The 72,089-nt window shown below is 41.2% G+C and overlaps 2 pseudogenes; both read left to right on the forward strand.

Moving 5' to 3' along the window:
* The first annotated feature begins 6,304 nt into the window (after positions 1-6,304).
* Positions 6,305-13,777, forward strand: LOC116682465 (NLR family CARD domain-containing protein 3-like; annotated as a pseudogene).
* A 27,894-nt stretch (positions 13,778-41,671) lies between these two features.
* LOC116682467 (ribosyldihydronicotinamide dehydrogenase [quinone]-like) lies at positions 41,672-42,878 on the forward strand (annotated as a pseudogene).
* Positions 42,879-72,089: the final 29,211 nt, after the last annotated feature.

A 72,089-nucleotide genomic window follows, 5' to 3' on the forward strand; every position in this document is an offset into this window, starting at 1 on the left:
TTCGTGACCCCGTTTTGTTTCAATCAATTCAAAACTTTAAAAACTGTTAAAGTACAATTTTGTTTATCAATGTTATTGTTGAGTTGTTTTGATATTAACCCCAGTAAGCACACATACGTCGGCACGACGTATTGGCGATGTAATCAAAATACGGCGGGGATATGTAGTAGTTTGGTCGTTTGCTCACTGGCACGACGTCCCCGAGACGTCGCTGTATACTTTCTTTCTGCGACGTGCAGCCGCTCTTTTCCACGCTATATATATTTACATCGTTCTAACGTATGCCATACGCGTACAGATGTAGGCTCATTACATCGTTCTAACGTATATAATACGTCGTACAGATGTAGGCTCATTACATCGTTCTAACGTATATAATACGTCGACAGATGTAGGCTAATTAAATCGTTCTAACGTATATAACTCGTCGTACAGATGTAGGCTCATTACATCGTTCTAACGTATATAATACGTCGTACAGATGCAGCACATTTACATCGTTTGTAACGTATATATACGTCGTACAGATGCAGGCACATTTACATCGTTCTAACGTATAATATATATTCCAACATCCACTTTACATTTTACAGATGCAATCTCGGGCACATCTTCCTGACATATGTTATACTAGAATAGATGTCAGGAAGATGTGCCGATCAATTGATCTTGCATTACCCATTTAACACTGATCAGTATAGGTCATACGAAATTACTTTAAATATCTTTACTAAATTACATTAATTGCTAAAGTAAGAGATAGGTCATACACAATTACTTATAATACATTTTATTTATGAAGCACTTTTAAGGGTACTCAATTTACATAGTTCAAATTATTATAGAAAATGGCACACTATAGCACATTATAAGCTATTCTGAAAATACAAAAAATATCATGTAGCTATATTTTTGAGATAATTATCCTACTTTGTCTATACTAAGGGCTAAAGTACAAAAACACTTGTAAAAAGCTTAAACCATGTTTTGTTTTTTAAGTCTGCCACTGTAAGCCTCCCTCAGGCAAAGAGCTGGGGCACGCACGTTTCCTGGGAACGGTGTGCAACGGCTTTAGTCGTTTTTCTCTCATTTGGTGGCTTTCTCAATTATTGGCTGTGTGTACTTCCAGGTGATACCCAATCAGAATCAGTTAAGCGAAAAAGTCATTTATCCATTTTTGGATGCCATGGATCATGATAATGTTATTTGAACCCAAAGACACTGACCAATTGAGCCAAGAATAACATTTATTTATTTAAGAAAATTCATTACTTTTCTTAATCTATAGATCACTGACATATACAATATTTTTCTATTTTGACTACATACTTCACAAAGCAGTGTGTACATGTTGGAGAACAACAACTAATTCCCACACTATATTGTCCACTGTCTATCATAATGTCAATTATTTCAGTAGCTAAAAAAGGGCGTCTCTGCTCCAGCCTCTCTCCAGTCTGTTGCCAGTCTAGGAAGTCCTTATAGCCTACTCGCCTTCAGACAATAGGATTCCTCTGTGCTGCAGATGTGGCAAAAACAAAAGATTTGGGTTAAGTGCTTTATTCAAAGATGTATCTTTTAATGCATGGAAGTATTTTTTTATTTCATTTTTTGTTTCTTCTCTTTGTTTTTAGGAAGTGATTGAGTTTTTTTGCAGATGTGAATAGAAGACCAGCTTCATTAAGTAGAATATGGCAAGCCAAATGTTGTTAACATAGTTATATTCTCTGCAAACTTTTCCTCAGATCTCCAATTCAGCCTTTTCATATAATTGAACAGTAAGGCCATTTGGTCAGTAGGGGGAGCTGCAGTTTGTGCAGTTTCATTTTGGATGAAGTTCAAGATCTACAACAGGTGGGTTGTTTACACTAGAAAGGATACAGCTACGGCCAAAAGGTTACGCAAAAATTCTGCTTAATCTAGACCAATATAATTACATATTTGTTATACTTTCACCGAGAAAACACGTTACGTTCTTCTGGATTTTAATTCAAATCCGATCTGTTTCCTGAACTGAACTACTCGTTTTGGTGCCTAAATTTAAAAGTTGTTTTGTCACCGAAGCCGTGTCCCATCTAGCCTCAACCACTGTTAAAGCGCCATTCTGACAATATGTATTTAGATCACTTTCTAAATTAAAGCTTTAAATAGCTGTTATACATCGTCCCATAAAATTGCTGTAACATTCTCTCTAAAAGGGCTAACATCAAGGTTTCATGGTAATCACAATGATTTAAAAAGTATTTACTTTCTACACAAAAGTGCCATTTTATGCTGCCCTCTCTTTACTTCCTACTTCCATTTTCATTATATTTTAAAACTTACCACAGATGATTTGGCAAAGTAATGACTGGGAATATGGCAGCTTTCCGCATGTCTCACATGTCCTCTTGGCATCATGGCAGTTGAGAGCTCTGAAAAAGACTAACATATAAACATTTTAAATAAGATAAAATCCTTAATTAATCCCACAGTGGGAACATTTTCAGTGATACTCCATCAAGGGAAAGTGCAATGACAAACGCATCAGTAAAAATGCAAGAATAAAGCAGTTAAAACAGTTAAGGATACAGATAGAATGTTAAATAACACCGTATTCACAGTATTGCAGGAGTTATTGATTTTGCAAAATAAGGTGTAGATAGATGTTGCACATGAGTAAATTGTCACATGTGTGGTCTACTTGGAGCAGTGTTGATTATAAAGTCTGACAGCAGCAGGAAGGATCTGTGGCATCTCTCCTTCTTCACTGCACGTTTGGAAAACTAGAAAGATTAGGATTACAGGTGTTTAATTTGCATCATACAAAACCTAATATGACAACATACCTGGCTCTTTTCACAATTGTGGATGATGTCCTTCATCTGTGCATTGCCTTCTGTCACAACTCCTGCCCACGTCTTCTGATCTTCCACTATATATACACACAACATACAACATAAAAACAGACAAACTATGTGAAAGCTATCAACAAATATTGTTCTTTTGTGAGGATAAAGTATTTTTAGTATTGCAAACTATTGTTTTGAAATGAACACGGTGTATTTCTGACATTTTGTAGAAGATGGTGGATATTCTTAGCAAGAACCACTTATCTAATGAGGGATAACTGGTGAAACAAACAGTTTACAAAGTTACCCTTGCTTTAAATATGAAACGAAAAAAGTACCAATCAATTAATTGTGATATTGATGATTGTGAGTTTCAATATGTCCATCGAACGTGATTAGTCTTACTTAAAGCGGTTTATAAACCTCTAATGTCAGTTTTTATAACTAACGTTAGGTAGCTAGGTTATGGTCAATTTAGCTTCAACAAAACGTAAAACAAGTTATGTGACTGTCGGTAGTTAGCCAACAAAACGGTCACCATCTAATAACTGATATTTTATGACCGTTGGCACTCAGAACAGTTTTTAAACCGTTTTTAAAATCAATTGTTAACCAGATTTAATGTTCATGCCGAATGTACAGAAAATAACCACAGTCTTACTAAACTGTTTTAACTACATAGCTAGATAGTGCCATTTGGTGATAAGCAGGGTAAAAATAAAACCTTATTATCTATCACAACGTATTAAGTCCCGACCGTTAGCAGGCAATTAGACGCCCCCTGAACTTCTTCACCTTTTAAAAAATAAATAAAAATAATGGCTAGTTGACATATTAGCTATCACTATATTTCAAATTTACCTTACCATTTGATTTGATAACAAGTATTCAAGTCTTAAACTGTTCCCAGTTGAGGTTTCAGTTCCATTTAAGCCAATAAAAGAAAACTAACCGATACAAGCAAGTATGACTGAGTTACTGTTAGCTAGCTAACGCTAGCATCAACGGTAACGATATCGGGTAACGTTCATTATGCCTAACGATAACGTTAGCTAACGTTAATGGCCTGTGTAACGTTAACGTTGTGGTTGGTTAGCTAGCTAGCTAACGCTAGTGAAATTGGTAGCGAAATTTGGTTAGCTAGCTAGAACACTGGTATTTAATTTTAAATGAAGTGAAATCGCGGGCTGGTGCGATGTTGGCCTGATCTAAAGGCTTTAATATGATACTTTAAAACCATGACATGGCGTAGTTACTTAGCTTGCGTTAGTAGCTAAAAATAGCTTGTTATTTGCCAAAAGAACACCAACTTCCACATGCGAAAACGTCGAAATATTGTTTTAGCTAACGCTAAGTTATTAAAATGAAATAGTGCTTACCATAGAGTTTAACCAACAACGAAGCAGTCGTCCCTCCTAATCCTTCGTCGACTGGCGACTTTTTTTCCTTCCTTGTTGACAGTGGCGCGAATATGTTGCTGGAGAATTCAGATTTACTGTCCATCACATCAACAGTGTGTGTAACGTTAAGACGTCCAGACGCTCAATAAACGATGCTTCCAAATGACCCGCGAACAACTGAGGAACCTGTAATACATTTTACCGACATATTTAATACGTTGCTGCGATGTATAGATTTCTATCACAATACGACGTCCAGGCGCTCAATTAACGATGCTTCCAATGACCCTCGAACAACTGAGGAACTTTTAATACATCTAAAAGACGCATTTAATACGTTGCTGCGATGTATAGACTTCCATCGTAATACGACGTACATACGCTCAATTACCGATGCTTGCAAATGACCCGCGATCAATTGCAGATGAAGCGATCAATTGCAGACGTCGTGCCGACGTATGTGTGCTTACTGGGACGTAGCCTACATTGATGAAACCTGCAGCGACGCAGCCATTTCTGCCAACTAACGGTTTCCTGAGGAGATAAGGATCTGCACACACAAGAACAAGAATACAAAAATAAACATGTTCTTTCCAAGGCTCCTTTTTAATTTATATTCTGTATTGTGTTCACACTTCACTGAGACATTGCTGCAAAAGGCTACAATTTCTTATAAGCATGGCAAGAGGCATGGGATGGGAGAGGCAAGTTGCAGCCATAGAAGGATTTTTTTAGTTTGCCTAAAATCTGCATTTATTTAGAGACGGACATATATTTTTTAATATTAAAAACAACAACAAATGTCAAGTATTTTATTCATTAGCATGATAGTTGACGCAAGCTTTTACTTTGAAAAGTAACAGAGATAGCCTATTGTTTAAAGTATTTTTATTCTATGCGAGCTTTTATTTAGAAAAGTAGAAGCTCGGGGACGGCACCAGGCGCAATGGCAGAAGGATTTTTTTTTGATCATATATTTGTTTTATAGATAGACAAACAGAACATTTTTTAAGTATTTTATTAAGAGCATGATAGTCGACAAGAGCTTCTTTCATTCCAGATGCAAGCTTTTTTTTGAAAAGAAGAAGCTTGGGGATGGCAACAGGCAGGACGGAATGACATGGGATGCTCCAGGCTGCAGCCATACACTCTTACTTGTGACACACGTATACTAACAATGGGATTTCTTTCACAATAAATGTCTGGAGAAAAGAGCAGCCTCGCTTTCACAATAAGAGTCTTACCATCCTGCTCTCAACCATTCAGCCTCTTTTCTCTCAAGTTAACAACTCTTGAGTTTATCTTTGTTTCTGTATTTATTGATAATTTCATAACAACGTTAATATCTGTATGGCAGTAATCTAGTGAAGGCCATATGGTGGAGTCAGCCTTAGTTAGTTAGTTAGTTAACTACTAACTGGTAGTTGGTTTCTGTGGACAGCAGGTGGTGGTGTTGCTTCAACAATGAGCCGAGACTCCAACACACACAGCTGTTTTGTCTCATTAGCACTCAAACTTAGTACTTTTAATGAAGTAAAGGATGCAAATACCTGCTCCACCGCTGCCTGAGGAGCATTTCAGTTGAATGCAGGACTTTAACTCAGTATTTGGGATTCTTCTCCAAGACTAGAAAAGTATTAAATAACAAAAATAATTCATTTAAATAAGAACACTTTGTCTCTAAATGCAGACTGTTTTACAATCAGTTATATGTAGATATAGCACCACACACAAACACACGCGTACACACACACACAAACACGCACGCACGAACGCACGCATGCACGCACACACACACATAGACGTATGTATGCATGTAGTTCATGCATTGTTTACATTCCATAGCCATAGTTTTTCTGGTCTTATAACGCAGCAATACATTCTCCTTCTATCTACCATGCATCTGCTAATATCACTTTGTACCTTTCTGCTTATTCATGTTTCTGGTTGAACATAAACTGCATTTTGTGCTTTGTACTCTGCGCAACGACAATAAAGTTGAATGTAATGTAAGACAAACAGCTGATTTCCACTAAATTAAGGGGGGGGGGGGGGTGCAGATCAGGATGATTAGAACAGGAAGAGGTGAGTCAGCTGGAAACTGAAGGCTGAGGCAGGGTAAGTGTTAATCCAACATTTATTATTTTACTCTCAAAGTCTCTGAGTCTGTTTTCCTCCCTGAGGAGGAAAGAAATGTTAGAATGATTGACAGTATGATTCATGTGTGTGTGTATGTATATGTGTGCATGTTCTTGTTGAAACTCGATTGTTGTGTTGTGAGCTCCCAGTCAGTGTTGCTGTTGTTTTTCTCTCAGACTGACTTCAGATCAAAAGATGAATGATTTGGAGGAAGAGGAGGACGGAGCAGAGTCTGTAGTATCAGGCTGTCAGTCTACGAGTGACCGGTCCAGAAGAAACCTCCAGACTTTATAAAGAATCTGGACCCTCAGACACAAAGTAAGAGACCTGACTAACTTTGAATCCTTTTAATTATTGGCAGCAATTTGTGTAGCGTTCCATAATTGTCTTTTTAAAGATAATATAAGGTGTTGAGGCTATCCTATGAGCTTCGACATGGACAGCATGGAGTCCAGGTGCTGATTAATAAAGAGCTGTGGCATGCTCACGGCTACGGTGAGAACCGTGTGTTTCCCCCCCCCATCCACACCTTTCCGTCACTGATCACCACAACTGTAATATAGGCTAACTAACTCTCAGTGACATGCCACACTCCCAAGTGGCTGAAATAAAGAACTACATTATCCAAACTAAAGGTGGATGCAAATGGCTCATACGTGATGGTTAAAGTACATTCATAAAACCTGTTGGTGTTTGCAGAGTCCAGAACCAGAGACGGAGACCAGAGTCTCTAGTATCCGTTGTCAGTCTATGAAGGGTTACCATCAATGCCAGAACCTCCAGGTCTCAGTACTGGACCTGGACCCTCTGACAGATAGCAAGAGAACTGATACCAACTCATTCATGTCTCATTCCTCTGCTAATAGTAATAAAATATACTGACCATAAGTCCAGATAGTGGACTGATGGATGGAGAGATGCCAGTTCACATCCTGGGAATTGCCAATGTGCTTTTGAGCAAGGCACCAACCTCCCCACCGCTTAGGGTGCCTGTCCAGCACTTTGACATCACAGCAGAGTGTAAATTATATTTTCCCCACTGTGAATCAATGACAATATAAGGCTGAATCCCATTTCTCCATCTTACCCCTTACCCCTTAGCCCTAACCCTTATCCCTTGCCCTTAATCCTGTTTGGACAACAGCGTCATATTCAGTTATTTATTTAATTTTTATAGTTATGTATATTCACTTGGTGGTGCAGAGGCAGATTATTAGAACTATAACTTTATGTGTGAACATACCACACACATAAAAGGCACTCAATGTGTAAAACTAAAAAAGACACAAGACCACAAACAAAAAATAACTACAGCTATTCTGATATTCCACAACAGTCTGAAGCCTGTTTGGCTTGGGCCCAGTGACAGGCTGGAGCCTCATGGCATCTACCCTTTTAAAGGGCCTAGAGACATGATTGGAACTGCTAAAATTAGCTAATGCTAAAAATTATAACTATTAGAAGCAAAATTCACCAAGACCTGCCTTTAACTGGCACTGACTTATCTCTAAACTCAGGAACCTTAGAACAGCTGTAAACCAGATACATGTTTGACTGCTTTGCTTCACTTGATCTTTATCAATTTAATTCAATTATTTCTTCATCTAAGCCATCAACCTGCCTCTTAGATCCCATCCCGACTAGGCTACTTAAAGAAGTTTTACCATTAGTCACACTTCACTACTAATATAATCAATTTGTCTTTATTAACAGGCTATGTACCACAGCACTTTAAAGTAGCTTAATTAAACCTCTTCTGAAAAGCCAAACCTTGATCCAGATGTTTTAGCCAACTATAGACCTATATCCAACCTTCCATTTCTCTCTAAGATTCTTGAGAAAGCAGTCGCCAAACAGCTGTGTGACTTTCTGCATAGCAACAGCTTATTTGAGGATTTTCAGTCAGGATTTAGAGTTCATCATAGCACAGAGACAGCACTTGTGAAAATTTACTAATGACCTAAATTGCTTCAGACAAAGGACTTATCTCTGTACTTGTTTATTAGATCTTAGCGCTGCATTTGATACCATTGACCATTATATCTTATTACAGAGATTGGAACATTTAATTGGCATTAAAGGACTGCTCTAAGCTGGTTTAAGTCTTATTTATCAGATCGATCTCAGTTTGTTAATGTTAACGATGAATCCTCTGTGCACGCCAACGTTAGTCATGGAGTCCCACAAGGATCTGTGCTCGGTCCAATCCTGTTCACTTTATATATGCTTCCTTTAGGCAGTATTATTAGGAAACACCCATAACTTTCATTGTTATGCAGATGATACTCATATATCTTTCACTCAAGCCGGTGAAACTAATCAGTTAGCTAAACTTCAAACGTGCCTTCAAGATATTAAAACCTGATGACCTGTATTTTTCTAATGTTAAACTCCGATAAAACTGAAGTTATTGCTCTCGGACCCAAGCACCTCGTGACGCACTATCCAAAGATATAGTTACTCTGGATGGCACCACCCTGGCCTCCAGCCTACTGTGAGGAATCTTGGAGTCATCTTTGATCAGGACATGTCCTTTATTCCCATTTAAAGCAAATTTCAGGATCGCCTTTTTTCACCTACGTAATTTGCAAAATCAGAATATCCTGTCTAAAATGATGCAGAAAAACTAGTCCATGCATTGTTACTTCTAGGTTGGATTACTGCAATTCTCTGTTATCAGGCTGCTCGAAAAAATCCATAAAGACTCTACAGCTGATCCAGAATGCTGCGGCACGTGTTCTGACGGGAACCAGGAAAAGAGATCACGTTTCTCCTGTTTTAGCTTCTCTGCATTGGCTTCCTGTAAAAATTTAGAATAGAATTTAAAATCCTTCTTCTCACCTACAAAGCTCTTCATGGTCAGGCTCCATCTTATCTTAAAGAGCTTATAGTACCTTACAACCCTGGGAGAGAACTACGCTCCCAGAATGCAGGGTTACTGGTGGTTCCTAGAGTCTCTAAAAATAGAACAGGAGCCAGAGCGTTCAGCTATCAAGCTCCTCTCCTGTGGAACCAGGTTCCAGTTTGGGTCCGGGAGGCAGACACCGTCTCCACATTTAAGAGTAGGCTTAAGACTTTCCTTTGATAAAGCTATAGTTAGGGCATAGAATCGAATATTGTTAGGGAGTAGTAGTTAGTCACATTGTTTTCAGATTTATCTATCATATAATATAACTAAAGGGAGACTTGGCATACAGCCCGATCCGGTTGGGAGAGTTCTCTGGCCGGCCGGGCTGGAGCTCTCTTTACCTCGTCTCTCTTGGTTTTGTTGTAATAGTTTTAGACAGCTGGGACTTATTTTGATACACTAGTTAGGCATAGAATCGAATATTGTTAGGGAGTAGTAGCTAGTCACATAGTTTTCAGATTTATCTAACATATAATCAAGAATATAATAGAACCAAAGGGAGACTTGGCATACCCCGATCCGGTTGGGGAGAGTTCTGGCCCGGCCGGGCTGAGCTCTCTTTACCCGTCTTCTCTTGGTTTTGTTGTAATAGTTTTAGACAGCTGGGGACTTATTTTGATACACTGAGCTCCTCTCTCCTCTATCTTTCCATCTTTTCATTTATGTGCATCCATGTCCCAGAAATGCTTGTTACTAACCTATTTCTGGGAGTCATTCCCCGGAGTCCTTATGTTCTTTTTTCCCCAGCATGTTCCCTTGGATCAGAGAGGCTCCGAAATCAGGGTAGCAGCTATTGCCATGGTTCCGCTACACGTTCTGTGATGCCATGTTCAACTGCTACACTGTGGTGCCCTGCTACGTCCTGCTACGTCCTGCTACGTCCTGCTGTGCCTTGTAATGCTGCACAGCGTCCTGCTATGCCATGAACTACCACAAAGAACTGCTACAAACTACTAATTTTTTCTATTTTTGTTATTGCCACTCTTCATTCTAACCCAACCGCCCGTCAGACACCGCCTACCAAGAGCCGGGTCTGACCGAGGTTTCTGCCTAAAAGAAGTTTTTCCTCGCCACTGTCGCACTGTTGCTTGCTCTGAAGAAACTAGAACTGTTGGGTCCTTGTAAATTCCGGAGTGTGGTCTATCTGTAAAGTGTCTTGAGATAATTCTTGTTATGAATTGATACTATAAATAAAATTGAATTGAAATTGAATTAAAATGATTATATTTTCATCTGAACACAAAAATCACGTTAAATGTGAAAAATCAAATCAAATCAATTAAATTTAAATCTAAATTTTGTGTTTCACAGGGACGTTATGTGTATTGGCATAAATAAAAACTGGTTAATCAATCAATCGCCAATGACAACCACCAGACCTGCTGTAAAAAACTCCTTTTTGCCGAATTTGATGATTTAAAAACTGTAGAATAAAACATAAAAAAGTCGAAATAGCATTCTCAGTTTCCAGTGTGTTGCTGTTTTTCCTCTCAGACTGACTTCAGATCAGAAGATGAGTGATTTGGAGGAAGAGGAGGACAGAGCCCCCCCCCCCTTGTGTGCAGACAGAGAGAAAATACTGGGGGGAACCAACTAAAACTTCTTCTTCATTTTGTGGCAGGTAGCAACCATAAAATGACCTAAAACGTAATTGCAATTCATTATTTATTCAGCAAATAACGTTTCCATCAGCGTTTATCACATAAGCCAAATATCATAAAATTTTACAATTGCTCACCTTGAAGGGGAGGGATCGAGTTGCCAGTTTGGTTCAGTGGATTAAGCAGGCTCAAATATACTCAGAGGTTTATGCCTTGATGCAGAGGACCAGGATTTGAGTCCAACCTGTGATGATTTCCTGCATCTCTTTCCCCTCTCCTCCCCTTTTCACCTAGCTGTCCTATCAATTAAATGCAGAAAAGCCCCAAAAAATACTCTTAAAGGGAGGGAGCGGATGACAGCAAGTATAGTAGGGCAGACATCTCTGCAGACGTGTAAATATGACGTAAAGATTTTTCATTAAATTGCTGAAGCAGTGGCGGATAGCATTTCTAGTTTTCTGTGCCAATGTCCTGATTGTTTTTATTGTTCTGTTGGTTTTGTGTTTGTGTTATTAAGTCTTATGAATTCGCTCCATATAGTGTTCCTGAAGGTTAAAAACAAACATCCGTGGACAGTACTGATTAAACGTTAGCAGCAGACAATAAAAAGGGCAGAAAATGGTCAAATGAAGATTTGGTCCAATTCTGTGTTGCAGAATATTTGAATTACATTCATGTCTTCATTTGATAGTTGACAAGATACAGAAAACAGTATGACTTACAGAGAAGGAACACATCCGGGCTTGAACCTGAGACTCTCTGTCACATGCTGTGTGTCTGAGACTGCTCGGGTACCTCAATATTCAGACTACTTACTACTACCCCAGTTCAACCCAAACGGATCAAGCTAAGCTGCTCAAAGTGACTGTGAAACAGTAAATAGTCATCTCTCTGCATAGTCATCTCTCTTTCAGGGAGGACTTTTACTGTGAAGGAGCTGCAGTGAATGTTGAGTTGTTTAATGAACAAACTACAGACAGATCACTAAATGGTTACTAAGACAGTCGGAGAGAAAATGCAGTAATTAGTGGTTATGAAAGCAGGAGAGTTGAGATTAAAGTAACAGTTTAATTACAGACTGAATTCAAACAGAACAGTAACAATACTTTTGCTTTTCTCTGAGCTTTGAGGTTTTTTCAAGTCATTTTATAAAGAAATGTGTTGACAGAAAGAGGAAGAGGGGTGATGTTTGAGAGGAGGAGCAGCCGTCCTGCTGTGCTTTGTGTCAGGACGTCCTGAAGGATCCAGTCTCTACCAGCTGTGAACACTGGTTCTGCAGACAGTGCATCACCTCATACTAGAACCAGGCTGCTTCATCAGGAGACTGGATCTTTCCCCAGTGTGGTGAAAGATCCAGAAAAAGTAAGACTGTCCATCTGTCGGCTGATGTCTTCACGTCTGAAAACAGGAATCTTCTTGTGTCCTTAATGAATATACATTTTGTATTTCCTGACAGTGTACGTTGTTAAACATGAACATAAGACCAGAGTAAAGGGGACATATGAACGTGTGACTGAAGGAGCTGATCAAACAGGAAGTGGAACCCTCCTCAGCAGGATTTACACTGTGGTCTACATCACAGACAAACTGAGTGAGGAGGTTAATACCCAACATTAGGTTCTACAGCCCTGGAAAAACCTTCTCAGTGCAAAAGTTCTGTCTGGACTGGGCCGAGTGTTTTGAAAACCAAGATGTCGATCTGGTGATTCCTCTTTCCTTCAGGGAGCTGAACCTGATCAAAGATGAGCAGTTCAGTCTTCTGGAGCTGCTCCATGTTTTCCATCCAACATCACAGGAGGTCCCCGCAGAGAAACTTCTCTTGTCTTTGATGGCCTGGATGAAAGCAGACTTTCACTGGATTTCAACAACAATGAGGCTGTTCATGATGTCACACACAAGTCCTAAAGTCAAATTGCTGTTGACAAACCTCATCCAGGGGAAGCTGCTTCCCTCGGCTCTAGTCTGGATAACGTTCCGACCTGCAGCAGTCAATCAGATCCCTCCTGCGTGTGTTGACAGGGTAACAGAAGTACAAGGCTTCACTGACGCCCAGAAGGAGTAGTACTTTCAGGAAGAGAGTCCACAGGAGCTGATGGAGGCTGACAGGGAAGTTCTTCTGAAGCTGGGGAGGCTGGCATTTGAAAAGCTGGAGAAAGGAAACATCATGTTCTACCAAAAGACCTGGAGCACTGTGGTCTGGATGTCACAGAGGCCTCGCTGTACTCAGGAGATTGTTCACAGATCTTCAAAAGAGAGAGTGCGGTCTTCCAGAAAACAGTCTACTGCTTCGTTCATCTGTTCCACTGTTACACCAACAGGATCACACAGGTACTCAAGGACTTCCTGGGAAAAGACTGAGCCTGTGACAACAGTGACCTAAATGATGGCAATGATAACATTACCCAACTCTAATGTCTTCCTGAAGAGAACAATGGAGGAGTAAAAATGGCCACCTGGACCTGTTTGTCCGCTTCCTTCATGGGCTCTCTCTGGAGTCCACCCAGAGACTCTTAGGAGGCCTGCTGGGTCAGACAGAAAACAGTCCACAAATCATCTAGAGAGCCATCAACAACCTGAAGGAGAAGAAGACCAAAATTTCTCCTGACAGAAGCATCAACATCTTCCACTGTCTGACGGAGATGAACGACCACTCAGTTCATCAGGAGATCCAAGAGTTCCTAAAGTCAGAGAACAGATTAGAGAAGAAACTCTCTGAGATCCACTGCTCAGCTCTGGCCTACATGCTGCAGATGTCAGAGGAGGTTCTGGATGAGTTGGACCTGGAGAAGTACAACACATCAACGGAGGGAAAACAGAGACTGATTCCAGCTGTGAGGAACTGCAGAAAGGCTCGGTAAGTCCATTGATTATCAACACAATAAATTAATGTAAAGCTGACGCCATCAGTATTAGAGTAAAGATACACACTTTACACACATTGAGATTATAAATCATGCATTACTAATTTTGGCGATATTTGTGTTACTACAAACAGCTCTTGAACATCAGTAACAGTTTATTTATTTATTTGTTTATTTTTTATTTATATATTTGACAGGGACAATGCTCAGCTCCTTAGCAGTACCATTATTGGCTATAAGCTAATTTTCAGCCGTATTCCCTGGGCAGGAAACAGAGAATAACATGTCTGTCAGAAGGGAAATCTAACACAGTAGTAAAGACAACAATCACATGTAACAGTATTAAAACTTGCCCATTATAAGAACAAACAACAAAAACACTACTTTGACAGCAATAACCACAACATGAAGACAACGGCAACAATACAATTTCACAACATTAAAACACAACAACAATATTACCAACAATAAAATCACAGAGACCACTACAACATGACTTCACTACATAAAGATTGGCTGTTAGTGTTTATGTTGGATGGGAGCATGATTGGGCTGATTTCAGCCATGATTTCATTTTTAATTTAAAACCAGTAAAGTTATTAAGTTCTCTGATCTCGATTAGTGCTGAGTTCCAATATTTTGTGGCTCTAACAGAGAAGACTGATCTGCCCGATGTAGATCTGTTCTGTACTGCACAGTCACCTATGCTGTTTGTCCTAGTTCCCCTCCCAGGGCCTGAACACAGTGACACAAACTCATTTAATGGCAGAGCGTTCAGATCACTGATTACGTTATAGACTAGACTAACATCAGCAAGAAACAAAACTGTCAAAGGGTATGAGATTATGTCTTTGGTTTATGTTACAATTATGGTAACTAGGCTTATTTGTTAATATTTTTATTTTTATTTTTAACAGTGATATTCTTTACAGTTATGATATGAGTGAAATAAAATCAATGACTGCATTAAAACCTTTTCTGCATGTAAAGTGAACAGATTTATAATGTCTCACAAACATAAACAAAACACAAAACCTCAACACGCTAATTGGCTTATAAATGGATTGTTATCTTCTTCATTTGTTCTTCATTCAGATTGACAAGCTGCAGATTTTCAGAGATCAGCTGTGCTACTGGGACCTCAGCTCTGAAGTCCAACCCCTCCCATCTGAAAGAGCTGGACCTGAGCATCAACATCAACCTGAAGGATTCAGGAGTGAAGGAACTGTGTAATGGATGGAGAATTCAGATTGTAGACTTGAGACTCTTGGGTCAGTTCATGTATTTTAATGTTGTCCAGTGTAATTTATGAAATTTAAATCCATAACAGAAGTTTTACATTTATATAAGTTCCCCTGTTTTTGTTTTTTGTGTCTGAGTACAAATCACCACAACTCTTTGTTAGTTTTCAGTTTGAGCAGTTTGTCTCCAGATGTAGTCTGGACTCAAACTGGATCACTGTCAGAAAACTCTAAGATTTAGTTTTCATTGCGCTGCAACATTAAATCAGAATGTATGATTATTTTCACATGGGAAATCAGAATCAGCAATACTTTATTGATCCCCAAAAGAAAATTCTGTGTTGCAGTTTCACAAAGTATATAAATATCAGAGTATAAATATAAGTAAAGAAATACAAGGAGTGGGGATATGTATGGTATTTACATAGTTAGGAATTGTAATCGTGAACATTAATAATGAATAAATAGTAGCAGCAGAGCATTGCACAAATGCATTTAAAATTAAAAGAAAATTGGTAGAAAAAGTCATATTTTGATTTTCAACATGACGATTGCCACAACAAATGCACCAAACACTTTGTTTTTCTCAACTGGAACATACAAATAAAATATAAATACCTGGTGTTAAAAAAAAGAATAAAAAAAGAATAAAAAAAACTACTGTGATTCCTCAAATAAAACTGGGAGTCAATTAAAAACACACGCCCATACACACACACAGAGGCACACACACAAACACACTCTCACTCACTCTCCCACGCGCTCTCTCACACACACTCTCACTCACTCTCCCACGCGCTCTCTCACACACACACACACACACACACACACACACTCACACACACCAGAAACATGCACTTTCTCTCTCTCTCTCTCACACACACACACACAGACACACACACACACACACACACAGAAACATGCACTCTCTCTCTCTCTCTCTCTCACACACACACACACACACACACATACGTTGAAGGAGCACGGAGAGTGGAGCATGTTTCCAGATGTGTGAAGTCTCTTCCGTCTGATCTGTCTCCAACAAGGTGAAACCTCAACATGTCTCTGATGCTTCCTGTCAGAAAATGATGTCACTTTGTGTCCTGACGGTAAACAGGATCATAAATGATGCACTGAATACATGTTTGTAGGGGGAGGTGATAGATCTCATGTCAGATGAAGAGACCGTGCATCTCTCTTTACTCAGTGCACATCAGATCCAGTGATGAAGATGATGAGGATGAAGCAGAGCTCTCAGTCAGTCAGCTTTGTGGTGATGAAGATGACAGTGGTGATGAGGATAGCCACAGTCTGTGGTTTGAAATGAGAGCAGCAGAAGTGCTGTCCATGTTTCTCTTTTACTTTTTTTATACATAAAGTCTTATTTGTGTATTTAAATTAGTCATTTTTCTTTAGTTCTAACCTAAATAACACAGTTTAAAATTTTAAGAATCCGAGAGATGAAATTACAGTTTTTCTCAATTGTTTACACACAAATACTGGTACTTGAGACACAATGACCACAACATGTAACTCAGTCACCAACCCCCTGAACCAATTCTGCTAAACTACAAGCACAATTCCTGCTCTACACTCAGACTGCAGTTCTAAAACACACTTTTTTCAAAACACTACACACAATTCTCTACCTTTGGCACAATTTTCATGAAGAAAATCTCTTGTCTTCACAAGGAACACACTGCCTTTCAAATATGCACACTGACTCATCACAAGGGCAAACACCCGTCACACAGTTTTCCAATCAGCAATCAGAGCTTTAGCATAAAACGGCAAAAGGTGAGCTCTTCTGTTGTGGAGGATTGGAACATTGGAAACAGAGTCAGAACCAGAGGATTGAGAGTAGTAGGAGGAGGTGGACGAGGAGGAAGAGGAAGAGAAAGGCCAAGGACTGTAATCTCTGATGGGCAAAGAGTACAGCCAAAATGTGAGCAGGTACACTGTAGCATCCATCATCCCGAATTTCCGAAATGAGAATAGGTAAGAAATCTACTCTCACTAGAATATTGCAGTACTGCACAGTATTCCTACTTTGTATTCCTTCACAGTATTTACAGTATTTTACTATTTGTTTGGCAGAACAACACAAGGTGGTCGGGAACGTCTTCTGTCTCTTTGACAGGAAACTGAACTCATGAATATGGTCCTAGAAAATAATGCCACAACACTACGTTACAGTTTTTTCCTATTGCTAACACACAATTTTGCAAACTAGTCTGGTTTTATCAAAATACATAACACAATTCACAAAACCACACACCCAAACTGCAAAACACCTCATATATCCTGCAAAATGAAGCACTGCAACCAAAACTACACATAGCATTATCAAAATCAAACTTTTGCATGAAATGCCACACACTTCATTCACATTACCAGATTTTTGCCTAACCAACTACACACTGTTGGGCATAATGAAAAGCACCCTCATCTTTACTATGCCTTGCCATAATACTAAAATATGTTTTAGATTGTTCACATGCACAGAAATATTTGCAGATACACACACATGCTGGTAAAACATTATTTTATGTTTCACTACAGTGAACAAGTCAGTGCAAAAAATTGCAGATATTTACATGGAACTGAACAAAAATATTCTTACAAAAAACAGTAAACTGAAAAAAAAATTTCAGACAAAATATATCACAGTAAAAAAAAGAAGCAAGAAAAATAATTACAGTTTTTTCCATTTGCCGCACAGCCGGTTCGGTCCACAACATCTCGGCATCACAGACAATATGTCCCCCCCACAGACATCGAGGGGGAGCACCTTGAGTGCCTTATCCATCCCTGAATTGCACCCACATCCATCTCATCACATGCCTCTTCCATAGCCTGCACAAGAGGCACGCGCACAAAGGGCCGCGGGTCGTATACCTTCCACCACCGCCATGCCGAAAAGAACTCTTCTTTGAGGTTCAGACATGGTGAGAATGGTGGGAGGTATCGCACGAGAAATGGTGGGTGGTCAGCGAACCAGTTTTGTACAGCGGCTGCACGATGAACGCTCACGTTGTCCCATACTACAACGTACCGGTTTCCTTGATGGTCTGCATCATTCATATGCTCTGGTAGTGTGAGAATGTTGTGAAGTCTGTCCAGAAATGTGAGAATATGTGCTGTGTTGTATGGTCCAAGGTTGACATGACGGTGGAGGACAACATGCATACTGGAGATGGCAGAGCACACTGTGATGTTCCCACCACGTTGGCCAGGAACATCTATGATGGCTCTGTGGCCAATGACGTTTCTCCCCCTTCTTCTGCTCTTTGCTAGGTTGAACAAAGCCTCATCTATAAAGATAAACTCATGTGGGATTGCATGTGCATCCATTTCCAGTACTCCCTGAAAACACATACAAATCTGTCAATATGGTGTTATCCAGTATACAGGGAAACAATGTTCCTCCACCATGGTGTTGTCTCTCAGTCCTTTAGAAAAAACAAAATAAAGAAATATATAGGGCTTGGACAATGCAGCCTAAATATTATTCTTTTCATAGTGCTAACATCCTGATTGGAGTGTTTACAATTAACCAATGGGTGTTTGGCAAGGTGGCACATGTAATTAGTCATTTAGCTCATGTAGTGTCATTTTAAATGGCAGTGTTTTGAAATGGCAAACATGTGACTTTATGTCAGATTGTTGTGTCTTATGCAGGAAACTGTGTTCAGTGCATTTAAAAAGTGCCATTTTGAAATGCAAAATGTGTGTAAAGCAGAAAATGTGTTTAGACTTATTGAGACTTGAGAGGAAGTTTTGCTCTCTGTGTGTCAGTTTAAATAATTGTGCTGTGCATGTCATTTTAGTGTGTTAGCAATTGGAAAAAACTGTAAATACAAAGAAAAACAATGACATATTTCAAAACATTGATAGGGTAAGCTTATCAACACTGGACCGTGTCTTGTGCAGAAATCATCTCAGGATGAAGCCGGTCTACAGGGTGCCATTTGAACACAATTCAGAAAGAGTCAAAGAATTGCAATATTACTAACAAACAAATTTTATTTGGGACAACGGAAGTTTCCACAGGGCTGTTCTGGTTCATCACTGGTTCACTGCCCCCCCGGGCTTTTAGTTGTTTATCTCCCTCCATATTCTCCATTCCTCAATCCTATTGAGGATTTTTTCTGCCTGGAGATAGAAAGTGTTTGACCGAAATCCACAAATGCGTTTACCTCTTCTCCAAGCTATGGAGGACGCATGTGGACATCTAGCAGCTGATGCTTTTCATGGCTGGAATCGCCAGGCGATATTTCCCCCGCTGCTTGGCCCGGGAAAACATTACTTGTGATGTGGATGAGGTGCTGAGGCCAGACCGCATCAGAAGACAGGATGGAGCATAGTATTTTGTTTTTTGTTTTTTTACTGTAACTGTGTACAGTAAATTCTTCTGGTGTTTTGTATGTAGTGTATGAGCAACTTTGTGTTGGTTGGGAATGGGATGTTCACTGTGTACATGGTTTTTGTGGGACAAATAAAATATATTTGTTACTGTGTATTTGTGTTTTCTGAGTATAAAAACAAATATTTTACAACACACTTATGTATGTACTGACTGTAGTGTAACACTGAACAAAAAAGGCTTAAGTCATTCTAATGAATGGAGAAGAAGTGTTTTCCATTCATCGTAGTGTTTTACATTGAGCACATCAGTGTTCAACTGGTTCTTATGAATGTCTGTTCATATGATGGTTTGTGTGTGTCATTTTAAAACAAAATACCAATTTGAGAAGAAATAATATTGTTTTGAATGTAAAGTTTCATTTTGCAGGAGAATTGAGGGGTTTTGCCTATTGTGTGTGTTTTTTGATTTGTGTGTAGAGTTATAAGAATATGAGGTATTCTTTCAGAAAATGTGTGTAAACAATCAAGAAAAACTGTAAAGTCACAAAAGTACATTGTTTCATGCAATAAATCATTTAAAAAATGTATTTAGAAAGACAGAAAAATATGACATTAATATCAGAACTGCACTGCAAAAAAAACTAACTAAAGGTCCCTGTTTCTACTTTTACTGAGATTATTAAATTAAGATTAGTGTATTTACATTTGGCCAATTTCTATAGTTCTCAGCAATTAGTTATTATTTAGAACAATGAGTAAGTAAAAATTAACTTTGTATAAAAACAAGGAGAGAGGCTTTCTACCAGGTTTTAACGCAATTGTTGTTTTCTGCCTGTAGCCTTGTTACTAAATTACATAGTTGACATTTTAAGAGTAAGGCTGAATCCCATTCCTTCCCCTTACCCCTACCCCTTACCCCTTCCCCTAGCTTTTGCGCGTTCACGCGGGACCTAGTGCTGGTCCAATACGTATTACGAGCTAGGGGTAGGGGATAGACCGAGGGCTGTATAGCCCTTGAAACCTAGTGTGGATGCGACCTCACTAGAAAACACACAGGCATCAATGGCTACCCGTCGACCAGAGAGACTCATGAATGTAAGTACTTTCGGCTTAAATAATTGATTAAAAAGTTACGACAGTCTTGTTTTGTGGTCTATGCAGTCCTGTACATGTATACTTGCAACCATGTTCCTAACTGAAACTTTTTAAAAATCGCTAGCTTGCAATGCTAACGCTAATCGCTAACGCTAACGTTGATTTGTACAACAGTCCCACATATTTCTGCCTTGAATGGACTGTATACATCGCATAGATTGTATAGCTATATATATATATATTAACGGTCTACGATACATCGCTACGTGCCTAACATATACCGCCCTGTATCACACAGGAGCAGGGCTGCCAACTTTTCCAAAAACCTTGGAGTGAGATTTGGGGGGGGCCGACCCATATTTTGCCACGTACAAAGCAATTTCTTTTGGTCTTTATCCTTTAGGGTTTAAATTGGGATTTGGTATATGTGGGTGGATGGGGGACTCCCTAGGGGGGTCTGGGGGTATGCCCCCCCAGGGAAAATATTTGAAAAATAAACCATTAAATGGCACTTTCTGGAGAGTTTTTTTGCAAAAAAAATGGAGAAATCAAGTCTTACATGATATGTGCAAAACTGTAGGGTTAGGAGCCTTTGTGTTGTTGTATCAACAGGTTTTAGGGCATTCAGCATTTACATTATTAACTTCTTATGATATAAGAACTGACCCAGACAATGTGCCACACATAATGAACCACATGAAGAGACAGTAGCATATGTCAGCAACAGCTGAGAAGATTTGGGTCTGTGGGGAACAGGTCCAGGGGTCCCTGGTGTAGGGACCAGGGACCCAAAGTTAAATTAATGTTGAGGGATCAACTAAGACCACTGAAATTCTAAAGAATGAGAACCACTAAGTTACATAAATTCTAATCCTTTAACCTTTGTGCCAATGTTCAGTAATATTTGGCTTTCATCCTCTGGCCCCACTTACTGTTTTTACTTTTTTGTGAAAATAAAGACTATTTGTTCATTTTAAAAAACATCAAATTAATTATTTACAGTTACATTTAGAGATGCAGAGGTTAGAGATGCACAATAGTGGCCCAACGTTGCAGTATCGTATATATATATATATATATATATATATATATATATATATATATATATATATATATTATAGTATATATAGGCTAGTATAGCTCAGGTGTGTTTCACCAGATTTCTGCTCATATTTACAACTTTGTGCACATAACTCCTCCCATCTCTGTGTCCGAGATGTGGAGAGTTGTAATATAGTCTGCTGTGCATGTCATTCCTCCGCTGATATGGTAGATCTCATTCAGACCGTCTGACAGACGCAGAGGCCCATTTGGGTCTCTGGTCTCTGACAGAGTTTAGAGGTGGCCGTACGCTGCTCTTTATCGGAGGACTACACGGATGCAACGCCTCACTGCCCCCAGCAGAGCGGGTCCACTACAATGAACTGAAGTTGCTACACTACCAGCCGCGCTGCTCACCTCCATCTTTACAGAGACAGTGGACACGAAGCGACGGACGGTCTGTGATAATCAGAGCTCATACCTGAAGCGCCGGACGGGTCTGTAATACTCAGAGCACATACCTGAAGCCGGGGAAATGCACCTGGGATGGCTCGTGAAAAAAATGTTCTCATTTTGCGACAATTTGAAAATTCCACAGACAGGGAGCGCTCTTGAACCCCCTCACAGTCTCTGAAAGCACAACTAGTCGATCACAAGTGGCTCAACAGGTAAAAACATAGATAAACTCATCTTTCATAAATTTGACCGACCGGGTTGACACTTCAGCGTGAGAAATCGGGGGTGTGGCGTGTGAGCGTGTGAAACCAGTCAAATGCGTGTGTCTCACGGCCAATGCGTGAGAGTTGGCAGCCCTGCAGGAGGACACAGCAGCTGATCCAGTTTGGGGCTGAAAACGAGCAGACGTTTCCTAATTCATATGTTCATGTTGTACCCATTCATTATTGCATTAGTAGCCTACTGTATTATTGTAATAATCTGTAATTAATTCCTGTTCATTGTTCATGCACTTGTATATTCTGGTAAATTGGAAGATGGCGCCCCTGTGTTTGGCTGGCCGTCTCCCTCTGCTGAGAGTGTTAATGTTTCTCCTGTATTTGCTGTCTGTTGTACGGAGCGTGTCACCGCTGCTGGTTTATGATCGCCTGACACTTCTTAATATTCGCGAATCTCTGGAAAAACTGCCAATCTGCGGCTTTGCTGGTCACTCAAAGAGGCTTCCGCCTTACCTGGAGTCTATACCGCCGTATCTATGGCGTCCTTCCTGCTGGTTACCTCGCACCAGTCGCCGCAGAAAACGCGGAAAGCGAGGGGGAGTCCTCATTAAACTGAAAATGTCTCTGGCTTCCTCCCTCCACGATCCCTGCCGTCCACCAGCCGGAGACTTCACAGACTATAGTGGCTACGATTTGCGGAGTTCCACGGAGTACAGATATCGGTGGCTCCGACCGGTTCTTTGGGACACCGGAGTGCTGCTTCCGTGCTGTCGGCCTGTGCGGATCTCCCAGCGGGGCTGTGTGCCGGGAAATCCCCACTCGCTCAGTCGCTTCTCTCTCCAGGCTGACCGATGCTCAGTTCACACGGCCCTAATAAATGTCAAATCCCTTACAAATAAGACGTTTATTTTGAACGACTTTTTTACAACACATGATCTGGATTTCCTCCTGTTGACAGAGACCTGGTTGAAACCAGGTGAGAACAGCGCCTTTTCGGAGCTCCTCCCCCCCGGCTGTTCCTTCGTCAGTACCCCGCGAGCTGCCGGTCGCGGGGGCGGCCTGGCTGCTATATTTAAGGACAGCTTCAGATGCCGGACGATAACCGCCAATAACTTCTCCAGCTTCGAACTGCAGCTGTTCGTGATCAACCTTACCTGCCCTGTGCTGTGTGCCTTAGTTTATTGCCCACCCAGATCTAATAAGGACTTCCTTCAAGAGTTCTCAGAGTTTTTGTCTGAGTTTCTCCCAAAGTTTGATAAAGTGCTGATTTGTGGAGACTTTAATATTCATGTTTGTTGTGCAGCAAATCAACTGGCCAACGAATTCAAAGACCTTTTAGTCTCCTTTGATCTCACTCAATCTGTAAATGCACCAACACATGAGTATGGGCACACTCTTGACCTTGTCATCTCTCATGGGATTTCAGTTTCCCTCACAGAAATAGTCAACACTGCTATCTCGGATCACCTCCCTGTTGTTTTTGACTTTGCTGCCCCCCTACCTCCCAATAAGCCAGTCTCTCCAGCTTGCAGACGCCGAATTTTTACTCCATCAACGGCCGGGGAGTTTGCTGCTGCCTTCAGAAACTCTCAGCCGCCTGATGACTGTGGGCTGGTTTCTCCCCTTTGTCCAGACAGCCTACTCTCCACTTTCCATTCAACATGTTCTGCGATTCTGGACTCTGTTGCCCCTTTTCGGCAAAAAACTTCCAAAACTAAGTCAGATCCCCGGCTGAATGACCATACCCGTCTGCTCAGACAACAATGCAGACAGGCTGAACGGCGGTGGAAAAAGGATAAACTGCATGTATCCCTGGGCTGGTTAAGGGACAGTTTGGCTGCTTACCAGAGAGCTCTAAAGGAAGCCAAGTCCAAATATTTGTCCTCCATTATAGCTAACAGCTCTCATAATCCAAGACTGCTATTTAATACTATTGATTCCGTCATTAATCCATACCCTACTGTCCTGTCCGATGCCTCCACTGCAACCTGTGAGGAGTTTGTGTCTTTTTTTACTGACAAAGTGGCATCTGTCAGGCAGAATATCTGTAATATGATTTTGTCTTTTGATGATGTCTGTGCTTCTCCGGCACAGACTGCTGTACTCGAGCGGTTTGAGACCATTTCTTTGCTTTCTTTTACTAAGGTGGTTAGTGGCATGAAACCCACTAACTGTCCCTTAGATATTATTCCAGCAAAGTTTTTAAAGGAGGTTTTGAGCTCCATTGGGTCAAGTTTGCTTGTTTTTATAAACACTTGTCTTAGCTCAGGGTCTGTTCCAGCTGCCTTCAAACACGCTTTGGTTAGGCCCCTCATAAAAAAAACGCATTTTGACCCCTCTGTGCTCTCCAATTTTAGACCTGTCTCCCACTTGCCTTTTCTTTCTAAGGTTTTAGAAAAAGTTGTTTTTATTCAATTGCAGACTTTTTTGGAGATCAATTCTATCCTTGATAAATTTCTGTCTGGTTTTAGATCCCGACATAGCACAGAGTCAGCATTATTAAAGGTGCACAATGATGTTGCCTTGTCTGTTGACGCTGGGAATCCTGCCGTGCTGGTACTGCTCGACCTCACAGCAGCCTTTGACACAGTCGACCATGCAGTCCTTGTATCTCGCCTAGAGCACGTCGGCATCCGTGGCACCGCTCTCCAGTGGTTTAGGTCATACCTGGCAAACAGGAGTTTCTCTGTCGCGATTGGTGACCACTGCTCCTCAAAGGCGTCACTGCCCTGTGGGGTGCCACAGGGATCTATTCTCGGCCCTATTCTGTTTTCAATGTATATGCTACCTCTGGGATCAATTATAAAAAAGCACAACCTGTCTTTTCACTTTTATGCCGACGACTTGCAGATATATTTGCCCATTAAACCAAACGAAAACACTGCACTTACCAAGCTTCTGGACTGCATCACAGATATAAAGCAGTGGCTGTCACAGAACTTTTTGCACTTAAACGACAGCAAAACTGAATGCATTTTGTGGTTCTCCATCTATGTCAAATGTTCTCACCACAATCTCTGGCACTCTGGCCCCCCTTTTTAAATCTCATGTCAAAAATCTCGGGGTAACATTTGAAAATGGGCTAAAATTTGACAAACAGATTAGCTCTGTTGTCAGCGCAAGCTTTTTTCAGCTCCGTCTTTTGGCCAAAGTCAAGTCCTTTCTCAGTCGGCAGGATCTTGAGAAGGCAATCCATGCTTTCATCAGCTCAAGACTGGACTACTGCAATGCCCTTTACGTTGGCCTTAGTCAGTCATCAATTTCGCGTCTCCAACTCGTGCAGAACGCTGCTGCCCGATTTTTAACAAGCACGTCCAGACGTGAACACATTACCCCTGTGCTGTCGTCACTCCACTGGCTTCCAGTCCGTTTTAGAATTGATTTTAAACTCCTGCTGTTTGTTTTTAACGCCATTTATGGCTTGGCCCCCTCGTACTTGACTGAGATTTTAACTGTTCGCGATTGTGGAAGAGCCTTGCGCTCCTCGGGTCAGCGTCTGTTAGAGGTCCCGAGGTCAAGACTTAAACAGTGGGGCGATCGTTCTTTTGCCGTCGCTGCTCCCAGACTGTGGAACAAACTACCCCCTGACATCCGCACCACTACTGACCTCAGCCTTTTTAAAACGAAGCTTAAGACCCACTTTTTTAAATTAGCATTTAATTCCCACTAGGGCAATACGGTCTCTTAGGTGTCCTCATTCTGCCTGCTCCTTTTTATACTTTTCTCGAAGGCTTTTAATGTCCTGCAGCGCTGCACCACTACAGCACTTTTAATTGTATTTGTGTGTTCTGTATGTGTTATGTATTGTTTTATGGCTTTGTTGTAAAGCACTTTGGGGTACCTTCCGGCTATTGTAAAGGGCTATACAAATAAACTTGATTGATTGATTGATATATTGTTGTTGGTTTTGATACGGGACAGACTGGTCTGGAATATCAGAACAGCTGTAGTTAATTTGTTTGTTTGTGGTCTTGTTTGTGTTTTTTAGTTTTACACATTTGAAGCCTTTTATTGTGTGCGACATGTTAGTTATGGTTCTAATAGTTGATAAAGGTTCTGTAACATTATTTTATGTAACGTTTTTGCCTGTAAGGAGAGTGAGGTAAAGTGAGACAACCCCTGTATCTAGGCAACAGAACACATTTGTGCCCATGTGACCATTTTGTTTCCAAGTTCCTCCCATTTCCCCTTGGCCATAAAGGAGAGAAGCTCATTTAGCTGAGGTAAGCATGCTTTTTCCAACAAAATGTTTTTTTTGCATGTAAAAGTAAATTTTCTTGCTGTCAACTTAATCAACTGTTGTGCCAAAGCAAATTGATTCAGGTAGAAAAACTTATATCATACCTGTTGATGAACTACCAACATATAAAACCATGTGATGATGCTAGCTGAAGGTTAGCCTGAATTGCTAAGAAAGGTCATTTTTTCAAAAATGGTGGAGGTGGGGTAAATTGAGACAAATGCTGTGGGGTAAAGTGATACAGTGTCTCACTTTACCCCACCATGAGGCACAAGTTAAGTTTAGTTTTAAACATATTTTAATGTAATATTACATTGCATATGTAATGTAATATTAATATTAATTACATATTAATTAATATGTAATGTTACATTTTTATTTTAAATGTCATAAACATTGTAGAAAAGCCATCATGCCAAGGCAATACACCAGGAAGACAACCTGGGGCAAAACACCCTTGAGGAGATGGAGAGTGCAGCCGCTGAGGTCAAGGAAGGAAAGAAGTCTATCAGAGCAGCTGCAAGGGACAGAAATATTGACAAGTCAAGCCTTTTAAGATTCATAAAGAAAAAAGAGAAAGGGGAAGTAAAAACAGTAGCCTGGGGTGCAGTAGCTAAGGCAAAGAGAATTATTACAGATGAGATGGAGGAGGAGCTTGCCAAACACTTGAAACAACTAGCTGAACAGTTCCATGGCCTTCCTCCAGTTAAGTCCCGTCAACTGGCCTTTGAATATGCAGAAAGAAACAATATCCCTGTCCCTGACAATTGGACAAAGACACAATGTGCAGGTAGGCTAGGGTGTGCAAGAGATCACATGATTCTGTAGGTTAATTAAGGCCAACTGATCTTGGCACACAGTTGCTTGGAGCAACGGAATTGTTCTGCTCACCCTCCCACCCCACACATCCCATCGCATGCAGCCTCTCGATGTGACCGTGAATGGCCCGTTCAAGACCCAATACAGCCGTGCTCTTGATGGGTGGATGAGGTCTAACCCCGGCAAAACAGTCTCCATCTACCAGACTGCAGGACTTGTGAATGAGGCTTTCATATCAGCAGTGACACCACGCAACATCACTTCTGGATTTAGGTCCACTGGGATTTTCCCATTTAACCAAGACATTTTCCCTGATGAAGCGTTTGCACCATCCATGGTGTCAGACCGGCCAAACCTTGAGCTGCAGCCTGCCATTGCAGATGATCTGGATGGTCCACCCCCTGCAGATGATCCACCTGCAGACGAACCACCCGCTGCAGATAATTCACCCGCTGATGCTTATCCATCCACTGCGCATGGTCCACATGGATGTGCCTCGCCAGCTGACTCAGATGTGCCACATGTTCCCAGCCGACCTGGATATGTGTCTCCTCGTGAAATACTACCACTTCCCAAATGTCCCCCCAGAACACAAACCAAACGAAAGCGTGTGAAGACAGCCATCATACCTGATACTCCAGAGAAGCAGGCAATTGAAGAGGCTTATAAAGAAAGACAAAAGAAACTGGCGGGGAAAAAGCAAAATAGCAAAGAAAAGGGAAAACCGAAAAAGAAAGCAACCAAAAGGAAAATCGTAGTTAGCAGCTCTGAGGAGAGTGATGTCCCTGTCCCACTTGATAATGACGAAGAGAGCGCTGAGGATGAGAAAAGTGATCCAGGAAACAAAGATCTGTCTGTGGGTGACTTTGTCATGATTAACTTTACAACCAAACACAGGAGCGTCCGGTATATTGGCATGGTTGAAAAAGTTGAAGATGATGAAATTCTTACCCAATTCCTTAGAAAAATTCAGGGAAACACAAAAGTGTGGGAGAGACCCACATTTGCTATTAAAGAAAAAGATGTGGCACATGTTCCCAAAGCAGATGTGGTGAAGAAGCTGCCTCAACCTAAGAGGCGTGGAGGGACCACACGTAGACAACAACTCTTCATCTTTCCCTGCAATCTTCAGGGCTGGAATGTGGAGTAGTTGTATATAGGCCTACTGTATTTGTAGAGAATGACTGATGCTCTGATTGTGGATCTAGTCCTGTTGAGTCCCAGGCTGTTCTAGCTGGCTCTAAAGGTCCTGTGTTCTGACCCCAAGACTGTGTCTGTGTGTTCAATTGTACATAGGCTCCTGGCATTTTTATATTAAGACTTTTATATACATATAAAAAAGGGATATTTTGTAGTGTAGGAGTTGAGTTGCAGCAAGGTGATTCATACCTCTCATTTGAATGTTAATAAAACATTTTGAATTACATTATGTTGTATTTGATTTTGTTTAGAATTACTTTCAAGTGTTGTAGGAAAGAATGTGCTTAATAGACCAATTCCAATGATTATTTTACTAGTCTGGCATTTGTTCTGGTATGTGAGGTTGTCAGGCTAGCTGTCAGGATTCTAACCTGTATGTTGTTATGGTAGTTTCAGAGTGGAAAAGGTAAGTGGATCAGTTTACCCCTAGTTGGTTCACTTTACCCCGTTGACTTCTCTGGTCTGCCTCACTTTACCCCTAAGCTGGGGTAAAGTGAGACACAAGACCACTTTTTAAAAAAACATCATATTTTCACTGCCCTTCATCCTGAATACATTCTGATAATTACAATAACAAGGAAACATCCTGAATTAATGGGAAATAATAATGTAAATATAACTGATATATCATTTTAGCTCACTTGGAGGGGAGCAAATGTAAAAAATGTCTCACTTTACCCCACTCTCCCCTATGTTCAATTTATCACCAATAAAGACAGAGTTTTTGTCAACAAAATGTTTTTGTGAACATCAATGACATTCAAAACGGTGATAACTGAAACAGATACACACACCATGTATACATGGTGTATATGTATGTATATGTACACATGATGCATGTGTATACACATTTGTATTGCAAACAGACTTAAGTACTACACAGATAAGTACTCTGCACTACCAAAGTGAACCTAAAATAACTATAAAATATATAACACACACTGTTGTCCAAACCCACACAATCAACAGACAGAGACGCCATCTTGGAGGTTTGTGATCAATTCTGTATGGTGATGTCACCAAGTGGTGTCCCATTTCATAGGGGTATGTTTTCACCCCTTACCCCTACCCCTTGGTTTCAAGGGCCAAGGGGTAGGGGTAAGGGCCAAGGGGTAGGGGTAAGACGGAGAAATGGGATTCAGCCTAAGAGAGATGCAATTAAAGTCATAAAAATACCTTTTTTCATGTAATAATCTATCTTTTCAAATATATGTTGAAAGAAAACAAAACATGATAGCATTAATATCAGAAGTGCCCTCAGAAGTGCCCTCAACTCTGAAGTCCAACCCCTCTGAGAGTGCTGGACCTGAGCTCCAACACCAACCTGAAGGATTCAGGAGTGAAGGAGCTGTGTGATCTGAAGGAGAGTCCAGACTGTCGGCTGGAGACTCTGAGGTCAGTAGAGGGTTGGAGTCAGTACATGCTGGTTTCAGCAGTATCAAACTAAACACATATATGATTAGATATATGTATGAGGGTATGCGTGTATGTATTTGTGTAGGTATGTGTATATATATATATATATATATATATATATATATATATATATATATATCAGAATTATAAATATTGTAAATTAAAGGAATGCAAGAATTAAAGGGGTAGGAGTACATAAGTTTTACTTCTTCCTACTCCTTTTCGCACATGTAATAGAGGGATGTTAACACAGAAAAGAAGGGTACTTTGTTTGTTATGTTTCTCTCCAATGTTTTTAAACATTGTTTTATTATTTCTTTTTAATATTATTTTTATTTTATTTGTATACACTTTCTCTTGCATGTTCGAAATAAAGATATCAATCAATCAAAACACAGTTAGCATTTGGGATGTAACAATACACTCAACTCACAATCAGATACAATACCCCTTACAATAAGTTCACAATACGATTTCCTGAAAACAAATCTTTAATTATATAAACTGCAGAACAACAGATGTGTCCTCTTTTCAAAAGTTACCTTGAAAATTGTATTTTATTATAACAAATTAAATAAAAACGATTCAAGATTAAAGAGGGATTTGTCAAGTGCTAAGGCCATATGTCAGATGTCAATGATTTATTTAAAATGTAATAATGTTCACCAGTTATTTTCTGTAAAACAAATAGATGGTAGAAGGATATTTTTTACAACATTAAACGCCACAACCTTAGGATGCCCTGCAGTTTGCCTACAGGGCTAAAAGGTCGGTGGATGATGCAGTCAACTTGGGACTGCATTACATCCTGCAACAACTCGACTCGGGCTTATGCAAGGATCCTGTTTGTGGACTTCAGCTTAAACACCATCATCCTGAACATCCTCAGTAACCAACTCTCCCAGTTCACTGTGCCAGCCTCCACTTGTCAGTGGGTCACTGCTGCTGCCTCCTGTCTGACTGACAGGAGGCAGCAGGTGAGGCTGGGGAACATCCAGCACACGGACTATTAGCACTGGCGCCCCCCAAGGGTGTGTGCTCTCTCCACTGCTTTTCTCCCTCTACACCAATGACTGCACCTCAGGAGACCCATCTGTTAAACTCCGGAAGTTCGCTGATGACACAACCGTCATCGGCCTCATCCGGGAGGGTGATGAGTCGGCCTACAGATGGGAGGTGGATCAGCTGGCTCTCGGGTGCAGTCAGAACAACCTTGAGCTCAACACGCTCAAGACTGTGGAGATGATCGTGGACTTCAGGAAGAGACCCCCCACTCTTCCCCCCATCACCATACTCAACAGCCCTGTGTCTGCTGTGGAATCCTTCAGGTTTCTGGGATCCACTATATCCCAGGACCTGAAGTGGGAGCCCAACTCAGACACCATCATCAAAAAGGCCCAGCAAAGGATGTACTTCCTGCACCAGCTCAGGAAGCTCAACCTGCCTAAGGAGCTGCTGATCCACTTCTTCTCAGCCATCAACCAGTCTATCCTCTACACGTCCATCACTGTCTGGTTTGGATCTGCCACCAAAAAGGACAGGAGCAGACTACAACGGACAGTAAGGACAGCAGAAAAGATCCTCGGTGCCAACCTGCCCTCCGTTCAGGACTTATACACATCCAGAGTCAGGAAACGGGCAGGAACCATCACTGCAGACCCATCTCACCACAGACACAACCTGTTCCAGCTTCTCCCCTCTGGCAGGCGCTACAGAGCACTGTATGCCAAAACAAACAGACTCAGGAACAGTTTCTACCCACAAGCCATCTCTCTGATGAACAGCTGACTTCTTACCGTCAGTGTCAGGTTCAATTCTGGTCAATGACCCAGTAACACTGTCTCTACAGCACCTGTTCACTGGTTCCACTTATTATTCCACTTATTTAGTATTATTTATCATTCTCATATCTCACTTATTATTTACTATGTATTCATCATTCTCATATCTCACTTATTATTTATTATTTACTATTTACTCATCATTCCCATTCTCACATCTCTCTTATTTGTTATTCATTCATCGTTCTCATTTTCTATTTCAGAACTGTTCATATGTTCATACTGTTCATATTGTAATATAATAACATAATACTATTTATCCCAGTATCCTTGCACTATGCTCCACATTTAAATAATTGTATTGATCTCTTCATTGCACTCATGCCTCTATATTGTTCTGTTAAGAGTACGTATGTATTGTGTGTATATTTTTAGTTTTGGTTGTTTTGTGTGTAAGCACAGTGTGAGCAACAATGCTCCAAAAAGAAATTTCTTGTATGTGTCCTCATACCTGGCGAATAAAGCTGATTCTGATTCTGATCTAGACTAGCGTCCTGTCTCAGTTGTGTCCCCAACAGCAGCAGCGCCCACGTTGTCTCAAAGCTCAAATCGTCTCCTCGTGTCTTTAGCTGCACGCTGTTTCTTTGAGTGAAAGACACACATTAGACCATTTAACTGACAGCATTTTAACTTTGTTGAAGCCAGCTTCTAGCTAACGGTAGGCTATGTTATGATTGTGTATGTTTTGTTTTCTGTTTTATATTGATAGTCTTGTTTTTATGACTAGTCTTGTTTTACTTCCTCCCTTTAGTTTCCCCGCCCTTGTGATTGTCTGATGTCTTTCACCTGTTCCCAACCCTTGTGTTTCCTCTGTCTTGTTACCTTGTTACCTTTTGTTTTCTAGTCTAATTCCACTGTGAAATGTGCAGAGTCAACAGACTTGATGCCCAAAGTCCCTGCAGGTCTGTGAGCTTCACTCCAACACTTCAACATGAGAGCTGAAAGGAAACAGATTGCTCTACACAGACGCTCCTCTTCGTGTCTGAACAGGACTGAAGTGTCTGTTGCTCTTTATACTGGATGTACTGCTTCACTGACTGAGAGCTGATGGAGGGAGTCTCTGGAAACACTCATGTATCTCTGCTCTTCTCTTATCAGATGGTGGTAGTCATGATCAGTCAGAGGGATCAGAAGGGGGATGAGTTGCAGAATCAGCCCAGAGTCATGGTGATCCAGAGAGGTTGAAGCAGCATCACCTCTAACGGTGCCGTGGTAATGGGAGGTAGAGCGGAGAGACTCTGGCCGCTTCACAATCCCAACAATTGAAAGAACAATGTAATCAGCCACTCAAGGGCTGGCCACTTTTATAAGAACAACCATCAAGTTTACCTGACAACGAGATATTTGAGGTATCCAGATGTTTGGAATTGGGCCAGATCAGAAGATTGTAAGTTTGTTTGTTGAAGTCAAAGGATTGAATTACCACAGTGAAAGAACACCACAAGTCACAGGAGAAAGTTTAACGGTATGTATCAATACATTAACAATTATAAAACACCAATTGTAGTAAGTTTAAAAGTGGGAGAACCCATGTAAAAAAAGTAGAAAAAAATACAAAGTATCAAAGTATTAAATGTTCAGTCCAGTTCAATCAAAATAAATTAGACCCGGGTCTGCTAAAATACTGTTCTCAATTCCTCAAGCGCAAAAAGGATATTTGTCCTCCTTCAAGGAAATCAAGTGTGCACAAAGTTCTACCTGACCCCGTGGCTAAGGGGGTAACAGATCAAGTTTCCCACTGTAAGGTCTTTAGGTTGCAACCTCCTGGCTATAACCGGGCTCTACATCAAGTAGGCTTGGCTCGCTATCCAGTTTCTCTACGCTCTGCAATGTTTCTCTGTTGATTTCCACCGCCAGTCTAAACTCCCCCAGACTGCGAACCCTCAACTTTGAATCTAGCAAAAACCTGACCTACAAGGAATAGGTCAACATAAAATTACCTTAGAGCTAACATTTTTGACATTGCTTTCATAGGCTAAGGCTTGTATCAATAAAATCAGTATCGCTGATCACAGTATCATGTTTTTAGTTCAGTGGTCCAACATATTAAATTTCTCAATACATCAGGACTATCATTTTGGAATAAAGTACATAACCATAAAACATAGTTATTACTAAGGTGCTTAATAACAATACATAAAAGTAACACAAGTACACATTAATACATTCAAAATTCCCCTAATAGCCCTAAATGAGTCAGACCTCATTATCATTCACTAGCTAGTAACAGTGTCTTAACAGGCCACTAACAGACTGTTAGCAGGGTTCAAGTGGGCCGCTAGGCCACAACGGTTAAAACAACAAGTTAACTTGACATTAAACGCAATTTAAAAACAACTTGATGGAGCTACTCCACTCTTAGTGGTAGTAGTCCGGGACACCATAAAAAATTAGCTTGTTTTATTGTTAAATCCATATTAGTAATTTAACAAAGACACTAGAGCTATTAGGTCATCCTTCCTACAATTTTGAAGTTGGGCAAGAGTAGGTAAGTGGGACTCAAGTAGCCAGCTGCACTTCCTCGTTAACCAATTAACCTTTATCAATCCACACTACCCCCCTCAATACCGCTTTGTCCCAGTTTTCAACATTTTCCAATTTGTTTAATTTATTTAGGACTAACCAATTAATCAATATCATTAACCAGTTACCAATTAACGTAGTTAGATCCCGGACGAGCCCCCATATGTTACAACCTGGCCCGTTGTTAAGATGGGCGTAGCATAAAAAGGATGAATGTGGGTTAACCAAACACAAAGGGCAACGAGGTTGTAGTAAATTAAAGGAAGTTTAATTACTACAATAGATAAACAGTTAACACAAAGAGAGCTAATGGGTGCTGCCTAATAAACAAAGATTATCCTAAACAAAACTAAAGGAGCACAGCACCCATTAACTTACCAAATTATAATACAGATAACAAAAGACAAAAAACAAAGGCTTTACACAAAATAGAATTTAACTAGTCACTCCAATAACAATAGTTTCTAGCTCAACAGCTTTCTAACAACAATCTCTAGCACAATAGTTTCTCAAACAACAATCTTTAGCACAATAGTTTCTCAAACAACAATCTCTAGAACAATAGTTTCTCAAACAACAATCTCTAACAGGACCGCGTGGCAGACTGAACTAAACATTCAGCCGCCCAGACTGAAGGATCCCAGCTCTTTTTAAACTCTACCGGTGTTGATTGAAAGACGTTGATTGGCCGGATTTACAGCAACCGCGCCAATCCACAGCAAGGCCTGGAACAGGGAAGTGGGCGGAGCCATCACGCAAGCCAATCCTCTCCGGGCAACCACACAGACGGATTTACATATCTAAAACACAAGTGCTAAACAATCCCAAAAGGCAGGCGCCGTATCAAATACACTTTTACTTAACCTTCTTGTTAGTCGCTCTCACAGAACCCTGTTGACAGTTTGAGATGATGCCTTCTTGCTGGTATTGTGTAATAACCACTTAATGAACTGCTTACACACGCTCAGGACAACACAAATACTGACGAAAACTTCTAGAAAAATAACTCTTATTGAGCTTAGATTTTTACTTTAATTTTACTCCAACAAGCAGAAAGCTGCAACAGGAACATTTCGGAGAATCTGAACTGTTCTTGGAGAAATGTGAACTTGTGTAGTGGGCGGTCCTTTGGCCACAAAAAGACAACGTTTCACAAGAACATAAAAGAAATCAGATTGAGAAGTCTCTCTGACTCAGATTCCTCCACCTGAACATGAGCCTGAATTTAGTTTTTCTTTTTTTTTTTTTGAATCATTTTGATATTGTGAAGCTGACTCAGCAGATCACGACAGCATAACTGTAGATTTACAGTCATTTAACTCTCTTGTTGTCCTCGGGTCAAATTTGACCTGTTTGCAAAAACTTTCTATCAGAACTATGAAAAAAGAACTTTGAAAAAACAAAAGTTGAAATAATCCTAAAAAAACACAGGAAAAAATCAACAAAAACATACATCATTAAAAACGCTGACAAAGTGAGAAACAAAATCAGAAAATGCCACAAAAGAATTGTTAAAAAATTGAGTAGAACATTATTTAAAAGCTCAAAAAATGTTGACATTTCCACCCAGAAAAATCCAAAAGGGACAGGAAGACAACCCAAGGGTTAAAGTGTCCTCAAGTTATAGTCCTGGTGAGTTTGTGTTTCTCTGGGTTTCTTTGTGCTGCGTCTCTACGCTGGTGAATGATTAACTGAACTTGACGTTGAGAATATTTTTGAACTTAAAGTCTGAGAGTTTAGTTATCATTCTCATCAGGGCTGGATTACATTTCTGTGCTTCTTTCTTCAGTAAATTTACATTCTTATTCCATATGAATTATTTGAATAATATATAAAATTTGAATAATTGTATCCTCTATAACCGTAAAAACATTATGCAAATGGAGATAAACCCAACATCCCTTTCTGTAAATGCTCTTGGACTTTAGAAAGTGAAAATAAGTGTGCTGAAATAAAGTTGTTTTCGTCCTGATTATGTCTGTTTTACTTTTGGGAAAATAAGTTAAAACAACAACAGCAGTCAGTGTAAAATGAATGACAGGATTTATTGTTTTTTACATACAGAAAAAGATATAAGTGTAATAAGCCTTCTTCTTCTTCAATGTTTTTATTTGAACAGGTAGTGTGTGTGTCGTCTCTGAGCTGAGGACTAGAAATACATTTTGTCATCCAATAATGATCCTGCAACTGAGAGGAGAGAGAGAGAGGCAGAAAGAAACTCTGGAGGCTGAATATTAATGCAGTATGCCTCCTCTGGAAGCTGAATATTACTGCAGTATTCCTCCTCTGACGGCTGAATATTACTGCAGTATTCCTCCTCTGGAAGCTGAATATTACGGCAGGCTTCCTCCTCTGACGCATTCTCCTCCTTCTTCTTGTGTGTTCCATGGCGGCCGTCGACTGGCTTTGTGGAGCATTAGCTCCCCCATCTGGACTGAAGTGTGGACCAAGAGGTTTCTTTAATTCCTTTGACTGAGCCAGTGGTGTTGAGAACAGAAACCAACCGTCAGCAGATCCTCTTTCAGTCTGTTCGGTAAACTTGATGTCAGCTGGTTGGATCAGGTTGTCAAATCAATCTTTGTCTCGCTCCATGGGATTTATGACAGGACTTGATTACATGCTCTCTGCTCTCTGGACCAGGACAATATTCACACATCCCATCAACATTCTTGCTTTCTTCTGTATGCATTCCTGGTGTATTTCGTCGTCCTCTAAGGGCTACGCTATTGGGTTTATCCTTTGCGCATGCGCAGTCGTGAAGATTTTCTTTTCCACATCTCTGCGTCCGCATTTACTGTAGATGTACAAAGCGGACACTTTTTCTTCAGTTACGCAGTATGAAGACAAGCACAAGAATTTCCTTCTTGAGCTTGTCTTCAAAAAGTCTCCTCCACATGAGGTGGTTTCATTGCCATCAACTCGATCTGGTGGCGGAGATCAGGCAGCACATTCTCAATATAATATATATTATATATAGATATGGGCCCCATCTGGAAGACAGGTATGGCTGCAGCCTGGAGCGTCCCATGTCATGCCGTCCCGTCTCATGCCGTCTCGTCTCATGTAAATTCATGACCAATCAATTGAAAAACGTTAAAAACTGTTAGTAACGTTTTTTGCCATAAATATAGTTTGCTAATTTCTGAATGTTATTGTGTTCCCTGATATTAACATAGCCTACATCTGATGAAACCTGTATCAGCAACGCAGCCATTTCTGGCAACTAATGGCAGGATTTCCTGAGGTAGGAAAACAAGGATCTGCACACAAGAACAAGAATACAAAAATAAACACGTTATACTCTTTCCAAAACTCCTTTCAAATTTTATATTCAATATTGTTTTCACACTTTATGGGGACATTGCTGCAAATACAATGTAGCCTACTAATATACAATACACTTATCGGCATGGCGAGAGGGCATGAGATGGGAGAGGCTCCAAATTGCAGCTATAGAAGGAACTTTTTAGTTTGCCTATAATCTGCATTTATTTTAGAGACAGACGTATATTTTTTAAATATTTAAAAAAAAACACTGATTATTTCAAGTATTTTAATCATTAGCATGATAGTTAACGTGACCTTTACTTTGAAAATGAAGAGAGCCTATTGTTTAAAGTATTTTATTCTAGATGCAAGCTTTTATTTTGAAAAGTAGAAGCTTGGGGACGGCACCAGGCAGGATGGCAGATGGATTGTTTTAGTTTGCCTATAATCTGCATTTATTTTATAGACGGACATATATTTTAAGTGTTTTAATTATCAGTATTACAGTCTGCATTTATTTGTAGGCATATATTTTTTAAAGTATTTTATTCATTTTTATGATTGCCATTACTGTTTAGGGAAAACAACCAACCAAAAAGTATTTTATTCATTAGCATGATAGTTGACGCAAGCTTTTACTTTGAAAAGTAGGTTGAGAAAGATATATATTTTAAGCATTTTATTTTGAAAAGTAGAAGCTCGACAATGGCACCAGGTGGGATGGCAGCAGGATTTTTTTCAGTTTGCCCATAATCTGCATTTATTTTATAGACAGACATATATCTTTCAGTATTTTAAGTATATTATTTATAGCGTGATAGTCGACGTAAGCTTAATTTATTCCAGATGCAAGCTTTTATTTTGAAAAGTGGAAGCTCGGGGACGACATGACATGGGACTCTCTAGGCTGCAGCCATACACTCATGGCTTGTATTTCTCGTAATTCAATTTTACACATATAGTTCAGCAGCTTGTGATGGCACTGTAGGCTAAATTTTCATTTTGTTTGGGGCGGCTGTGGCTCAGTGGTAGAGCGGTTGCCTGCCAATTGGAAGGTTGGTGGTTCGATCCCCCGCCTCTGCAGTCATTGTCGAAGTGTCCTTGGGCAAGACACTGAACCCCGAGTTGCCCCCGGTGCTGCGCATCGGAGTGTGAATGTGTGTGAATGTTTATCTGATGAGCTGGTGGCACCTTGTACGGCAACCCCGGCCACAGTGTATGAATGTGTGTGAATGGTGAATGTTTCCTGTAGATGTAAAAAGCGCTTTGAGCAGTTGTTAAGACTGGAAAAGCGCTATATAAATACAGTACATTTAAATTTTTTCAGCATTTATCAGAATAATAAACAAACTGAGAGCCTCTGCACACATGTGCATTTTGAATCCCCCTATGTACTCTTTAAGTGCATTGTTGTGGTTTTGTGTAAGCAGCACACACCAAACACCTGACACAGAAAAGTGTGAAACATACTTGCATGTACTTCTTGCAATTTTGCAACAAATCGTGGGAACACATAATTTAATACATCACAAACCATAAAAACATACCTCCTGGAAAAAACACATGATCCCTTTTGTAACCCTTTAGAGGGGGTGAACAGAAAGGGATTACTCTATATGATTAATATCTATGGCCAGTAAGATCAGAAGTTCTATGTTCGTCTATGGAGCCCAGGAATTAACCAAACAATACACCAGGAATGACTCAACAACAGTTTACTTGCTTTGAGAAACAAAGACGCTTCTCTTTAATTTATAGACGAGAAGGATAAGCCAAAAACATAAAAAACATAACAATTACACACTACCAGATTACACAAAATTTACCCGGGTAAGTAAAAAAATAAAATATAACCAAGTCCCCACAGCTGTGATTAAAGTTCAGAGTTTCTGTTTTCAATCACTTCAAATCAGGTTCAGTTCAATCCACTGTGAATGTGAAAGGTTTGTCCTACCGCGCAGTTGGTATGTGTGTGTGTGTGTGAAATGAGGTGCTAAATCCTGCAGGCGCCGTATCTCTAGTTCTCCACTGGGCTGGGGCTCGCCATCAAAGTCTCAATCCAGGCTCCAACTTCCAGGTAGATCAAAGGTTCAACAGGGTCCAACAAAAAAACCTGACCTACAGTGAGTAAGGTCAGAACATTTGTTTAGCTTTCAATCATGAACTGTAGAATATAATTCATGTTAACTGAACAATATTGTAACATGAAATTACCATATTGGTAACAACCATCCTCACAATATTCCTAGAGGTAATTATTGAAAAACCTTTTCAATATCATATCAAAGTATCACTTACACAAAATATTTAGAACACAAAATAACATACTAGTATGCTGAAAACAGTCTGTGTATCCTCTGACATATGAGGGCATGCTTAGGCACATCTCAAATAAAATATAGCACTCAAAGATAATTAAAACATATCTTAATATGCTCAAAGTGCACAGATTACACAGATGATTTAAGTGCTAAATCAACACAGTCAAATTTATAACAATTATGCAACATATTGCACAACGCTGAATTAAGTTTGCAGTTCTAAACCACCAGCTAATGGTTCTAGCGCTTGTGAATGGTGTCTGACATTGTGCTAGTTAGCATCTCAGCTAGCGCTTCATGCGCGCTAGCATTAGCGGCTAGCGCTTAGCGGCTAACGCTTAACATGGTAGAACAATCGCTCACCAATGCGTTTCTTCATCAGGGAGGCGTCACGTCTCTCCAACTGCACGCCCAAAGGTCCAGGGCTCCCCACTAGACCGTCTCAAGCGGTTTTTAATCCCTTTTAGCAACTTTTGTCGATATATACTCACAAGGTAGGTATCGTTCAACACGAGGGTTTTGCTACGTTCTCCCAGCAGCTCAAAAAGGAAGTGAACTCTGCTCCGTGCAGGTCAACAGTCCGGGCTTCTTCCTGATTGGCTGAGAGCACGTCTCCAACTCCTCTCCTTCAAAATAAACTTCCCATTTATTTTCTCTTTACCTCAATTTAATTGTTTTCGAGACAATTGAATGAATTGACTTCTTAATAAAGTTTCAGCTCTTTTAATATAGATTTTTGACCTTGGTTACACTTTCTTTCACAACAGAGGGAATGCCGCCAGAGGATCAGTATGCAGCACAATAAAGACCAACATTCTAGTGTGGGAATAGTGTAAAACGGAGAGGCCACTAAGATGAAAAGATTTGGCCTCATAATTACAATAATGACTTATAATTTTGAATTTTAACAATGCAATTTGACAAATGCCTATCAACAACTCAAATCCATTTTCAATGGTAGAGAAAAAAGAGAGACAATGGGAAGAAGGTATAGCTCACAAAATGTATCCATATGTCTCTCTTTTGCGGCGTGCTTGCATGCATGTACGCCTATGTGCAAATATGTTGCAATTGTTCAATTGTTCCGGAGCCAAATCTGCTTTATGTGGTTTGAAAACATCAAGAGTGGCACAAAATTATTTTTGTCCTTTTATTAGATAGAGATACAGTGGACAGATGTGAAAGGGGTAGAGAGAGAGATGGGGGATGACACACAGCAAAGGGCCACAGGCTGGCTTTGAATCCAGACTGCTGCAGGACTCAACCAACATGGGGCGAGCGCACTAACTGAGTGAGCTATAGGCCGTAACATCTTGTACACAGACAGACAAAGACAGACATGCATGTGCTCAGAAATATCCACACAGTTACTGTATAAACACAAATGATGAAACACAAAGGCACTGTCTCTTTCTGGGCAGGTTAAAATGGGAAGAACACAGTGAACTAGAAGATGTAAAGTATGTGCAAGAACATTTTTGTAAGTTTATCGTGTGTTTAAAAAGGGCTAAATCTGCAACTGGATTAACTGATAAAAAAACATATTCTTGGCTTTTAATGGTACATGCGTTCTACTCCTTACTTAATAAAGCACTCCATGTTCAGTAAGAGATATGTAGCTATGTCAAAGTGCAGTCACAAAGTTCTGGAAACGTGTGTAGAAAGACATGTAGCTATGTTGATAAGGGTCCTGTGAGACACCAGCGGATTGATTGATGACCCTGATGGTGACTGAAAGCACCTGTGAAAGTGCAAATGAACCAGAAACTGTCTGAGGGTGGTGTATAAAACAGGCACCTTGAGAATTACTCTAGAATAAGCTGCCCTTTCCATCAACATACCAATTAACTTTAAAGCTTATCATTTACGGTTGACCTGCTTTAGAATGGGTGAGTTTTTAAGCTGTGCTTTTGTATATTGTTCTGATTTAAGGTTCTTAGTGTTTCACTTGCTGAGTTTATCTGATGTGCACTCATTCTTTTCTTTGGTTTAGCTGCAACAAAAGTGTTGATCGTGTATGCTCACCAGAGCTCTGGCTCATTCAACGCTGCAGCCAAAGATGCTGCAGTAGAAGTTTTAGCTGCTCATGGCTGCACAGTAGAAGTATCTGACCTGTATGCTATGAAGTTTAAAGCAACTGCTACTGCTGAAGACATCATTGGTATATAAACCTCTTACTTGAATTAAAAATTCTGCTTGATTGTGTTCTTCGGAATTAAAGCATATTATCTCTGTAGGAGACGTTAAGAATGGTGAACACTTCTACTATGCGGAGGAGACTAAACTTGCATGGGAGGAAGGAAAACTGTGTGCTGACATCACTGAGGAACAACGTAAACTCACTCAGGCAGACCTCATCGTCTTTCAGGTAGTGGTTGGTGATAGTAATTTTTGGTTAAACTAATTTAGCCCTACTTCTCAGTTCCCCATGTACTGGTTCACTGTTCCTGCTATCATGAAGGGCTGGATCGACAGAGTACTCTCATTGGGCTATGCATAATCACAAGATAAGCGACACAGCCAGGGAATCTTCAAGGTAAGTGATACATAAGAGTATTTGCAATACTAGATTAAAGTCCACACACAAAATCTGTTGGCTTTCTGTACAGGACAAGAGAGCCATGCTGTCCTTCACCACTGGGTCTCATGAGCCCATGTTCAGTGCAAATGGCATTAATGGAGACATGAATGTCACACTGTGGCCACTACAGGTACTGCAACATGATTTGCTTTAACCAAGCATTAAATTAACTATTGTGTTCCATTCCAAGTAACTAAATGTGTGTGTCTCTCCTCCAGACTGGCATCCTGCACTACTGTGGCTTCCAGGTTTTGGCTCCTCAGATCTTCTGGGCTCCCTCTTACGTTCCTTCTGAGGCACGTAGCACAATGCTGGCGTATGCGAATGCAAGGCCTCCTGGGAGGAAAAACTACTTTCCTTTACTCCATTGGACTGCTTTGATGGTGAGAAGGGTTACCAGCTAAAGCCTGGGCTGCATGAGAAGCAGGCCACCAAGGAGTTTGGAATGACAGTGGGGATCCACCTCAGAAAGGTGATACCAGCCAACATTCAGATGAAACCCGGAGTCTAGACTGCCTGGCCTCATGAGTGTTTGGCCGGTCTTATTTGTATGTGGGGGAAATAAAGGTTAATTATATTTGGACTTCTATTGCGTACTTGATGTTTCATAAATCCACCATCAAGGGCTGGTTTCTTGTAATTATTGTAAAGTTGTCAACATTTGCACTATATGGATCTTGGTAGTTATTGAAAACTGTAAGTCATTCAGCTTGTGGCAATCTACAGTTAATGTACTAGGCCACATGACTGCCACGCTCTTGCTGAAATCTTGGCCCCAACTATTTTGCTGAATTTGAATTTACTACACTAATTTCCTAATGTGAACCCTTCTGTTTGCACTTTGACCTCACCCTTTAATATTCATGGGTAGGCTTAAATCTAACTTTTAGAGCAGATGATGCCAGCTCTTCAAACCTTAGACTTGCGCAAACGATACGTGGACTTACGACTTAATGGCCTATTGACTTAAAAACTCTAGATTTAGTTTACAGCGCCCCTCTCAAGAAATGTATCCCTGTTTTGACCTTGGCGGAAACTCCCTCACCACTTTCGATGGGGAGTGTTTCCAGCGACAGTCATCTGAAAATGTTTGCTCAGACCATGGTAACAAACTGAGACGGGTGTGGCTGAAGCACCTTCTCATGCGAGACGGTAAATGCAAAATCATGAATAATCCAGATGAATCACGGGTAAATTTGTGACCATGCTTGTAATCAATTGAAAAATGTTAAAGCATCAATTTTGCCATACATTTCTGAATGTGTTCCCTGATTTTTAACCCACTGAATAGTTTAATCATTTGATAACCATAAGAGAGCTGCAACAATAAGGTTTCTAACGATTTAGTGCTTATTGAGGCCTTATCCGGGTTTTTCTAACCTACAGGTGATTTTTCTATCCATCCTGGAACTTGCGCCCTTTTTCAGGGTGGTTGAGCATTAAATCCAAACGGTTACATCCAAGATTCCACTTGATGTCCATAATTCATCGCGTCTTCACTCAGTGTGTTGTAAGTGAAGGCAAGCAACATGCCCATATATGGGAGACAACGTACCCCAAAGAGTGGGAAAAGAGACCAATTCTCCCAAACTAGTCTAGTATTCGATCAAAGATGCTATAGCGGACAAGAAAAATATCTAGTGTTTTAGAGAGGAGAATGGCGTTACCGGTTTGAGATTTGGAATACATTTGGGCCATTTTATTTTTGTTTTTGAAGATATGTAAATAGTATGTTCTTTATGAGTTGTTTATTTAGGAGAACTGTTTTAGACAACACAAATGCTTGTGTAGCATTGCTGTGGGTGTAATATCAAATATGACATTGAATATTGGCATAAGTAAATGTCATGAGGGCAAAAGCATCTGGTCTTTCTTTGAAAAATATATTTAGTCAACGGTATAAGTTAAAATGATTTCTTCAGTGTGACCCCAAGACAAGTGTTTCAGAGAGGAAAATTGCTTAGGGGTTACTGCTCTGTCTGTGATATCAATACATATCTGTGAGATTTGTTACGTTTTATTTATTCTTTAAGGTCCTACAACCATTTTTAACATTCAAGTGACCTCACTGCAGCCCAAATATTCTAATAACCCAGTTTGTTCTAAAAGATGTTCATGTCTTGACTGTAGACAACAGTCTAGGGAGTACTATGATCATGTCAAAATCACAACATAAACTGCTTGAAGTTTTAACTGGGGCTCTACACATGAACTTGAGCATTGAGAACATTGTTTATGTAAACCGTTTACTAAAAGTCTTTGGAACTACTCACTTCAGCAGTTGTTTTTTCCAGTTACCATCTTGCCCGTCAAGAGTTTGTGTACACAATGTTCTCATTGCTCAAATTCATGTGTAGAGCCCCTGGTGATACTTTGAACAAAGTTTTAGTGTTTGTAGTGTTTTAAAAATATTGATTTTGATCCAATCATAGAAGTGCCCCTAGCACGCCTTCAAAAGGCCATTTGACCCAAGACAAAAATACAGACATAGACCTGCATGCCATAGACAAACTAGCATATTCATATTTATTATACAGGAAAGTTAAAATTAACATTACATTACAATGTAAACGGGCCAGACTTAGTTTGAAAACTGGTTTTAAGCAGGTTCCTGTTCTGCAGAAACATAAAACATAGAACATGGTTACAGCACGTCGGGACGAACATTTGTACAGTACATCAATATGAACTAGACAAATTTGGACTACTAAAACAATAATACAGTTACAAAAAGGACAAATACATTAATACAAGACATCAGCTGGGCTAGACAAATACAGACAATGCAAACAAGGCTTGGACAATGCATGAGCGATTTGTTTATCATCACCCACACATCCCCTCTCCGAATGCGGGTCCATCAGTTTAAAGGCTGCTGCTCTCGGGGTGAGTCTGTGGCCAGATGCTCCTGTCTGAAATTATTATTTGGACAGTTCCTCTTGATGTGACCAGGTTTAAAGCAAGACAAGCACAAGCGCTCATGTCTACAATGAGCCAGGGTGGAATGCTCAACAGACTTGCAAACCTTGCAGATTTTTGGGGGAAAATGGTCAGGTGGGTGCTGTCTGACTGCTGCTGTTTGATTGTTTTGTGCAAGTGAACGGTCAAGAAGGCCAATTAGGGTCTTTATGCAATTGTCATCAATCTGAGGGTTAGTTGTGGCACTCAACTCAACCCGGACAGGAGGTGACACTGAGCAGCCAGCTGAAGTTGACACGTCGGCTGCGGCAGTTTGAACATGAGCTGCCACAGGTCTGGCTGATGTGAAACTACTTGGCTTGGTAAGTGACTTTTCCTTCAGTTCAATCTGATAACGGTAGACATGTTCCTGTATTTCACTAGCAGTCCACTTTTCTGGTGCTTTGAACCTCAACACTGCAGCGAGAGAGGGATCTGGACAATACTTAACAAACATCATGGTTACCTCTCGACGGGGATCATCGATGTGTCTTCCTTGTCTTTTTAAACCCTCCTCAGCTGCATCGACAGCCTTGTTAAGGCGGATCCAGTATTCGACTGGGTTCTCTCCTGCAACAGGCACTGTGCTGTAGAAGTCGGCAAGGGGCATGCTTGAACATGTTATTTCACTGAAATGTTGTTTCAATATATTTGTTATTACTTTTGGGTTCTCATGTGGCTTCAGTGATGGGTTGCTACGGAGGGTTATCTTCACTACGTCTTTAGCTTTACCCATTAACTTTGATAGAATCTCTTCAGACTGCTCTTCGAGTTTCACACCTCTCTTTCTCAAGTAACTGTTCATGAACTCCTCCCACTCGTATACAGAGTGCTTGTCTGAGCCATCTCTCCTGAAGACAGGAGGCTCTTTCACATTGGACTGCATGACCAACTTCATACCAGTCAGATTAAGGGTGGAGTCAGTGAGTATCTGGCCTGCACCTGAGTTCTGAACCTGTGCACCTTCATTGGTTTTCACTTCCCCCTTGAATTGAACTGATAGAGTCTGTCCCACTTGCTGGGCGATGTGCGTGATGAGATTACTCAGAGCTGGGTCAGCAATGTCTGGAATAGCTGAAAGCATTTCAGTGGGTCTACTGTTAGGGAATAGACTACTAGACAGCCTGGTGGAGCTTAAGGCAGGTGAGCCCACATTACCTGGAGCTCTAACTGGAGTGTTACACAGCTCATTTAAAAGTCTCCCCCTCCCAGAAGTAAGAATAGAATTGACAGAGGGCACATTTTCTCCCTTTCCAATATTAAATGTCATTCTCTTCAGTTTACCCTTAATTTAGAACCACACAAAAATACCCCTTTTTTCTTTTGCTTTACAATAGGCAACAACAAAAAAAAATATATATATATACAAAAGAAATCCTACTAAAATGTCACTTTAATGTAAAGTATTTTTCTCCTAACTTTACTTTAAATTAAATGATTTTCTTTTTCCTTTTTTTTGTGTGTGGGAAAGACAAAAACAAAATTGTCAATAAAAGTGACGTCACTTCAATGAGAAGTTCTTTTAACTGTGACAAAATCACTTCAGTGCAAGTTCCACAAAAAAAACCTTGCGATAGCCTTCAGCAACCTCCAGCGACCAAGCTGGTGTTGATCCACGATGGATCCGGGTCACGGCACCAATGTAACCGGTCTGGCCTCAGTACCGGTTACCTGCGTTGTGTCTAGAGTGAAGACGACTGGAGACTCAGGCCTTGGCACAGGACGTTTAATGCTGTTGAGTGTTTTAGGGAAAGAAAAACACAGCGTTGCTCATTCACCCTCAACACACGCCGCTCTCGGCCAGATCCAACACCGTCTCACAATTTACATTCTCAATGAAATAAAAATTCCACATATTAAACAATAAATGCAAAAATACAACTAAAGAATCTAAGAATACTTCATTATATGTAGCCCAAATAAAACTTCTTTCAAATCCCCCACACTTCCTCACAGCATTACAAATATACACTTAAGATATAATATAAGTTCAGTACCAATAACATACCTGTTGAGTGTTTTAGGGAAAGAAAAACACAGCGTTGCTCATTCGCCCTCAACACACGCCTAACAACATAAAAAGAAATACATACACTTATACAGGCGCAGTGCTGAATACAGAATGGAGAATGCTAACGCAAATACACGTGAAAACATAGCATTTAAGCTAGCTTACTAAAACACTCAGAACAGAACAATACACAAAAATACACGGAAGGAAATGAAGCATAACAACTGTTAAAAACCTAAACTAATCACAATCACCCTGTCTAACACTTAAATACACATTGAACATTGTATTTAATACATCTGCCTCACGCTACACACAGTACCTACCGCTCTCGGCCAGATCCAACACCGTCTGACGAGAGCCGGGAAAACAAACCGTATGTTCCCAAAACACCCAGCAGAGGGCGCATTTCCCATGTAAGTTACATAAACAGTCCCTTCATTAAATTAACAGCAAACAAATTAAAACCAAAAATACACAGTAAAATGAGGGATATTTGGTGGAATTCAAACGTTTTTCCATACCTGCTACAATAGCATTTGTTTCGATGTCTCACTATGGGGATACGCCTCCCTGCGTATTCCTCAGAAGCATTTATCTCATTACGCCAATCCTGATTGGCTGGTGATTGATTGTCCGCGTCACGTGGGTCCATCCCCCTTTAAATAGCTCACACTACGACGCGGACACCATTCTAAAACCTCTTCTCGCTTCGAAGCATATCTCAGTCGTGCAGGCTAGCTAGCTAAACTGTCCACAGACCGGAGCCATCCTAGCTTAACTTCTCCGTCGCGCTAGTTGCCTTCGACAAGACTCTTCGGTCTCACCACAGACTGGAGCGTTATCCGCCTAGCCGTTTCACGGTAAGGCTATTTCTGCACGTTAGCACACCAGCTACTGCTCAGTATCTTCGCGTTTAGCATTCCTGCTAACGATATCTTCTAACGTCCCTCACACCGGAGGACACGAAGACTCAGGGGCTCGACTTTGCCATTGTGGTAACAAAATTTCGAGCAGGGACACACACCAGGTCTGCTCGTGTTGCCTCGGGCTGGAACACGCCCGCCTGGCCGTTGAAGCCCCTGGTTCATGCAGGCATTGTGCCTGCTTTACCATGAAGACCCTTGTCGGGGAAGGACCCATACCTGCCCAACACCAAGCAAGGTGCGGCGGCCCCGCTCGCGGAGGACGTACTCGAGCTGGACTACGAGGACGAGGACTCCTCGGAGCTCCTCATATCAGAGGATGACGAAGACGAGTTCGAAATGTTCATCCCCTCCGCCCAGGCTGTCAAGCCTGATGCTGTGTCTGCCTTCGGAGACGAGGACGGAAGTGTACCAGCTTCCCCCGCTCCCAGCATGGACATGCAGGATGTGTGCAAACGCGCTGCGTCCAGGCTAAACATCCCTTGGCCCGCGGTTGTGGTGGAGCACACCAGATCACGCTACGAGGGGAAGAAGTTGCCCCTGACCAAGATGTCGGCAAAACAGCTACTTTCAGTTTTACCTGAACTGCTGGAAGAGGTATCATCTTCGTGGAAACACCTCCCTTTCAGCGGTAAGACCCCAATTCAGGGAGCTTCCTCCCTGGAGTTTGAGGGCATGGAGAAGCTTGGAATGTTCCGCATGCCCCCGATGGAGCCTTTGGTTGCAGCCCACCTCCACCCGCGGGTGACTGCGGCAACCTCACGGAACCCCACACTGCTGTCGAAGGCGGACCGTTTCCAGTCTGCCTTGACCAAGAGGGCGTATAAAGCCTCCAGCCGCGCGCCAGTCTTTCTCTCAAGCTGTCTCGCGGTCTGCTCAGTTCAAAATCCCCAAGCTGCCACTCCTCTCTCTTACCAGAGAGAGAGATGGACAGCTATCACAAATTCAGCCTGGGTACTGAGAACAATATCTCATGGCTACAGGCTTCAATTTGCTGTTACCCCCCCTCGCTTCTCGGGCATACTCTGTACACAGGCCGGGGGGGGAGTCAGCTCGCGTTCTGCAGGAGGAAATTATCTCGCTGTTAGAAAAGAGAGCGATATGTGTAGTGCTTCCCGAGCTGAGTCGGAGCGGCTTTTACTCCAGGTATTTTTTGGTCCCAAAACGGGGAGGGAACGGAATTCGGTATGCTCACTCATGCGCCTCTGCTTCGTCTGGTGCGCCAGGGCGACTGGTTCACATCTGTCGATCTGAAAGACGCGTATTTCCATGTTGCGATCTATCCTCCGCACAGGAGATATCTGAGGTTCGCTTTTTGGGGTGTCTGTTACGAGTACAGAGTGCTTCCCTTTGGTCTGTCTCTGAGCCCGAGAGTGTTCGTGAGGTGTACCGAAGCAGCTGTAGCCCCGTTAAGGCGGCAAGGTCTCCGTCTAGCTACATATCTGGACGATTGGCTCCTTTTGGCACAGTCAGAGCAGGAGTCTGTGACTCAAACGCACATCCTCATACACCATCTGACCAATCTGGGTTTTATAATAAACACAGAGCAGAGTGTGCTTTCCCCAGTGCAAAATATAATATTTCTGGGGCTATCTCTGGACTCGGTGTCCTTCACAGCCCGCCTGTCGGCGGAGAGGGTGAGGGTTATCAGGGCTTGTCTCGCGCATTTTTGACTACGCTTTTTTTTTAAACTTTTTGTTTTTAACTGTCTATTCATGTGTTTTATTAGTTTTTAATGCTTATGATTTTTAACTGTTTGTACTTGTGTTTTATCTGTTTAACGGATTTTGTATAAAGCACTTTGAATTGCCCTGTTGCTGAAATGTGCTCTACAAATAAAGCTGGCCGTCCCTGTAAACTTTCAGCTCAGACAAGGAGAAGACTGATCAGAGATTCAATTAAATTCAATTCAATTTTATTTATAGTATCAATTCATAACAAGAGTTATCTCAAGACACTTTACAGATAGAGTAGGTCCCAACAGTTCTAGTAGTTTCCTCCAGAGCAAGCAACAGTGCAACAGTGGCGAGGAAAAACTTCCTTTTAGGCAGAAACCTCGGACAGACCCAGGCTCTTGGTAGGCGGTGTCTGACGGGCCGGTTGGGGTTAGAATAAGAGTGGAAATAACAAAAGAGATGCAGCCAAGAGGCCCATGATCACTCTGGATGAACTGCAGAGAACTACAGCTGAGGTGGGAGAGTCTGTCCATAGGACAACAATCAGTCGTACACTGCACAAATCTGGCCTTCATGGAAGAGTGGCAGGAAGAAAGCCATTTCTCAAAGATATCCATAAAAAGTCTTGTCTAAAGTTTGCCACAAGCCACCTGGGAGACACACCAAACATGTGGAAGAAGGTGCTCTGGTCAGATGAAACCAAAATCCAACTTTTTGGCCACAATGCAAAACGATATGTTTGGCTTAAAAGCAACACAGCTCATCACCCTCAACACACCATCCCCACTGTCAAACATGGTGGTGGCAGCATCATGGTTTGGGCCTGCTTTTCTTCAGCAGGGACAGGGAAGATGGTTAAAATTGAGGGGAAGATGGATGCAGCCAAATACAGGACCGTTCTAGATGAAAACCTGTTGGAGTCTGCAAAAGACCTGAAACTGGGACGGAGATTTATCTTCCAACAAGACAATGATCCCAAACATACAGCAAAATCTACAAAGGAATGGTTCACAAATAATCGTATCCAGGTGTTAGAATGGCCAAGTCAAAGTCCAGACCTGAATCCAATCGAGAATCTGTGGAAAGAACTGAAAACAGCTGTTCACAAACGCTCTCCATCCAACCTCACTGAGCTCGAGCTGTTTTGCAAGGAAGAATGGGCAAGAATTTCAGTCTCTCGATGTGCAAAACTGATAGAGACATACCCCAAGCGACTTGCAGCTGTAATCGCAACAAAAGGTGGCTCTACAAAGTATTAACGCAAGGGGGCCGAATAATTTTGCACGCACCACTTTTCAGATTTTTATTTGCTAAAAAAGTTTAAAATATCCAATAGATTTCGTTCCACTTCACAATTGTGTCCCACTTGTTGGTGATTCTTCACAAAAAATAAAAATTTGATATCTTTATTTTTGAAGCCTGCAATGTGTCAAAAGGTGGAAAAGTTCAAGGGGGCCGAATACTTTCGCTAGGCACTGTATATGTATTTATACATGTAAAATGTAAATGTGCTGTATTTATATAGCGCTTTTCCAGTCTTAACAACTGCTCAAAGCGCTTTTACATCTACAGGAAACATTCACCATTTACACACATTCATACACTGTGGCCGGGGCTGCCGTACAAGGTGCCACCTGCTCATCAGATAAACATTCATACACATTCACACTCCAATGCGCAGCACCGGGGGCAACTCGGGGTTCAGTGTCTTGCCCAAGGACACTTCGACAATGACTGCAGGGGCGGGGATCGAACCACCAACCTTCCGATTGGCAGGCAACCGCTCTACCACTGAGCCACAGCCGCCCCGTACATGATACATGTGTATACACATATGTATTGCAAACAGACCTAAGTACTACACAGATAAGAACATCTGCCTCTGCACCACCAAAGTGAACATTAAATAACTATAAAACATATAAATATGTCACTTTTGTCCAAACCCACACAGTCGACACACAGAGGCGGCATCTTGGAAGTTTGTGATCAATTCTGTATGGTGATGTAACCAAGTGGTGTCCCATTTCATAGGGGTAGGTTTTCACCCCTACCCCTCACCCCTTGGTTTCAAGGGCCAAGGGGTAGGGGTAAGGGGCAAGGGGTAGGGGTAGGGGTAAGACAGAGAAATGGGATTCAGCATAGGTCTCACATATAGATTTGGGCGCCATCTGGTGGCGAAGATAGGGTGGTACATTCTCAATATAAAACACATTATAAATAGATATGGGCGCCATCTGGTGGTGGAGATCAGGCAGCACATTCTCAAGATAATATACGTATATATTATATGTAGATAAGGGCGCCATCTGGTGTCGGAGATCAGGGAGCACAATCTCAATTTAACATATGTAAAATATAGATATAGTCGCCATTTGGTGGTGGAGATCAGGCAGCACATTCTAAATATAATGTATATTTTAAACATATAGATATGGGCGCATTCTGCTGGTGGAGATCAGACAGCACATTCTCATTTTAATATATATAAAATATAGATTTGGGCACCATCTGGTGGCGGATGTCTGGCAGCACATTCTCAATTACATATGTATTACAGTTTTGTCTGATTGCTTAAGCACATTTTTTGTAACTATTGGCTATTTTTGCAAAACTCTACACACAAATAAGAAAACCTTTCACCCAATTATCAAAACATTGTAGTTCTCTTGCAAAAACAAACACAGCTAGATTAACTCTTCACACCTTTGTAAAAGTGGTGTTTTCGTATCAAGCAGTAAACACAAGTCATCATCTACTAAGCACACAATGTGCCAACTACACACTGATGGTATGTATACAAAACACATCTGGCTTTCTCTTTCTCTGGTACAGATGTCAATTTGAGGTCATACTTTTGTCATAGTGTCATGTAAACATACAAGGATCCAAACTTCAAGTATTGGTGTTTATTCACACACATCAAAACCAAGACAAAGTCAGAACACAAAATAGTAATTTCACAAAAAAAAAAAAAACAATCAGCCTACATCATGTCGTCTGTCTGGGTCCGGCCACAAAATTTTGTCCACATCGCATGCGATATCCTCCAGTCCAAGGCACCGGGGAAAATATCTCTTTGAATGCCGTATCCAGGCCTGACATGATGCCTGGTCAATATCTCCACATACCTCCTCCATTGCCTGTAAAAGGGCTACCTGTTGATGAGGATGACGGTCGTACACTTTCCAGCGCCAGGCATAGAAGAACTCCTCGATGGGATTAAGAATAGAGAGTATGGCGGGAGGTGAGTGCCATGAAGAATGGGTGGTCTGTAAACCAGTTGCGGACCAAAGCAGCCTATGGAAACTAACATTGTCCCATATGACATATCGGGTATGCTCTGGTCTCTGAACAGTGAGCATGTCATGTAAGGTGTCAGGAATGCAATAATGTGTGCAGTGTTGTATGGGCCTATGGTTGCATGATGGTGAACAACACCATTTTGGTTTATAGCTGCACACATGGTTATGTTACCACCACGTTGTCCTGGGACATTGATGATGGCACGGTGTCCAATAGTGTTCCTGCCACGTCTCCTGGTTTTACTGAGGTTAAAACCGGCCTCATCTACAAAAAGTAGCTCATGTCCCATGGCATCTGCTTCTAGTTCCATCACTCTCTGGACAAGACAAAACAAATGCATCACATCAGGCCCATGCACAGCACTACAGTATGCACTTCCAAATTCAGAACCAATGACACTATAGCTTACCTGCACATAGTCATATCGCAGTTGCTTTACACGTTCTGTGTTTCTCTCAAAAGGAACTCTGTAAATTTGCTTCATTCTTATTCTGTGGCGCGCTAGTACACGACTTAGTGCAGAAATGCTTACACTGTGTATATTTTGAAAGATGGTGTCATTATCAATTATGCGCTGCTGTATTTCGTGCAGTCTTATTACATTATTGGCAATCACCATGTTCACTATATGGGTCTCTTGCTCTGGAGTGAACATTCTTCCTCTGCCCCCAAGGATGTCTAGCAATTCTGTAAAGTAACAATTTCAGTATTTTTGCATGTATGGTACTGTTGTGTTTCTCATTAGAGTATGGCAGTGCTACAAAGTACTTACCAATTCTCATTTCGAAATGTCCTAATGATGCTTGCCACAGTGTAGCGGCTCAAATTAGGCTGAACCCGTTGGCCAGCTTCCCTCAGGGTCATCCCATGGTTGATGACATGGTCCACTATTGTAGCTCTGATGTCATCAGTTATTCTATTTCTTACTCTTCTTACCCTTCCTCTTTCCCCTCCTCGTCCTCTTCTTGCTCCTCCTTGTCCTCTTCCTCTAACTTCCTCTAACCCTCTTGCTTCTTCAACTCCACGTCCTCTCCCTCGGCCTCCTCTGATTCTCACTCTTCTCACTCTTACTGCTCCATCCATTGTACTCCACACAGACAGCTTACCTGTGGCTTATTTATAGTGCTTAGGCTGATTGCAAAGTGAACTAATTATCTAAAACAGTTTTCACATGTGAAAGTGTGCCAGACAGTTGGCAAAATAGTGTTAATGATAGCCATACATGTGTATAATTTTGCTAGGAGTGTGTTGGAAATTTGGTAATTGAGTGTAAGCAGTGAGTTGTGTTTAAAGTTCTGCAAAAAGAGTGTTGTGCAGTGAATTGTGCCTACAGTTTTGCAAAATGTGTGTTACAAAATTGCAAACTGAGTGCGATGCAGTGTTTGTGCTTTTAGTTTTGCAAACTCAGTGAGGGGTTCGTCTATACGTATTAATAGTTTTAGAAATTGTGCTTCAAGAATCACGATTAGCACTTAAGGATTTAGAAAAAAACTGTAAATATAGATATGGGCGCCACCTGGTGGCGGAGATCAGGCAGCACATTTTCAGTATAATAGATATAAAACATAGATATGGGCACAAGTGCGTGGCTTCAGCCTGAAGCATCCCATGTCATGCCGTCCCGCCTTGTGCCATCCCAGAGTTTCTACTTTTCAAAATAAATGCTCTCATCTGGAAAAAAGTAAGCTTGCGTCAACTATCATGCTATGATTGAAATACTTAAAAAATATGTGTTTATAAAATAAATTCTTATTATAGGCAGACTAAAAAAATCCTTCTGCCATCCCACCTGGTCCCGTCCCAGAGCATCTACTTTTCAAAATAAAATACTTTAAAAAATATCTCTCTTAGCCTACTTTTCAAAGTAAAAGCTAGCGTCAACTGTCATGCTAATGAATAAAATACCTGAAATATTTAGTATTTTTTTAACTGAACAATAACATCAATGAATAATGACTAAAATACTTAAAGAAATATGTCTACAAGATCAATGCAGACTATAATACTGGTGAATAAAACACTTAAAATATATGTCCGTCTACAAAATAAATGCAGATTATAGGCAAACTAAAAAAATCCTTTTGCCATACAGCCTGGTCCCGTCCCAGAGCTTCTACTTTTCAAAATAAAAGCTTGCATCTGAAATAAAATACTTTAAACAATATCTCTCTTACTTTTCAAAGTAAAAAGCTTGCCTAAACTATCATGCTAATACATAAAAATACTTTAAATATTTAAAAATATATGTCTGTCTCTAAATAAATGCAGATTATTGGCAAAAAAATCCTTCTATAGCTGCAACTTGGAGCCTCTCCCGTCTTATGATCTCACCATGCTGATAAACAATTGTATTTGCAGCAAGATCCCAGTGACGTCTGAAAACTACATAGAATTTAAAATTAAAAAGAGTCTTGGAAAGAGTGTAACATGTTTATTTTTGTATTCTTGTTCTTGTTGTGTGCAGATCCTTGTTATCCCTCCTCAGGAAATCCTGCCGTTAGTTGGCAGAAATGGCTGCGTTGCTGATGCAGGTTTCATCAAATGTAGGCGTCAAATGTTAATATCAGGGAACACAACAATAACATTCAGAAATGAGCAAACTATATTTATGACAAAATTGTAACTTTAACAGTTTTTAACATTTTTTAATTGGCTGCAACAAACACGGTCACGAATTTACCCATGACTCCATTTGGAAAATGATTCGCAATTTCTAAATTTGTATATGTATATATACAGTATACAGTACATATGTATAGTACTAAATCAGGTCAAGTCAAAGATTATTATAGCCCAATATCAATAAGCTGCAGGCTACAGATAATTAAAAAACAGTGATGAGCTACATTTGCAAAACACACAAAAACGTTTCGAAGTGAAACAACACATATACGAAAACCAACAGCCCTTTACAGTAATACCACCCAACCTCATATCTAAACCAGAGAACGTCGCAGTTTGGTTAGGTTTAGGCACCAAAACTTAATATTAAGTAGACTTAAGCTTAAATTGTAAATAATAAATTAAATTACTAGCATGCAGGTTCAACCTTGCACACAATAAACACACTTATATATATACACTGTATATATATATGATTTAATGCAGGGGTCTCCAATGTTTTCTCGGGCAAGGAACCTTAGGTAAAAGAGAGACAGAGCACATGCATACAACACTAATCTATTAAAATAATTATTGTCATATATTTATACATCACGTTTAATGTTTAAGAACATACATGTAGCACAGTGTATCTACCTTACCTTACAGGTTGATGAGCCGGTCATCAGTGTTGTGTATATGAAAATCAAATCACAAATAGGCCGATTTACCTTTGCTAACAAAATGTTGGACTCATGTTTATGTATATTCTCAAACACAAACTTTTTAACAATAACCCCCCCCCCCCTCTTGCAGTAACTCTTAGGACCCCACCATTTACACTATCGTTCAAAAGTTTGGGGTCACCCAAACAATTTAGTGTTTTCCTGAAAAGTCACACTTATTCACCACCATACGTTGTGAAATGAATAGAAAATAGAGAAAATAGAGTCAAGACATTGACTCAAATAAATAATGATTTGTATTTGAAATAAGATTTTTTTTTACATCTAACTTTGCTTTCGTCAAAGAATCCTCCATTTGCAGCAATTACAGCATTGCAGACCTTTGGCATTCTAGCTGTTAATTTGTTGAGGTAATCTGGAGAAATTGCACCTCACGCTTCCAGAAGCAGCTCCCACAAGTTGGATTGGTTGGATGGGCACTTCTTGCGTACCATACGGTCAAGCTGCTCCCACAACAGCTCAATGGGGTTCAGATCTGGTGACTGCGCTAGCCACTCCATTACCGATAGAATACCAGCTGCCTGCTTCTGCTCTAAATAGTTCTTGCACAATTTGGAGGTGTGTTTAGGGTCATTGTCCTGTTGTAGGATGAAATTGGCTCCAATCAAGCGCTGTCCACTGGGTATGGTATGGCGTTGCAAAATGGAGTGATAGCCTTCCTTATTCAGAATCCCTTTTACCCTGTACAAATCTCCCACCTTACCAGCACCAAAGCAACCCCAGACCATCATATTACCTCCACCATGCTTAACAGATGGCGTCAGGCATTCTTCCAGCATATTTTCATTTGTTCTGTGTCTCACAAACGTTCTTCTTTGTGATCCAAACACCTCAAACTTGGATTCATCCGTCCACAACACTTTTTTCCAGTCTTACTCTGTCCAATGTCTGTGTTCTTTTGCCCATCTTAATCTTTTTCTTTTATTGGCCAGTCTCAGATATGGCTTTTTCTTTGACACTCTGCCCTGAAGCCCAGAATCTTCTCTGTAGATGTTGACACTGGTGTTGGGCAGGTACTATTTAATGAAGATGCCAGTTGGGGACCTGTCTGTTTCTCAAACTAGAGACTCTAATGTACTTATCTTCTTGCTCAGTTGTGCAACGCGGCCTCCCACTTCTTTTTCTACTCTGGTTAGAGCCTGTTTGTGCTGTCCTCTGAAGGGAGTGGTACACACCGTTGTAGGAAATCTTCAATGTCTTGGCAATGTCTCACATGGAATAGCCTTCATTTCTAAGGACAAGAATAGACTGTCGAGTTTCAGGTGAAAGTTCTCTTTTTCTGGCCATTTTGAGCGTTTAATTGTTAAAAACAAATGTGATGCTCCAGAAACTCAATCTGCTCAAAGGAAGGTCAGTTTTGTAGCTTCTGTAACGCCCTAAACTCTTTTCAGATGTGTGAACATGATTGCTCATTGACTCAGAAGGCTAATTTATGATTAGAAAACCCTTGTGCAAACACATTGTACCATTAGAACACTGGAGTGATAGTTGCTGGAAATGGGCCTCTATACACCTATGTAGATATTGCACCAAAAACCAGACATTTGCAGCTAGAATAGTCATTTACCACATTAGCAATGTATAGAGTGTATTTCTTCAAAGTTAAGACTAGTTTAAAGTTATCTTCATTGAAAAGTACAGTGCTTTTCCTTCAAAAATAAGGACATTGCAATGTGACCCCAAACTTTTGAACGGTAGTGTAGGTCTTTAATCTTGGAAATTCTGGGGGTTTTCTCCAAAGTTAACCCCCCCTCCACCTTTTTAATTTACAATGGTCTTAAACAACCTTTGTTATGTTTTAGGAGGTCAAAGTATGGTAACTAAATCCTCAGAAAGTGAATCTATAAAGCAAAGTTGGGATTGTTTTTTAGTGTGGCTGTGTGTGTGTGTTTGTGTGTGTGAGTGTGTGTGTGTGTGGGCCTCCAATTAGTATGATGCAATCTATTTCAACAACAACATTATGGCACGGCTGATGTAAGGACAGTGTAATGAGTGTCATTAGCGTGGATGGACACCATCCCAGGCCTCGGGGGGGCCTGACTGCAGCCAGATAATTATCACCCAGTGGTCACAGGGTTCGGCCTAAGGGGACAACTAAGAAACAACAGTTATCCCCACCACAGCCAGTACTGGGACTGGAAGGGCTTTAAACAAGTAGCAAGGTTGGCTGAAGTCATTGTCAGAGTAATTGGTCAACAGGTCATTAATTCTTCTTCTTATGAGAGAAATTAAACACATCAGCCTGATAACACTTTAACAACGATCTTCAATCTGTAAAAATAACATTGAAGCAACACTATAACATTTCAGAAATGATAAATAACAAGTTTGGTTTCTCCTACTAATGACAAGTTTATTAAAGTGACATTACTGAGTCATTTCGTTGACTTTAATAATAAACTGTTAAACTACAAGTTAGACACACACAAGTAGAGGAGGAAGAAGAACTCTGTTACTCTGTTACAAGTCCAGGATTCAACATAGGACTGCTTGATAAAGAATTATTTTGGTTAAAATTAAAATGATTATTAGTAACCCCGGCATCATATAAATAAATTGTAAAGGACATCCAGATAGCTCAGTGGGATGAGCGGGTGCCCATGTACAGAGGCTTGCTCCTCGACGCTGCGGGCCCGGGTTTGAATCCGGCCTGTGGCCCCTTTGCTGCATGTCAACCCCCCTCTCTCTCTCTCTCTCTCTCTCTCTCTCTCTCCCCCTTTCACACATCTCTGTCTGCCTATCTAATAAAGGGAAAAAACCCTGAAAAAATAAATAGTAAAAAAATCATACATTGTGATTTCTCCATTATTTTTTTTAGATTAAATTATTTTAGTGTCTCTCACAGTGGACATGCACCTACGATGACAATTTCAGACCCCTCCATGATTTCTAAGTGGGAAAACTTGCAAAATAGCAGGGTGTTCAAATACTTATTTTCCTCACTGTATATCTATAGTCTGTGCTGTGTGACAGATTTTTCTGCTGTAACACTGTAATTTCCCATTTTATTGGGGTCAACATCTATCTATCTATATATCTATCTATCTAATGAACCTGTTCTCACTCTGAACTTGTAAAATAAGGACGTTCGAACAGTGGGGGGGGGGGGGGGGGGCAGCTCCATGGGGTCAGAACATGATGTAGCACCAAGAGAGACTACGGTACGAAAGCCCGAAATCCACATAGTGAGATAGGTTGAGGGGGTGGACGGGTCAAACAACACAGGAATTTCACCCAGGAGACTGGGGATCGTGTTCTACATGTCCTCTTGAACCCAACTGTCCCGTTCTTCTTCTCCTAAACTCAACTGTCCCGTTCTTCTTCTCCTAAACCCAACCTCCCCATTCTTCCAGTGTGTTATTAAAAGCCCCTCCATGACCTTTTACTTAACCTGCCAGTTAAATCTCGTCTGCCACATTTAAAGTATGCATTTTAGGTTCATACCATGATTTGCAGGCCTTGCAAGGCTGTCCTTGCATCATGTTTAAAAAGTGACTGCACTTTATTTTATGAGATGATTTTCTTTCTAATTTTATACTGCGCAGCTTTCATATCTGCTTTGGTACCTCCTGATTGAAACAGTCTTTTTTTGTGATTCAACAGTTCTTTCCTTTCTGGGGTAATCCATGGCTTATTGTTTGGATAGAGTTTAATTGTCTTTGTAGGAAGAAATAAATCCTCACAGAACTGTATGTATCCTGTTACCGCTGATGTAGCATCAGTAATATCCTGTTAGGCGTTGTAGACGGAATATTATGCTATATTATCATTCTAGTCATCCTTCTAATTGTGGATGGCCCTTCGACCTCTTTTACTGGGGCTTGTGACCTGCTAGTGTATTTCTAGCAGGCTCTATCCGTAAAATGTGGGATGGATCCGCATGAATCGAGGCACAAAAAGGCAGAAAGCAGCTGGGTTGATGGTGAGGAGACACACAAAGGGGAAGCCCATTTCCTGAAGCCTCCGAGGGAAGGAAACATTGGAAGGTAGACAATCCTGTGGAAGAGCTGAGAAGGGTGTTGGCTGCATACTCAACAACAGATAGTTGTTTAGACCAGCGGGCATGGGTGCTGGTCTGCCTGATGGGTCCTTTACAGACACTAAAGGTGCCTTTTGCATCACAATCTGAAGCCTAGCAATGGCAGGAAATACGACCAAGTTTAGTGAAAAAAAGTCTGACCATCTCAAAAATGCCACGCCTTATTTCATTTTGGAATATAAAGAATATCAACCCAGCCATATTCACTTCCAGTATCCACCCCTCCTGCCTTTGACACTCACAATCTCTCCACCCTCGATAATCTGTTCTTACATTAGAACACTGGACTGCATTATATTCTCAATTCTCTTGCACCGTTAAAAAAATGATCTGTTTCTTTTTCCGTCTCCCCCCTTGGTTCACCCCCAATCTTTGTCTCATGAAAGTCAAAATTTTGCAACTTGAACGTCTCCATAGAAAAACTGGTTTCACTATTCACAAAGAAATGCACAATAACCACATCTTACGTTACAAGGACTCTATTGCCAGCACCAAAACCCACTACTACTCCAGAATAATCACTGCCAACAAAGGAAATTCCAAGTCACTGTTTTCCCTACTTAACAATATCACCCAACCCCGGGACTTCCCCCCCCCCCCCCCCCTTACTTGTATACTAGCTCCTTCTGCAACTTGGTTATGTCTTTTTTCACAGAAAAAAATGAATAACATCCACCATCATCTCAGACGACTTTAACCCATCCACACACTCCTCCTTCCAGCCCCCCACTATCTCAGAAATCACAGAACTCACCCAGAAATCTAAGCCATCTACTTGTCAACTTGATCCCCTCCCCCCACAACTTGTTAAAGCCTGCCTTCCTTCCCAGTACCCCTCATCTCTGCTATCATCTACTCCTCCCTCACCACTGGAACTGTCTCTACATCCTTCAAAACTGCTGCCATCACCCCTATTTTGAAAAAAACTGGTGCCGACCTATCCAACTTCAACAACTTCTGTCCAATATTCAATCTACCATTCATCTTCTAACTTATTGAAAAAACAGTTGCCTCTCAACGCCATTCTCACTTATCCTACAAGCTGTATGAACAGTTACAGTCAGGTTTCTGCCCCCTCCGTAGCACTGAAACAGCACTTGTCAAAATCACCAACGACCTCCTCATGGCAGCTGATTCTGGACTCCTCACCATCCTCATCCTCCTCGACCTTAGTGCAGCCTTTGACACCATCTGTCACACTACCCTCCTCAATAGATCTTCCATCAGCATCACCCACACTCTTCACACCTAAGGTTCACACCTTACCTCTCTGGACGCACCCAGTTCATTCAATTCAAGTCTTGTAAATCTGTTCCCTCTTCCTTCACTTCAGGTGTGCCCCGGGGCTCTGTCCTGGGGCCCCTATCATTCATTATTTACCTGCTTCCCCTCTGCAATATCTTCCGCAAATTTAACATTTACTTCCACTATTACGCCACTGACACCCAGCTCTACCTCTCCACCAAACCCCCGTCCACTCTCCCTCCCACCTCCCTTACAGATTGCATTTCTGAAATAAAAACCTGGCTCACCCAAAACTCCTTAAATTGAACAGCAATAATACTGAGATTCTCCTCATTGGCACCAAATCCACTCTTTCCAAAACAAACAGTTTTTTCTCTCACAATTGACAACTGCGCCGTCTCACCCTCCCCCAAGGTTAAGAGTGTGGGTGTCATCCTTGACAGCACACCATCCTTTCAACCCCATATCATTAACATTACCCGGTCTGGCTACTTCCACCTACACAAACTCAATCGCCCCCCCCCCTCCCTTACCCCCCACACTGACGCCATCCTGGCCCACAGTCTCGTCACTTCCTGTCTGGATTACTGCAACTCTCTCGTCTTCGGTCTTGCTCACGAATCCCTCCATAAACTTTGATTGGTCCAGAACTCAGCTGCCAGCATCATAACTCGAACTTCCCCCCAGTCCACCATATCACTCCTGTCCTTCAACAGCTCCACTGGCTCCCTGTTTGAAATCAAGACCATCTACAGACCCCCCATATTTGTCTGGTCTCATCCAGCATTCCACTCCCTCCCGCTCCCTCCCGTTTTTAATGTATGTCTACCCTGTATGGTGTCCTTGAGTGCCGAGAAAGGCACCTTTAATTAAAAGGTACTATTATTAAAATATTGTGGTTTGGGTTAAATTCTGTACATATACATGTAAAACGAGATGATACATCTCAAGGGGGTTGTACTAAGGTGCTTTATAATAAAGTTGATTTCCTACTTGTTGCTTATTGCAGCTGAAGGGAACATGATTACCATCATGTGTGCCAGTAAAACTTTAAACTCTTACCTTCCTTTTATTTTGGATTACTACCAGAAGGGAACCCTGCACTGACACTAGCAGATTTTGACTTGTGATGGTGCTTGATGTTAGCACCCTTAGGACATTCAGGGCTTACCCCTGATCTCTGCTGGGGGGGTCTCGCCCAGACAAGTTTTTTTGTTGTAAAACTCTCTCCTTCCTTTGTCTGACTCTTTTTCTCTCGGACCCCCAGTATTATCTCACAAAGAGTGGGGTCTTTTGACCACAGTGATGTGTGTGTGTGTGCTTATTTGTTATCTTTCAATTGGAATGTGACTGAAGGTTTATGACTCTAAGTTCAGGAAAAGATCAGTGGGGGTGAAAGAGACTGAAACCAGACTCAGGAAGCCCCCCTAACAATCAATTCTGCTTCTAACACATTTATGAGAGCTGGATTATAACAAAATATACCAGAACATCTTATATTATAAAACAGAAGTATTGCAAAACAACTTAATGTAACAAACAACAAACAACGACCTATATACTTATAACAACAAACTTAATGCATGACCAACATGTATCATTTATGCTGAAATAATGCTTTTACCTTTTAGCTTGAATGTATAATGCAAATCACACACAATGTTTAAGCACATCATTTTAAATTCCAACACCTCTGAGAACCACGGCCTCAGATTTAGAGGTGTTAATCCTCATCCTAGCCACTTCACACTCGGCTGCGAACCGATCCAGTGAGGGCTGAAGGTCACAGCCCGATGATGCTATCAGGACCACATCATCTGCAAAAAGCAGCAATGAGATCCTGAGCCCACCAAACTGCAACCCCTCCCCACCCCGACTATGCCTCGATATCCTGGCCATAAATACAACAAACAAGATTGGTGACAAAGCGCAGCCCTGGCGGAGGCCAACCCTCACATGGAACTGGTCCGATTTACTGCCAAGAACCCGGACACAGCTCTTGCTTTGGTCACACAGAGATTGGATGGCCCTGAGAAGGGACCCCCTCATCCCATACTCCCACAGCACCTCCCACAGTATCTCCTGTTCATACGCCTTCTCCAGATCCACAAAAATATGTAGACTGATTTGGCATACTCCCAGGCTCCCTCCAGGATGTCCTGAAGTACTACATTAAATTAAAGAAGTTTAGTCCTCCGCACAGAGGCCTAGGGTTCAAATCCAACCTGTGGTAGGTTTCCGGCATGTCGGTCCCCTTTCTCTCCCCTTTCAAGTCCAAGCTGTCCTGGTGATTAAAGGCAGAAATCCCCGAAAAATAACATTTAAAAGAAAAAACAGTATATGTTATGTATTTTCATAGATGAAACTACCCAGGGGACTTCCGGTGGACGCGGAGCAAGATGGCAGCATAAGTTTGAGCTCCCTTGTCGAAGGAAAAAGAATCCTCACTAATCCAAGGAAATCAGTCAAAATACAATTTTAACCTGACACGAAATGAGTGGAGGACGCAAGCAGAGAAGTATAAGGAAGAAAATGGCGGAAGTATACAACCCCGACGCTGAGGAAATGGAAGAAGAAAGTGGCGACTCGAGCCAGCTACAGGCCGTGTTGGAGGGGCTACATAACATCACGGCGGAAATCCGAGACTTTAAAAAGGAGGTGAAGGAGAACCTCACACAATTCAAAGACGAATTCAAAGAGGAGGTGAAGCGAGAATTTATGGGCTTTAAAGAAGAAATTAAGGGACTTCCGGTTATGTCGCTGAGGTGAGCGGACGCGTTGAACCAGAGCTCCCAACTCGGTCGTCCAATTCCCCTTTGCCAGAGCTGAATTAACCCTCTAAAAACAAATATTTTATGATGAAAAGGGGAAAGCCATCAAAAGGTAACGGTAAATCAAAACAAATACAAGAAACAGACGAGAGAACTTTTAAAACACTATTCGACGAAGGCGTAAGTGACGAGCACATGGCTATGGAAGGGCTTCAAACTAGCATCGGAGCTATCCACAAAGAGATCGTAGCTATCCGTGCAGACGTGAAAGAAGAGCTTCGCTGCTTTCGTGACGACTTCTCTGCTGACATGAAGAGAGATTTTAGACGTTTCCAAGAGGAGATTAATGGAAGACTAAATGTAATCGTGTCGGACATAAAAGAGAACCATGAGAGAACGGAGGAGTCGTTAAAACGTGTGGCAGAAATGGAGGAGTGGACCGCAGCGGTGAAAGAGGTGCTGTCTCAAACCATAAGCAAACAAGATAAAATTCAAGCCAAACTGACTGATTTAGAAGCACGCTCACGTAGAAACAACATCCGTGTGTATGGGATTCCGGAGGACACAGAGGGAGACAATTTATTGGAGTTTATGGTCGGTTTCATTAAGGCTGAGCTGTCACTCCAGGATATCGACCTAGCTATACAACGCTGCCACCGGGCTCTGGGTCCCAAACCACCGCCGAATGCGAACCCCCGCTCCGTGGTGGTCTCCTTTCTGGCATTCAGAACCAGGGATTTGGTGCTTCGCGCCGCGTGGAAGAAAAGAGAGATACACCTCAACCAGCAGCGGGTTTATTTTGACCAGGACTATCCGACAGAGACCCAAAAGAAGAGGAAAGCTTATGCCCCTATCAGAAAACTTCTGAAAGAAAAAGGTCTCCGCTTCCAAACCCCGCAACCAGCGAAGCTTCGTGTGCTTTTTGACGGTGGCCCGGTCACATATAACAGCGCGGCGGACGCCTTGAGGGACCTACAGAAGAGAGGTTTCGCTCCCGACTGCAATAGCAACGATGGTTCCCCCACGGCGGCGCCGATGGAGATAATGGACAGACTGTCCTGGGTGATGGCGGAGGCCAAATGACGGAACCCCGATGCACACGGAGAGAGGGCACGGAAAAAACTCAGCGGATTTCGTCATGAATCGGGAGTTGATGCCGCTTCTCCAAGTTAAGCGCCGTTTGTTAAATCTCATGCAGTAAGATATTGCAATCACACTGAAATAATCCAGCGTGCGGACTAGGAATTGAATATCTTTGTCTAGAGACACTGTCAGACATACTTATTCAATTTTTTTCAATTCAATTTTATTTATAGTATCAATTCATAACAAGAGTTATCTCAAGACACTTTACAGATAGACCACACTCCAGAATTTACAAGGACCCAACATTTCTAATAGTTTCCTCCAGAGCAAGCAACAGTGCGACAGTGGCGAGGAAAAACTGCCTTTTAGGCAGAAACCTCGGTCAGACCCAGGCTCTTGGTAGGCGGTGTCTGACGGGCCGGTTGGGGTTAGAATGAAGAGTGGCAATAAAAATAGAAAAAATTAGTATTTTGTAGAAGTTCTTTGTAGTAGTTCATGGCATAGCAGGACGCTGTGCGGCATTACAAGGCACAGCAGGACGTAGCAGGACGTAGCAGGACGTTGCAGGACGTTGCAGGACGTAGCAGGGCACCGCAGTGTAGCAGTTGAACATGGCATCACAGAACGTGTAGCGGGACCATGGCGACAGCTGCTACCCTGATTTCGGAGCCTCTCTGATCCAAGGGAACATGCTGGTGAAAAAAGAACATAAGGACTCCGGGGAATGACTCCCCAGAAATAGGTTAGTAACACGCATTTCTGGGACATGGATGCACATAAATGAAAAGATAGAAAGATAGAGGAGAGAGGAGCTCAGTGTATCAAAATAAGTCCCCAGCTGTCTAAAACTATTACAGCAAAACCAAGAGAGACGAGGTAAAGAGAGCTCCAGCCCGGCCGGGCCAGAACTCTCCCCAACCGGATCGGGCTGTATGCCAAGTCTCCCTTTAGTTCTATTATATTCTTGATTATATGATAGATAAATCTGAAAACTATGTGACTAACTACTACTCCCTAACATTATTCGATTCTATGCCCTAACTAGTGTATCAAAATAAGTCCCAAGCTGTCTAAAACAATTATTACAACAAAACCAAGAGAGACAAGGTAAAGAGAGCTCCAGCCCGGTCGGCCAGAACTCCCCCAACCGGATCGGGCTGTATGCCAAGTCTCCTTTAGTTATATTATATGAAACTATGTGACTAACTACTACTCCCTAACAATATTCGATTCTATGCCCTAACTATAAGCTTTATCAAAAAGGAAAGTCTTAAGCCTACTCTTAAATGTGGAGACGGTGTCTGCCTCCCGAACCCAAACTGGAACCTGGTTCCACAGGAGAGGAGCCTGATAGCTGAACGCTCTGGCTCCCGTTCTACTTTTAGAGACTCTAGGAACCACCAGTAACCCTGCATTCTGGGAGCGTAGTTCTCTCCCAGGGTTGTAAGGTACTATGAGCTCTTTAAGATAAGATGGAGCCTGACCATGAAGAACTTTGTAGGTGAGAAGAAGGATTTTAAATTATATTCTAAATTTTACAGGAAGCCAATGCAGAGAAGCTAAAACAGGAGAAACGTGATCTCTTTTCCTGATTCCCGTCAGAACACGTGCCGCAGCATAGAGTCTTTATGGATTTTTTCGAGCAGCCTGATAGTAAAGAATTGCAGTAATCCAACCTAGAAGTAACAAATGCATGGACTAATTTTTCTGCATCATTTTTAGACAGGATATTCCTGATTTTTGCAATATTACGTAGGTGAAAAAAGGCGATCCTTGAAATTTGCTTTAAGTGGGAATTAAAGGACATGTCCTGATCAAAGATGACTCCAAGATTCTTCACAGTGGTGCTGGAGGCCAGGGTGATGCCATCCAGAGTAACTATATCTTTGGATAGTGCGTCATGGAGGTGCTTGGGTCCGAGAGCAATAACTTCAGTTTTATCTGAGTTTAACATTAGAAAATTACAGGTCATCCAGGTTTTAATATCCTGAAGGCACGTTTGAAGTTTAGCTAACTGATTAGTTTCATCCGGCTTGATTGATAGATATAATTGAGTATCATCTGCATAACAATGAAAGTTTATGGAGTGTTTCCTAATAATACTGCCTAAAGGAAGCATATATAAAGTGAACAGGATTGGACCGAGCACAGATCCTTGTGGGACTCCATGACTAACCTTGGCGTGCACAGAGGATTCATCGTTAACATTAACAAACTGAGATCGATCTGATAAATAAGACTTAAACCAGCTTAGAGCAGTCCCTTTAATGCCAATTAAATGTTCTAATCTCTGTAATAAGATATAATGGTCAATGGTATCAAATGCAGCGCTAAGATCTAATAACACAAGTACAGAGATAAGTCCTTTGTCTGATGCAATTAGGAGGTCATTAGTAATTTTAACAAGTGCTGTCTCTGTGCTATGATGAACTCTAAATCCTGACTGAAAATCCTCAAATAAGCTGTTGCTATGCAGAAAGTCGCACAGCTGTTTGGCGACTGCTTTCTCAAGAATCTTAGAGAGAAATGGAAGGTTGGATATAGGTCTATAGTTGGCTAAAACATCTGGATCAAGGTTTGGCTTTTTCAGAAGAGGTTTAATTACAGCTACTTTAAAGTACTGTGGTACATAGCCTGTTAATAAAGACAAATTGGTTATATTCAGTAGTGAAGTGTTGACTAATGGTAAAACTTCTTTAAGTAGCCTAGTCGGGATGGGATCTAAGAGGCAGGTTGATGGCTTAGATGAAGAAATAATTGAATTAAATTGATAAAGATCAAGTGAAGCAAAGCAGTCAAAACATGTATCTGGTTTTACAGCTGTTTCTAACGTTCCTGAGTTTAGAGATAAGCCAGTTAAAGGCAGGTCTTGGTGAATTTTGCTTCTAATAGTTATAATTTTATCATTGAAGAACCTCATAAAGTCGTTACTACTAAGAGCTATGGGAATACTTGGCTCAGTAGAGCTGTGACCTTCTGTTAGCCTGGCTACAGTGCTGAAAAGAAACCTGGGGTTGTTCCTATTTTCCTCTATCAATGACGAGTAGTACGCTGCTCTGGCATTACGGAGGGCCTTCCTATACGTTTTAAGACTATCTTGCCAGGTTAAACGAGAATTTTCCAGTTTGGTGGAGCGCCAGATCTTCTCAAGTTTCCGCGATATTTGCTTTAATTTGCGAGTTTCAGTGTTATACCATGGAGCTAACCTTCTTTGTTTTATTATCTTCTTTTTTAGAGGGGCAACAGAGTCTAGAGTCATTCGTAGCGAGCCTGCTGCACTATCAACAAAATGATCGATTTGGGACGGACTAATAGCATAGGAGTCCTCCGTTACTTTGGGACTTGGTAATGAATTAAATGCTAACGGAATCGCATCCTTAAATTTAGCTACAGCACTATCAGATAGACATCTTGTATAGGATGTTTTGCCTAACGGCGTGTAGTTCAGCAGTATAAACTCAAAAGTTATCAAACAGTGGTCAGATAGGAAGGGATTCTGAGGGAACACTATTAAATGTTCAATTTCAACACCATACACCAGAACAAGATCGAGGGTGTGGTTAAAACGGTGAGTCGGTTTATGTACACTTTGAGAGAAGCCAATAGAATCTAATAGAGAGATAAACGCAGTGCTAAGGCTATCATTCTCATCGTCCACATGAATATTAAAATCCCCTACAATAATAACTTTGTCCGTTTTTAGCACTAAGTTCGATAGAAACTCTGCAAATTCGGATAAAAATTCAGAGTATGGACCAGGTGCTCGGTACACTATAACAAATAGAACTGGTTGCATTGATTTCCAACTTGGGTGTGAAAGACTAAGAACAAGACTTTCAAATGAGTTATAATTTAGTTTAGGTTTAGAGCTAATTAGTAGACTAGAATCAAAGATAGCTGCAACTCCACCTCCTCGGCCTGCGCCTCGAGGAATGTGAGTATTAATATGACTGGGGGGGTGGACTCATTTAGACTAACATATTCTCCATTACCCAGCCAGGTTTCAGTAAGACAAAATAAATCAATATTAGAATCTGATATCAATTCATTTACTAGTACACCTTTAGAAGAGAGAGATCTGATGTTTAAGAGTCCACATTTAATTCTCCTATTCTTTTGAACTATTGCACTTGTGGTTTTAATTTTTATGAGGTTTTCATGCACTGCTCCTCTTCTGTTTACCTTTGATTTAAATAATTTTAATGGTCGGGGGGCAGACACCGTCACTATGGGATTTTTACTAGGTAACACCTGGAATAAAGGAGCAGAGAAGTGTGTTAGACTGGGACTCTGCCTCCTGGTCCCAACTATGGATTGTCAAGGATTAGGTCCACCAATAAACTTGTCAATGTTTCTAGAAATGAGAGCTGCTCCAGCCCAAGTGGGATGAATGCCGTCTCTCCGAATCAGACCAGGTCCTCCCCAGAAAGACTGCCAGTGATCCACAAAGCCCACATCATTATCTGGACACCACCTCGATAGCCAGCGGCGAAATGACGACATGCGGCTATACATGTCATCGCTGGTTAGATTTGGCAGGGGTCCAGAGAAAACTACGGTGTCCGACATTGACTTCGCGTATGTACACACCGATTCAACATTAATCTTAGTAACCTCCGATTGCCGTAACCGGGAGTCATTAACGCCAACGTGAATAACAATCTTGCTGTATTTACGTTTATCCTTAGCCAGCAGTTTCAGATAAGACTCAACGTCGCCCGCTCTAGCCCCCGGGATGCACTTAACTACGGCTGCCGGCTTTGCTAACTTCACGTTTCTCAGAATGGAGCTGCCGATAACCAGAGTTGGTTTCTCAGCGGGGGGGTTGCTGAGTGGGGAAAATCTGTTAGAAACGCTAACAGGCTGGTGGCGGTCCGACGTCTTGGAAAGCTTACGACTGTCTCTTCCTCGTCCTCGCACAGTAACCCACGCACTATGTCCTGACTGCTCCGGAGTTCGCGAGGAACGGCTACCAGAGGCTAACTCAGGCTCAAGCCGGCCCGTGCCGACTACCGGGGGGGGGGTTAGCTACAGTAACTGACGACTGATCTGTCATGGTGCGGATCCGGACTTCTAACTCACTAAGCCTCGCCTCCACGTCCAAAAATAAACTACACTTGTTACACACGCCATCACCGCTAAAGAATGCAGAGGAGTAACTAAACATCTCACACATCGAGCAGGAGAAAGTCGGAGAGGGGGCCGACATAACTAACTGCTAGGCTAAAGTCGTTAGCGGCTAAGCTAAAGTATGGTAGCGTTAGCTACCAAGCGTTAAAACAGCTGTTATTTAACAAAAGTCGCTAAAAAAATGAGAAGATATGTGAGTGCTTAGGCAGAACTGCTATAAGAATAAGTGTTTAGCGGACAGTTAGCCGCTGTAATAGCAAATCTAACAACCTGAACTGGTATGTCGTGAGCAGCAGAGCTACCAACACGCAAACAACACAAAGGCACAGGAAACGGAAATGAGTCAGGTACGCTTACCGTAATCACCGATTTACTTATAATAACTCTTTATCCAACCTTCGCTAATGTTAAGGAGAAATACGTTACTGATTATATAATAGACAACACATGACCGTAGTTTTGGGAGCCGGTTCAAGGGCTCTGCTTGTGCACTGAGCTTAAACTCATACCGAGCAATGTCAGTTTGCACTGGAGAGACCCCCCATGGACAGAGTCTCATGGGGATTTTTCTCTTCACCCGGGACTCTGTAATGAGTCATTTTGTTTTGGAAGTCGTTCCTTTAGTATGCCTTCAAGTTCCAGGTTCTTTGTTCATGATTTTTTACAAATGTTTCATTGTTGAGGTCGCCTTGGATGTGCAAGTTAGAGGGTTTTATCCACTTTATGATTTATGCTCCAACAGCAATATAAATTTATAATTATTAATGTTCACGGGTTACAGAATCCAACTAAAAGAGGAAAACTAATAGCTAAGATGAAGAGAGAACAACAACAAATTATCTTCTGGCAAGAAACCCATTTAACAAAAGCAAATCATGAAAAGTTTAAAAAAATGGGGTTTAGAAAGACATTTTACTCCTCCCACTCAGGTGGAACACCAGGGGCGTGGCAATATTAATTGCAAATAATGTGGACTTCCAGGTTTCCAAACAAACTACAGACAAAGAAGGCCGTTTTATTTTGGTGAGGGGAACACTAGACTCAAATGAAGTAACTTTACTTAACGTATATAGACCTCCAGGACATGACAAAACATTTATTGATAAAATATTTGATCTTATATTGACTGAAACATCTGGCGTTTTGATATGTGGAGGGGACTGGAATGCACAACTGCATCCTTCCCTGGATTCCTCAAACCCTTCAAAGAAAATCAACTCAGAATCC

The sequence above is a fragment of the Etheostoma spectabile genome, unplaced genomic scaffold (assembly GCF_008692095.1).
Source record: "Etheostoma spectabile isolate EspeVRDwgs_2016 unplaced genomic scaffold, UIUC_Espe_1.0 scaffold00018797, whole genome shotgun sequence".
NCBI lineage: Eukaryota > Metazoa > Chordata > Actinopteri > Perciformes > Percidae > Etheostoma > Etheostoma spectabile.